The following is a 72,089-nucleotide window of genomic DNA, read 5'->3' on the forward strand; positions in this document are numbered from 1 at the left end:
AACCATCTTGTTAAGTGAAGTAAGTCAAGCACAGAATAGAATAATGGTTTCCAGAGGCTGGGATGGGAGGGGCTGGGGGAAAGGGGTAGACTAATAAGTACAAAACCATGCTGTCTACCCTAAGTGAATCATTGTGTAGTATAAGCATGTATTAAAATAGCACACTGTACTCCATGAAAATAAATATAAATAAAACTGGAAAAAAAAACTGAACTACCCCCATTACAGGTGTTGACAACTTAAGAAAAAAAGCCTGAATATTTAAAAACATACACCACGTGTATTGCACACAGAACCTTATATATTCAGAATCTCTCAAGTCATAATTGACAATATCTATTTTCAAAAATTGCGTATCAAAATTGTACAGGCTATGAAAAATTCTTCATGATCAGGATAGTGAAGTGGTACAATATCCTGCCACAGAGCATCTGATTGTCTTCTTTCCTCTCTACTTCTAGGTAAGTGCAGTCGATCCATCCATCCATCTGTTCATCTATTAAGTATATATTGTATTTTAACAGGATGGCCTATTAAGTCTTGTTGAATTGAAAAATCCTAACCCTTCCACTTACAGTCACTGGTGATCTTGGAAAAGGCATTTCACCCTTTTGCCTGTTTCAACAATTGTGAGGACAATAATAGTGCCTAATTTACAGGTGTGTTGTAAGAACTAAATAAATTAATTTACATAGTTCACAGTAGTACTCAATAAATATTAGCTATTATTTTCCATCAAATATATGTTATGGTCCTATATTGTTGAGCAAATTCAGTCTTTGTATACAAGGGTACTTCAAAAAGTTCATGTAAATATTCATATTATCTTTTAATTCTCTTATATGAGCCTCAGGTCTGACGTCAACCTGTGGTTTCCAGCAAGTTGTTCAATAAAAGATCACGTCCTTCCAAATTTGAAGCAGCCTTACAAAAGCCTCTCCTCCCAGGACTGCTGGTGAATGGCATCAGTCACAGTAAAGGGAGACATCAGGGAAGTGGCTGTGGGCTGCAGAGCTCTCGCAGACCCTGAGGGGCCATGGGAGTATTCTTTTCAGTGTTACCTTCCTTTTGCCAATATTTGCTCTAATTGTCTGTTTACAAACTGGAGGCAAATATCCAAATGGTGAGTCCACTGGGCTTCCAGGGGGACTCCTCAAAGTCAAGGGAAACAGGGTTGCAGCTATGTCTGCCACCTGGATCTTTCTATTCCCCTTCTACACCATGGATTGCTTGTGTATGCATCATTTTAACCTCTCAAACTTTAGTGCTACAGAGACTGTTTTTCTCTATTTGCTTGGGACTGAGTGATTTCTGGAACTTGGGATTTTCTGTGCTAAACCTAGGAGAGTCCCAGTAAACCAAAATGGTTGGTCACCTTAAATAAGGATTTAAATTGCACAGAAACTAAACAATGTCTCAAAATATACCTATAAATCTATTCTGAAACATATGAGACCATTTTTAGTGATGGACTACTTTAATGGTACCACATTGCCCAAAGGGAATGTCCAAACTTACTGGCACTGCCTACAGAAACAGAGAGCCTCAAAATCTGGTGTTGACCTACTTCTCTCCCTCCTCTCAGCACTCCATCCCACACATTGTCCTTTAAGAAAACATTTTTCCTGCTTCTTTGCACACTAGCCCCTTTAATCTGAAGTGGCCTTGCTCCTCTGAACTCTAAAACATCTCCAGTAATCTTTCCAGATCTCTTTCAGATGTTACTTCTCAGAAATCCCTTTCCTCCCCTGCCCCCAAATGCTCACTGGTTCTTCATAGCCTCCACAGCACATCATTCATGTTTCTATGGCAGGCTTCTTGTACACATGTTGCAGCTTTCCCTTTTGTGTGCCTGCTTTCCCCGTTGGCTGTGAGCTCCCACAGGAACTTTGTCTCATTTTCTTTTTCATCCCAAGTTTGTAGCATACCTTTCACAGAAATATTCTCAAATAGTATTAAACAAACGTATTTCCCTCTGTATCCATGTTCTCATTACCTAAACACTGAATCCAGGATGATATCAGTTAGATCTCCGAATCTGGCTCCTGAAATCACAAGAATTTCAGTACTGAGACCATCATTACTTACTAGCTATATTATTTCGGACAACTCTTAAAATTTCTAGTCTCGGTTGCCCTTTTTTTAAAAAAGGGGGTGTAAAAACAATATTGATTTTTGTTTGTTGATTTTGTATCGGGCAACATTACCTGTTTACAATAGTAGCCAAAAAGTAAAATTCCTAGGAATCAATTTAACCAAGTGTGGGGACCTGTGCAGGCCTGACTAGCTTGCGGGGTGCTAAAGAGGGCCTTGAAAGGGGTCTCTCTTGCATATCCTACAAGCAAGTAGGGAGATCTGAAACAATGGTGTCCTTACTAAGGGTCATGCACCGGTCAGGGTATGCGTGCTTCTTGCCTAGAAATACACCTTGAGATTAGATCTGGTATTTGCCATAAACGTCATGTTCCTCAGATGTTTATGAGCCATTGACGTGAGTGCAGGGAACAAGGAAATTCCAAGGCCATCTCTATTGTTTTTTTTTTTTAAAAAAAAGCTTGTTTGTTACATTCCTTCACATAGACCTCAGCTAGAAGGATATAAATAAGATTGTGACCAGAATAAACTTGCTAGTGAGCAGCATCCCTGCTCTTAGCCCCCTCGATCCCCGCTTTTCTCTGTCTTTATTTCCCAGCGGTCTTCTACTTTCAGGTTACCTTTGTTCTCGTCGGAGCCGGCCTCCGACAACCAAGGAAGTGAAAGATTGCTACGATGAGAAACAAAACACTATTGAAGGTAATTAAAGAGAACACAAAAAGATGGAAAGACATACCATGCTCTTGGATGAGAAGAAGTGACATCATGAAAATGTCCATTCTACTCAAAGCAATCTACAGATTCAATGCAATCCCCATCAAAATGACATTCACAGAAATAGAAAAAGCAATCCTAACATTCATATGGAACAAAAAAAGACCCCGAATAGCCAAAGAAATCCCAAGCAAATAAATATATAAATAAATAAAGCTGGAGATATAACACTACCTGACTTCAAATTATATTAAAAAGCTATTGTAGGGCCGAGCCCGTGGCGCACTTGGTAGAATGCTGCGCTGGGAGCGCGGCAACGCTCCCGCCGCGGGTTCGGATCCTATATAGGACTGACCAGTGCACTCACTGGCTGAGTGCCGGTCACGAAAAAACGACAAAAAGAAAAAAAAAAAAAAAAAAGCTATTGTAACCAAAACAGAATGGCACTGGCATAAAAACAGACACTTGGATCAATGGAACAGAATAGAAAACCTGTGAATCAACCCACATACTTACAGCCAACTAATCTTTGACAAAGGCAACAAGAACTACATTGGGAAAAAGACTGCCTGTCCAATAAATGGTGCTGGGAAAATTGAACATCCATATGCAGAAGAATGAAATCGAGCAAATCTCTTAAAATTCCTAGTCTCAGTTTTGCTTTTGTAAAAAAAGGAGTTAGGGAGGTGCGGATTCTCACCAAAATTGAAATACCAATCTCTTCTGCATCTATATGAATTCACTTTTAAAATTTAGTTCTCATACAAGAAAATTAATTTTTTCTAGTTCTAATTCTCTTCTGTACCATAATTTTTTCCCATTGCCTCCCTGTTCTATCTACATCTCTCATTTACTTTCATAATTTACTATTCATTCTACAGACAGATAATATTTTCCCCCAGGGAAGACTGAATAATATCTCTGGTTTACACACCACCAACAAAAACTGCTCCAGTTATGTGGTGTATGCATTTTAGTCAGTACCACATTATATTATCAATACATATTCATTTGTGTAATGAGAAAAGAAGCACTGTCACAAGAAGACTCAGGGAAAAGGACATTAGTACCCATATACTAGCTTCATCTGGCCCTTCCAGGCCATGTCTGAACTGAACTAGGCTTAAGGTTGACCTTGAAACTCATGTGGGTCAGAAAACTCCAAGAGGTGGTTCGGCCTTTGGTGAGCAGAGTTAAAGACTTCCCACCCCACGACCTATTAACTGTAAAGTGTGGTGCTATTAGGAGGACCCAGCTGCCTTCTCCAGCCTAAAATCTCTAACACACTTTCAATAAATACATATCTCAGAAGAGTTTCCATTACTACACCTCTACCTCCCTTTCTGAGAGTCTGCTGGTGACCACTACCTGGGTGTGGATCTGCTGTGTGGACATTGCTGGCTGCCTGCCTCAGCTGCTTCTTGCCCTTCACTGTTCCTTGTGGAGGCCCCTTTTTCAGCTCAACAGGTTTCTTGGTGTCCGTGTTTGACATGCCCCTTCTGACTTGTGTCACTGTGCTCTTTCTGTACACTTCCCAGCACACACCCTTCCCCTTTTCAACCTTTTCAAATTGTCAGCAATGGTGTTGGTGTCCCTAGGCTTTGGCCTCCAGAGTCCTACTTTCTGGCAAGCAGCTTCTTCTTTCCTAGTCCCCATGGGGTAGCAGATATGGGGGGGGGTCAGGGGAGATGACAAGTACCTCAGGGACAACTGAGGTACTTGGAAATAAGTTGCAGTGGGCCTTGTTAGCCAAACCTGAACCATGGCTATTCTAGGAAGTTTACATAGTTGCTACTTAGAGTCCCTGTAACACAGGATCCTGCTAAGAGCATGCTCTTGATCAATAATCAGGGGGCCCTTTCCCTTTCTCTGGGTTTCAGTTTTCTTGCCTATAAATTGGAGAAAATTTTGCCTTTCCACTAATTCCATAAATGTAAGGGGATGGAATTTGAATGAACTTTAAAGCCAAGGGTATTATACGAATGCCATATTTTAATTACTTTAGAAGTACCCTCTGATTTTAACTCAGATTGAAGAAATAAATTACTAGGACACTGCATTAGAATATGCTATGCTATTTCAGACAGAACTGTCCAGATCACCCAAATAAGAAAAGTTACATAAAATATGAAAAATATGGCAATTCCTTAAAAGTGAAACACTTAGGTTAGAGCTAGAAAGCCCTTTAGAGAAATAACCCAGAGCACAGCCCCATTTTACACTTGAAAAGAAAACTGAATTCTTCAAACAATGAGGACTTTTTCAAAAGTAAAAAGCCATACTGCTTAGTTAATGAATAAAATCTCATATGAAACTTTGCAAATAAACGATATAAATTCACCTGACTGTGATAATAGAGGAGCTTGTAGTTCTAACCTAAAGCTGGGCAAACTATAGATCAATAAATATTTGTTAAACATACCTTTTGTTTTCTGCTTAGTATGTTTTAAATATTTACATTGAGCCATTGTTGGTGTTACAATGTTTAAGTAACATATTGTGAAACACAACACTGCACTTGGTCTGTATTTTGAATGAGCTCGTCTCCACTTAGAGAATCATATAAAGTCAGCAACAATTCTTCCAGTTTGTACTTATTAGTACATTTCCCTATTGCAAGAACATAATTTCCCAGTTTTTCTGTACTTCCTCATGGTACTGAATTGAAATAAGATTTACAGTTTTGCTAATAAGATACTTCTACCCACAGAAAGGAAGAGAGAAAGGGCTGAAGACTTGAAACTCTGATCATCCCCTGTCAGGGAGAGCTCTCCTGTTCTGTGATATCCCTGATGGGAATATACACTTACATAGAATAATAGGAGGCAAAGGAATATTTGATTACAAACTTGGGCTTTGGTTCCAAGTTCCAATGTGGGTCTTTGGCCTTAGGAAGTTAGGAAAGACCTTTTAATCTATATTAGGAAGCCTAAGTGGTTGTTTTTCACCCTAGACATCCCTTTGATTCCCATTTGATTTTCTACATGAATAGGGACATGGAGAAGGGTAGGAAAACATTCCAAGGAGGTACTGTCATAAGAAGATAACTCATACTTTTGGAGTTGAAGGGGAAAAGACAGGAGATAAATAAAGTAAAACAGAAAAGGCCCAGCCTTATCCAATGGGGGCAGATCCAGTTTTCCTGCTCTGTCAGGCTGAGTAGGAGCAGTAAGGAAAAAGAGACCACCCGTCACTGGGATCAAACGTTTGATTAATTCCTTTGCCCAAAATAGTAAACTTGACAATACCTGTGAATGGGGCAATAAAATGTCCTGAAACCTGATGAAAACTTTGGTAGTTTCTCCACTGGGGCAAAGTGTATGTGTGTGTGTGGGGGGGGACAAGAGAGGTTGTGGGGGAGGATATCTCTCCCCCAAAAGGCAATTCTACAGCTAGCTTTAGTGCCAGAAGCTTTAGGGTCCAGCACAAAAACTGGGAGTGAGGGCTATAGTTAGTACGTAACATACCACAGTGTCTGGAAAATGATAATAAGCTATTAGTGTGTTTTAGATAGAGTGATTGATGAGAGGAAGGAAGGAAGGAAGGAAGGAAGGAAGGGTGGAAACGAGGAAGAAAGAAAGGAAGGAAGGAAAGAGGTAGAGAGAGGAAAGAACACCTGAAACTTAACGAGATTCAGAGGAGTCTCAGAGTTGGAAGGAGAATGATCCAATCAACAGGGCAGTGGGTAAGCTCTTCTGGGAGGAATAAAGGGGTTTGATTGGGTATAAGGGAGTGGGTGGAGGCATTGTTAAGGGTTAAAAATTGGAGAATGAAACTCAAGGTCACCAGAAACCTACCAAAAGAGGGAGATGACAGGGAAGAAATTGATAATGATGTAATATTGATCTAAGGTTGAGGTTATGCCAGGTAGAAAGGTGATTGGAGATATCTGGCTAAATGATACCAGAAACTTTGTCTCAAAGGTGGATTCATAGAGAGGCAGTGAAGGTGGGAGTGGGCATGTAGGAGAATGATCACAGGATTGTCAAAGTTAGTACACGAAAGTACACACGGCATGTGGAGAAAAACATAGTGACAGATATGAGGTAACCTGTGAATTTCCCTAGAACCGGTCTCATTCTTTGGTACTGGATCTGCTCCATCTTACCCAACTCAAAGCACAGGACAGGCAGGAGGATTGAAGCAGGGGTGCAGAGGAAGAGACAGTGAGAGCATGGGGTCAAAATGTCACAAGAACCAGTGGAGGGTCATGGAAGGCATTTCAAGGTCCAGAGAGTGGAGACACTGACCATATGCATTTTATCATTTGGGAGGTGATTTGGACCAGAAGTGGCTTCAGGTGACAGAGTCTGGAGGAAATGATAATAGAGCTTTGACCGACTTGGGAGGATCTGATGCTGAGGATCGGAATACAAGTTGATGAAGGGTTATTGGTGGCCCATGACACATGGTGTCCAGTGTCAAAAGAGTTATGTATTAATTATAGCCAACTGAAATGAAGGCATTTCTGGTAGGAAGGTTTCTGCTCTGGGTGACTGCTGTCATAGGTCATTTGGAAGAACACATGGAACACAAGGAGTGCTGGGGTGCTGACGGCTTCTCTGTACTGAAGAACTTACACTCAGGTTTTAAATTCCTAACAATACATGGACAGAAAACCAGATTATTTTCATTAGCATTGTAACAGAATCTATTATCTCTTATAGAATCAGGGATAATATAGATAAAAATCAGATAAGAGTCTAATACTACTGACTGATTAATTACAACATGTATTTAATACACCTGTTTATTAAGGCTCTTATGTGATACCTAAGACACTTACTGCTCGAGAAGGGTAGGATGTTGACAACTGCAGTGGGAATTGGTCCTCTACCTTCTCTGGTGATTTTGTGTATCATGTTAGTGAATTGATTTTCTGCTTACACCCAAAGACAAAAAAAATTTAAGGTCTCTGAAAGTAGACTGTAATTTTTAGTGTAAGGAACAACTCACATGGAGAATTTGAGAATCTCAAAGATGCACGCTCTCAAAAACTTTTGTTGTGTCCACTGGGCTGAAAGAGAAAAACAACAAAACACATGTTTTGAATGTAGATTTTCAATTACAATGCCAAATGAACTTATTTTTTCCAGGGTTCTCATGTAAGTTTAGGAAATGTGCAGGACAAAAAACAGGGCTGTAAGTAACGGAAAGGAGAAAAATGGAAGGATTTGGATGCTAAAATTCACAACCCCACACTGAATCTCCCAAGCCATAAAAACTAGTCCCTTCGCCCCTGTCTGATGAGGCTGTTCTTGTCTTGCTTGAAGATCTAAAATACCTGTTCTAAAAAGATGATTGTTTTCCAGTTACGCACTTCAAGTGCCCTCCATGTCTCTCTAGTTTATCCCCTCCCCACGTTAGTTTTAGTCAGAAGAAAATGAACTCTGAACAAGTTTGGCCAAAGAGAAAATAATGTCCTTGAATATGTGTATAAATTATCAGTGTGAACATGCTTTTCAGAAGTTCTGCATCCAATGTGCCAGCTTGATCAGATGACAGTCTTACACTGTCTACTTACTGATTGATTGATTGGTACTTGGACTCAACAATGGATTACCCTACATAAAGTTAAGATGTAGGGAAAGGAATCCAATGACTTGGGAAACTGGGAATGTGGAAGTGGATTTCTTATGTGAAATCTGCCCACTCATGCACAAACCATGTCCTGTGAAAGGGCCAGGAAGTTACCTTCACCAGGGCTCTAAGGAATACACTGAGAAAGGACAACATTAGGGTCAGGAGTACTGTTTGAAATTGATGCAGTGGAAATGAGCTTCTTGATTTTAATATTGACTTAATGAGGATCATGAAGAGTAGGATTTAACCACCAGAGAAGAGGTGGGGAAAGGTATCAGAATGCGCAATAAGAGCACCGTGGTAGGCTGAATGGACCAACCAGCAAAGAATTTTGGCAAACAAGAAAGTCCTTCCTTCTTCTCTAATGTAACAGAATTCCATCAGGTCTCATAAATAGAAGCCAAAATTGAGCCACCATCAGTGTCACTGCCATTAACCAATTCCCTGGTCGTGTAGGTTCACTGACTCAGTGTCCCTTTAAAGAAGGAGAGGTCAGGTGTGATAACAACACAAGCACGTGTGGTGAAAGTTCTTCCTGGCCTTCCTCAGATGGACCTGTGTTCCTTCCATGGAGTCACCAGTCAAGGAAAATATCAAGACCATTGATAACTTATTGAATCCTGACTATACCACAGAATACATGTAGTATTTAAAAACTCTTCATTATTTGAGCGTCAAATTACCCTGCAATTATTTCCTAGTTCAGGAGTGTGGAGTTAGAATTGATGTTCTCAGCAACTTAGAAAATCTCCACATTGGCTCCCCGAACCTAAGAAAATGTAGGCTATTTAGATAGGGAGACCATCTGGAAGCCTCTGGGATTCTCATTTCTAGTAAGAGTCAAAACCATGTACTGCATCATGGGGAATAGTACACTATTAACAACTTAAAAGATTCAGGATGAACACATATCACATTTTCATTGAACTCTGCAGTTTGACTGCTGAGGAATGACAAGGAACAGGGGGCTTAATCAAGTAGTTATTAATATCATCGCTCCTGATCTAGAAGTGGTCTTATTAAAATATATTATTATGGCCATTTAGCACAGTGATATCCACATATAAATGCTTTTAACTGGTCAAGTTTTCAAATGCAAACAACGTCATGCTTAAAAATTTCCACATGCATGCATATACATACATATGAATGCGTGGGTACATGCATGTATATAAATATATAAAACAAAATGCAGTAGTCTCCCCTTATCCACAGTTTTGCTTTCTGTGATTTCACTTACCTGAGGTCAATAGTGGTCCAAAAATGTTAAATGGAAAATTCCAGAAATAAACAATTCATAATTTTTCAATTGCATACCAATCTGAGTAGTGTGATGAAATCTTGCATATCCAGCTTTGTCCTGCCTGGGATATAAGTCAACCCTTTGTCCAACATATCCACACTGTATACATGACCTTTGGTCACTTAGCAGCCTTCTGTGTTATCAGATTGACTGTCATGGTATTGCAGTGCTTGTGCTCAAGTCACCCTTACTTTACTTAATAGTGGCCCCAAAGCACAAGAGTAGCGATGCTGGTGTAATGTTGTAATTGTTCTACTTTATCACTAGTTATTGTTGTTAATCTCTTACTGTGCCTAATTTATAAATTAAACTTTATCATAGATATATACACATAGAAAAAAAAAGCACAGTGTGCTCAGGGTTCGGTACTACCTGCAGTTTCAGGCATCTACTAGGGGTCTTCAAACATATCACCTGAGGATGGAGGGGAACTGTTGTATTTGTAACCATGATCCTAATTAAAAATAAAGTGTTATAAAAACCACTGGAGTATCCTTTGTGACTTTTTCCTATGGCATACTCTTCTCTCCCTACCAAACATAACTATCTTGACATTTCTGTTGACCCCTCCCTTGATTTCCTTTATATGTTTACCAACTATCTGCTCATTCCTGTCTTTGAACTTCGTATACATGTAGTAACGAATGAGTCCCACAGGATTCCACTTCACCATCAACCAACATGTGAGAGAGTGACTTCGGGGAATCTCTGACCTGTGTGGGTCGCAGTGCTCTCCATTTTAGGATTGCCGATCACACTTGACAGAGAGAACTTACAGGAAAGCCTTTTTATTTTGGAAGACATCAACCAGGAGACAGAGGGTGAAGTGCCAACTGGCTCCCCAATCAACTGAGGGCTGGGGTTTATATAGGTAAATGTATCAGGGGAAACAGGATGCTTTGAGAGACATATACAGGTGGTTCAAATGTGATGGACAACTGCTTCCTGCTTTGAGAGCTCTAGAGGGCAAGACAGGATGCTTTGAGATGTATTAAAGGAGACAGGATGTCTGTTTTTGATACAATCTTAGTTAACTATTAAGGGTGAGCTACAAAGGATAAACAAAATTAGTTCTGCAGTGTATAACTGAGTGTGTGGGGGGATTTCTACATTTACAAATGCAGTGTTTTTACCTAAAAAATACATTTTTAAAACTCATGATTTTGATTTCTATAGCTGTAGTTTATTTGTTTTCTTACCTACTTCTGTAGTATCTGTTCAATAAAACATATTTTTTCTCTTTTATTCTCTCTTTGTTCACATTGTTCTCTCTTTCATCCACACAACTTTCAGATGTTAACTGTTTTCTGCTATACACAACTACAGCTACTAAAGATATTTTTAAACATGTACAAAGTGCATATCTGCAAAATATATGTAGGTTCCTGAAAAGGAACTGCTGGACTGCAGGGTATACACATCTGTTTCTGTGTTGAAGATACGGTGTTTGTTCCATTTTCACATAAACTAGGAGGATAAGACAGCTCTTTTGATCCACATCTTTGTCAACACTTGTTATATTCAGATTTTACAATTTTCCCCCAATCAGGAAAGTATAAATTTTATCTTGTTGCAGTTTTAGCATACATTTCCATGATTATTAATGAAATTGAACACACTTTTTTGAGTGCTAGCCACACGTGTTTTCTCTTCTCTGAAAAGTCTTTATGTCACTTTCATGTATTATTTTTATTTTTTATTTTTCTTGATTTATGTAGTTCTATCTATATTCCAGCGAACAGTCCTTTTTTTTTTCTGTAGATAATTTGTGGGAAATATCTTCTCTCCGTGTGTAAATTGTCTTTTCTCTATGATGCCTTTTGATGAAGAGAAATTATAAATTTTAATGTAGTTGAATTCATCAACCTTTTCAGTAACCGTTTATATTTTTTAAGTCTTTTAAAGAGCAACCCCTTTCTACACCTTGTATGAATTTACTCAAAGATAATTTATTATCAGCTTCCATATTCCAGGTTCTGTTTGGGGGTATTTGTTTGGGGGAGGGATGTTTATTTGGATGGGTATTTATTTATTTGTATATTTTGGCTGTATATCTTTTAAACTCTTCTCGTAAGTAGGAATGCCTTCTGCTACAGAAACCAAATTATTACTTATTCCTCATTCTTTGTAGCAAATAGACCACGCGGGGGAGGGGGGATCCAGGTAGGTTGGGCCAATAAGATACATCAACCTTGACACTGAATCTTATGCAAGGGGCAAAAACGCACATATAAGAGAGAATCAACACAGATGACAGCAGAGACAACATTTTTCAGGACTTTATGCCCAAGGTGATGGCAGGCACTCTGCAGTGTTGAGCATGCCATGGAAACCATACAGGAACCCTCACCAGGTATTAATCAGGCATCATTTTACAATAAGGCTGCCAGGTCTTTTTTGCTTCTGTTTCTTTTACAGGTTTGGTTCGTTGGCTTTTGGGGTTTGCTTATCACATGGGGGTGGGGAAGTGACAGGGGAGTATTTTAACTGAAATATACATTTTTGCTTAGCTTTTCCTTTCAATTAAAATATACGTGATGGACATGCCTATACACCAGTAGATTAATGTCCTTTATTCTTTTATTTCCTGATTTCTTCATGCATGCACTAAAACAAAGAATTTTAAAGTAATTAGATTATATGTGCTACATTCTTATTTTAAACTTTAAAAAATTTCTTGACTGTTTCCCATCACCACTACCCCTCAACCCCAGACTAATAACCTGATTTGTCATCGTATTCCCCTTTTTTCTATGCTCATATAATATGCAAATTGTCATTGTTTGTCATAGAAAAATGGCACAATGTCAACAACACTTCTGTGCTATTTTTCCATATCCCGTGAAAACATCTCATCCCTCAAAGTTAACTGATGGAGTTATAATTCAATCTCTACTGAACAGCTGCTTAATATATCATGATGTAGCAGAACTGCTATTTATTCATCCATTTCTCTTTAGGATTATTGACTTGTTTTTGGTCGTTTTGCCGCTGTAAACCATGTATCAACACAAACAGTTGAATAAATACACTTACGTACTGGTGCTTTTATTTTAATAGCATAGATTACTGGAGTGGAGTTACTGGATCTAAGAGTATCTATATTTTTAAATTCAAGGGAGAAAATAAATAAACAAACAAAGAAAAGAAAGATACAACAATCACAACAATACATTGAACTTTCAAAAGGACAAAACAGAACTGAGGTTACCACAGATGGGAAAGGGGGTGTAGAGGGGTAAGGAAGGAATTGGTAAAGGGCCGTAAAAAACCATTACATTGTATAATGTTGAATGTACTAATCATTCTGATTCGAACATCACCTATTGCAAACAGGTGTTGATATTCATCTCTGTACCGCATAAATATGTGCAATCAACTAAGTTTCAATAAAATTTTTTTTAATTAAAAAAAAATTCAACTTGCATTTCTGAAGAAGTTCTAACTATTCACATTAATACCAATAGAGAGGAATGAAGCTTTTAACTTCATCCAAGACAGCAATGTTTTCACTATTTGTCAATCTGATGAGTAAGAATTGGTAACTTGTTACTGTTATTTTGCAGTTCGCTGACTAGCTATGAATTTAAGCATCTTTTTTCATGGTCATTTGCATTTCCTCTACTGCAAACTGTTGATCCATATTCTTTGTCCAATTTTCCAATTTGGGGGGAAGGGGGTTGTCTATTTCCTACTGATTTGTAGAGACAATTTATTTTAAATCCGAGTCCTTTGTCAAATATAGGTACTGCAAATATTCTCATACTGAAAATTGCCTTTTACTTTTTAAGTATTGCTTTGTAGTGAACAAAAGGATAAATTTAAGAGTGAAAAATAACAATGAGGTTTCAAAAAGGATAACATACACCACAGTATCCAAACACTCAAATAGTTAAAGGATGGTCAACTTCATTATTTATAAAGAAAATACAAATTTTAAAATCACAATAAGATACTACCACACACGCACTGAAAGAACTAAGATAAAAAAGACTGTGATGTCCATATGTGGAACAACCGGAAACTTCAAATGCTGCTACTTGAAGTATAAGTTGGTCCTGTTGGGCCGTGCATTCCCCCCGCTCCCTGCCATACGGGTCTGGAGCCGCGACCCGCCAAGCGCTACGGGGGCGCTGCTCGGGAGCGCGTCCCGGGCAAGACAGCGCTAGTCTCGCAGTTCGCGAGCGGCCGCTTCCCGGAGCAGCGCGGTCCGTGGAGGAGCTCGTCAGCAAAGTGATCGAGGGGTGATCATGGACACGGTGGGCGCCGAGCACCTGGTCCCCCTCAAGGACGTCTACATCAAGAACAGCGACGGCTTCGTGGTGCTCTACAGCTGTGGAGCTAGGCCTCCTTCAAGGCCGTGTGGCCGCTGAGCGAGCGTGTGTGCCGGAGGTGGGAGCCCAAGGCTGTCGGGCTGATGCTGGTGGGCACCAAGGTCGAGTGCCAGGTCACGGCCAAGAGCAAACTGATGGTGGACCAGGTGTTCACACAGGTGGTGCACGAGATGGAGTCCCCAGCCCTACTTGGGGCAGAGCTTTTGGACATCCACTCTTCCTCATGCCCAAGATAAGTAGCCATCCAAAGGATTCACTGGCTAATATGCACGGGTTAACACGTTCTACACTTTTTCTGATTTCTCAAGCTCAGTATTCCTACCCAGTGCCTTTTTAAAGAAAGTTATTGACCCCAAATCAAGTGGTTACTTCTGTATGTTAACTCAAACCAGTGCTTCAAGCTGTCTCCAGATCACTCAACAATTGGTGAAAACTTTGCAACTTTGTTTACTTCTGATAGTGCTATAAGAAGAAACCCAAAATAGTATTCTTTTTTCCTTTATGGAGAGACTGATGAGCTTTTCTTCAACTGGCATCTGTTAAGGGATTGTGTGTGTGTGTGTGTGCGTGTGCGTGGTAATTAACACCCTCTGAGTGTCATCTAATACTTGAATTGACTGAGGAGCACAAACTAAAGAGTTTAAACTTTGACTCCATGAGGTTTCCACGTATTTCCGTCTTCTTCATTGCATTGAATTGCAGCAGTAATATTTTCCTCTCTGTATTTCGAAATATAGTGATGACATACATAGGGTTGGTTTGAAAGGGAGCACTGTATACACAAGGAGAAGAAAAAAACAACTGTGTGCTTACACAAAGATGGTTTACCTCTGCCATCTTGTAATAGACATCTAGTCGATTTCTGCATCTGTAAATTGAGTGAAAATAAAATTACAAGTGAAAGTAAATAAATAAATTGGTAATGTAAAACTGTGTTATAGTATCTACTAAAACTAATCATATGAATTCCTTATAACCTAGAGATTCCACCCACATATATTCATATACACACACGTCTGTCTCATATATGGGTTTGCAAATGTATATCCAAAAGAAAGGTGTATCATATATAATACGTGTTTGCCAAAGGAAATTCTGTAAACATATGACACATACATCTATATCCAAAAACATGTATTTTAGAAATTTATTACAACACTATTTTTAACAGGCAAAAATTGGAAACTATTCAAATACCTATCAACTGTTGAATAAAAATAAATTTTGGTGTATTCACACAATATCTTGCTGGACAACAATGATAATGTATGATCTACAACTACAAGTAAAATGGTTTATGCACTTATTTGTGCCCATTTATTTATATTTGTTTAAGTTCAATATAAAAATTAAATACATACTAAATATTTAGATCAGTGGCTCTCAACTGGGGGTAATTTTGCACCACCAGAGTCATTTGGTAATGCCTAGAGAGATTGTTGAGTGTCACAGGTACTGGCATCTAGTGATAAAGATCACAGATGCTACTAAACATCTCACCACAGACAGGACAACGGGATGCTGTTCTTTTGTGTGGTTGTTGTTGTTTTGCCCAAATGTCAGTAGTGCTGAAGTCAGGAAATTATGACCTGAATATGAATGTAAGTATAGATGTGTAAGACCACACCAGTAGAAATTATAAAATATGTTCAAGAAAAATGTCAGAGTTGCTGAAGAAATAGAGGATTGTACTGTGCTCATAAAATGGAAGACAAAAGTTTAAAGATGACAAGTTCTCCTCAAACTGCTGTATGCAATTCTAAATAAAATCCCAACATTCTGTTCTGGGGATATGGACACATGGATCCTGAAGTGTATATTAACACGCAATAGGTACCAAAAAGAACAAGGTAATTTTAAAGAAATAAAACAAAACTGGAAGATTCACAACACCAAATATCAAAACTTATAATGAAGCTACAGCAATTTGGACAGTGTAGTATTTGCATAAAAATAGAGAAACAGAGAAATGATTAGAGAGTAAAGGAATAGACTGATACCTATTAATATAACAAAGATAATAATGAAGCATACTAGAGAAAGACTGGCTTTGTTAATAAATCATTTGGGGTTAAATGGGTATCCTGGTGTGAAAAATGAATCTTGACCCTATCTTTCAATGCACACATCAAAAATCAATTACAGCTGAATTTTAGATATAAATGTGGTAGCCATTATGACATTTGCTAAAGTGAAGATATTTTAGAGAAAATTAACAGACAAAACATGCTAAACGTAAAAATGATACATTGGACTGTGTTGCAGTGAGTTACTGTGAACTCACAGGGAGAGGCAGGAAACACTGAAGCTTGAAACAAGAAACAGAGTTTATTGATATACTGGCATTAGCTCAGTGGACTATAGTCACAATGGCTGAGCCCTGAACACAGTGGGGCCTCTGTTTTTATATTATAGCATTTCCGGGTTTTTGTAACAGAGCAAGAGAAGTGATCATATGATCTTATGTGGTTATGACTTTGTCTCAGGGTGGAAAATTGCGAACAGAGAGAAGCAGAAGCAGGGTGGTAAAATTCTGTTATAGCAGTCTGTGACAACTGCAGTGTGGGAAAAGGCAGGGCTGCATCTGCAGCTGGATCTGTATGTCACCTGGGCAGAGGTCCTGGCTACAGCATGGCATGGCACAGCGTGGGTGCCTAACGGCTATAGCCAGGTGGGACACAGCTGGGTAAGTACAAGTGCCTCAGATTGCAATTATTACACTTTAAAATAAAAATTTTGTGGCTCATTTTCTTTGATTATAATGTAATAAAGCTAGAGCATAGTGACCAAATTATATTAAAAAAAACCAAAACAGTTGGGAATTTCAACGAAATTTCCAAATAATGCTTTAGTTAATAAGGTAATTCCAAGTACAATCTCAAATTATGTGAAATATGAAAACATACTTATATCACACCTAAAATAAAATTAATTCCAAATGAAGTAAAGATTTAACTGAAGAAAAATTAAAAGCATTAGAAATTATTTAAGTGATAAATGTTGAATATAAGGAAAACCTCTTAAAAGCAAATACCAACAACAGAAACTGTATTGGAACCAATTGCTAAAACTCTCTAGAACATTTAAAAGTATCTATACAAACAAAAATATTTAAACATATTTAGAATATATTTAAATGTGAAAATATTTAAATATATTTAAAATATTTAAGACAAAATTAAAAGCACATTTTACCTTATAATAAAGCAATGAATTAATGTTCTTAATTCATAAATGTTCAGACGATCAATGAGAAAAAGATGGTTACCACAACAGAGAGAAATGAATATAGTAAATGAAGAGTTTTATGTAAAAGGAGATAACACTAATGAAATATCACGTATTCATTCATGTTTGTAAAGCAATAAAATCTAATTATTAATTATATACTTGGAAAATAATTACATTTTCATAGATATTTCTTTGGGAAAATGCCCCTCTAAAATTCTAAACAACAAAGTTGGGGGGAATCTGGATGTTTTAAACCACAATGAAGAGATGGTGACAGGATGACATTGAGCTGAGGAGCCCAACAAGTGATGACCAGTTATGGATTCTGGACAATTTTAAGTTGGAGCAAGCTGTTGTGAGTGTCTCCCAACTACGGGTGAGGGAAAATGGTCACTAAGTCCTCCTTCTTTCCTCCTAGGTGTACATATCAGTTCCAGGGAGACATGGGCTCTTCTCAGGAGGGTTCAGTCATAAACACATAGGGAAACATGTGCATGCTTACGAAAAACCTTTCAGTCATCTCTTGGTGTTGTTTTTGTGCTCATCCAGGGAACCTGAGAGCCCAAGAGCAATCCCATCCCCTGAGACACCAAATCGAGTTAAGTTCCTACCCACCTAGCCATTTGAGTTTCCATTCCCTGTACCTCACCTAATTTGGTCCTTGAATAGTAATGGGACACTCTCAGCATGGTGTATATGTTCTTTCAGTGATATCTTGAAAACTAATATCTCTACAGAGCATGTGAAATCTGAACAATTTGGGAAAATAACTCAGTGGAATTTCACTACTGAAATGAATCACGTACTGTAAGGTGAGTTCTTAGAAAGATAGTTTTCTTTTACTTTCCCACGCTTTCTTTCTTTCCTTTATCTTAAATGTCCATTCATAGCTAAGATACTTGGGAATTGTTAGACTTTATTCTAAAATCGGTTAGCTAATCTCTCAATAGATATAGAGACAATAAATGAGGGGCTACAAATAGAGAATAAAAGCTACACCATGGACATTCAAGTCAACTGATGACCTCTCCTGTTGCAAGTCCTGCCTTATGTCTCAGGTTACCTTAGATTTCACCTGTTGAAGATTTTCATATTTCATGAAATCTAAATGTGAGATTACACTGGGGATTGAGTCTTGCTGACTCAAAATTTCAGCTATATTTTTTTTCCTTTTGGAGTTCTTACATCCAGGTTGGTGAATACAATTATTCTGTCTCTCCTATTTATCCTCATATTTGAAAAAATTTTAGCCTAAACCATATTCCCTAGAGATAAGACACATTTTATCTGGGCTCTGCTAATAGCAGAGATCCTGGTTTCTCATCTATTGGTCAATCATTTTCACAGGCTTTCCCCACAGAACAATTAATAACTATCTTGCACTTGACAGTATTTTTTAGTAAGTTAAAAGTCACATTTTTGCCCCAATTTCAAATGTACAGAATCCCAACGTCCCTTGACATCAAGCCTCGTCACTGGTTCCACTTGTCCTGTCTCAAGTCAAGAGTGCTAAATAAGAAACGTAGACTTGATGGCGTTGTCTTCTACAATAAGGGCATTGTCTGGGTTCTTGAGTGTAAGGAGTAGGAGAAGGTGGTGGGGAGAAAAACATGATCTTTAGAAAAGCCAATATTGGAAAATATTTAGATACCACGTAGAGAAGGACGTATGACAGAAACCTGGCCCCTCCCCAGCAGACTGTGGCTGGGAGGGCTCCTATGATCTTCATGTTCCTCGAGCCCCATAAGGGATGGTCAAGTGTAAGAGAAGCAGGGGCAGCACGCATGAGGCTTGGTGTTCTCAGGATCGTGCGGGAGGTTGTGGAGAATCCCACTGTGCAGTTTTGCTGAGATTCTTACCTGCTCTGGAAGACCCAAAAGAAGTGCTTTTAAAAGCAGGTAGTAGTGGGGGTACCAGTAAGACTTCCAGCGATGAAATATTCCACAAAGATCAGGCTTTGAGATAGAGAAGAAGCCTCTAGAAACACTAAGAGAATTTACTTATTCTCTCTCTCTCTGTACCACGAAAAAAGGCAATTCTGTAAAAGTCTGCAGGGCACACTGTTGTGTGATTCACTATCATTTATTGAGCCGTTATCACATGCTCAGCACTGTGCTACATACTTTACATGTATATCTCATTTAGTACTTATAACTTCTCAGTGAGCAGGTGATGTTAGTAATGTCAAGTAACACACGAGGAAGTTGGAGAATGACGTAGGTGCACTGTGGACTTTTGAAACACAGTCGGCCCTCTGTATCCATGGGTTCCACATCCAGGTATTCAACCAATGGGAGACAAAACTATGTGGAGCAACAAAAAAAATAATACAAATAAAAAGTACAGTATCATAACTATTTACGTAAAACTTACATTGTATTAGGTACTATAAGTAATCTAGAGATGATTTAATGTATATATAAGGACATGTGTAGATTATGCAAGTACTATGCCATTTTTATAAGGAACTTGAGCATCTACAGATTTCAGTATCCCTGGGGGCCCTGCAACTTATCCTCCATGAATACTGAGAGATGACTACCAGCATTCATTGCTACCAGCAATTAAATTCTTGGAATTAATATAATGTGCTAGATAGAATTCCAAATATTCTCCAAGATTTCCCCTACCCGTGTACGCACCCTGTATAATCACCTCCCCTTGAGTGTTGGTGGGAGCTGTGAATATGATGGGACATTACTCACTTGATTACATTGTCAACACATAATACTTTGTCACAGCAAACTGGAGATTCTCCTGATGGCTTTGAAGAAGTGAGCTGCTATGCTGTGAGAAGGCCAGGTGGCTGGGACTAGACAGTGGGTTCTACAAGGTGAGAGTGATAACCCCTGCCAATGACCAGCAAGAAAACACAAATGTCAGTCCTGTGACCGCAAGAATCGGAATTCTGCCAACAACCTTAATAAGCATAGCAGAGGGTCCTGAGCCTCAGATGAGACTGCAGCCTCAGTTGACAGCTTATTTAACCTGGTGAGACCTTGAGCAGCGGGCCCAGCTGACCTGACCCACAGAAAAGCTGAGATAATAAATTTGCCTATTTTGTGCCATGAAGTTTATGGTAATTTACAATACACCAATAGAAAGCTATTACAATAGGTTTCTCCTACTTTCTTCAGCATATACACGTGTATGTCTATTTGTGTACGTGTGTGTGTGTGTGACAGACAGAGACAGAGAGAGAGATGCTGAAATCACTTCACACCCTATGCTAAAGAAGCTTACAAATATAACCATGGATGATGCAGTTGCCACACAGAGAAGGAATTTGAAATTCTCAACTAAATGTTAAATGCCAGCTGCTTTTATATCCCCATAGGGAGAGGGACCAAGGTTGAAAAGAATGACAAATGGGAGCCTCGTGACAACGTTCTTCCTCATGGGCCTTCCCCATGCACCAGTGCTGGACACCCCCCTCTTTGGGATCTTCCTGGTGATTTATGTGCTCACCGTGCTGGGGAACCTCCTCATCCTGCTGCTGATCAGGGTGGATTCTCACCTCCACACCCCCATGTACTACTTCCTCGCCAACCTCTCCTTCATTGACATGTGGTTCTCCACTGTCACAGTACCCAAAATGCTTATGACCTTGGTGTCCCCTGAGGGCAGGGCCATCTCCTTTCACAGTTGCATAGCCCAGCTTTATTGCTTCCACTTTCTGGGGAGCAGCGAGTGTTTCCTCTACACAGTCATGGCCTATGACCGCTACCTGGCCATCAGTTACCCGCTCAGGTACACCAGCATGATGAGTGGGAGAACCTGTGCCCTCCTGGCCACTAGCACTTGGCTCAGTGGCTCTCTGCACTCAGCTCTGCAGACCACATTGACCTTCCATCTGTCCTACTGTGGGCCCAACCAGATCCAGCACTACTTCTGTGATGCACCACCCATCCTCAAGCTGGCCTGTGCAGACACCTTGGCCAACGAGATGGTCATCTTTGTCAACATTGGTGTGGTGGCCTCAGGTTGCTTTGTCCTGATAGTGCTGTCCTATGTGTCCATCGTCTGCTCCATCCTGAAGATCCGCACCTCAGAGGGGAGACGCAGGGCCTCCCAGACCTGTGCCTCTCACTGTATCGTGGTCCTTTGTTTCTTTGGTCCTGGTCTGTTCATTTACCTGAGGCCAGGCTCCAAGGACACTGTGGATGGGGTTGTGGCAGTTTTCTACACTGTGCTGACCCCCCTTCTCAACCCTGCTGTGTACACACTGAGGAACAAGGAAGTGCAGAAAGCTCTGTTGAAACTTAAAGACAAAGTAGCATATTCTCAGGGCAAATAAACACCATGAAGTAGATATGCTTATTTTTTCAAAATTGGTAATAACATTTAGTTATTTAGTTATTAACATGAAATTTATTACAGGTATAGTTCCCAGTACTAAACATTATTCAAAACCACCTACTCAGAAATATTTCTCTCACGTATTTTTTTAAGAAATGTGGGTACTAGAAGTGGGAATGGGAGAGGGCAGATGGTGAGAAAGAGGTTATTGGACACAAAACACCTAGTTAGGAAAGATAAATTCCTTTTGGTGTACAGTTGAGCTAAGCATCTAGAATTAACTGTAATTGCTGCATGTTATCAACTGGCTAGAAGAGTGGAGATTGAATGTTCTCATAAGAAAGAAATGATTAAGTTTTGTGATGTGAGTATGCTATTTATCACACATTGTATACAGGTATAGATATTCAAATCTGTACCCCACAAATATGTATAATCATTTATGTTCAATAAAAATAAACAATTGTTCAATTTAAAAAATTAAACTTACAATTAGATTTTTTAAATTTATGAATGAGCTGATATTCTGATCTATTGACATTTCTTTGCCATAGGTTTGTTTTACATTTTGAAAAAATAAATATTCTAGTTGTATCACAGGAACAGAGTGTTAAGTTGTTTATATAAGGAAGGTGACAGTAAGCTTTTTCTGTTTATTTCATGTGCATACAAGCTTCAGGAGCTACAATCATGGAAATAGTGTTCAAGGACAGCAACAAATATCAGAGGTCATTTATTTTTGGCTGCAGCTGTGCAGATGCCTTCTTCACTCTTATAGTGGCTGCATGGGTGTGTATGTATGTGTATCTATGTGAAGGTTTCAAGGTGGCTAATCCTCCTCCCCGGTTAATCTTGATCCTATTAATTATTCCCACATTGAAAAAGTCCTGTTTTTCTCTCCTGCAGTCTATTATCTCTCTGCCCAGGACTGTGAGGACCAGCTCTTGAATGAGTCTGCAAATTTTTTAGGTAGGTTAGTGAGCTCAGGAAGAAGTTAACAGTAGACACCTCTACTTTCTATCATATACTCTGACATTGAATTCCCTGTTCTATCTAACCAGATGCCTACATTTAGCAAAGAACAGGACTTCCCTGGATCCTTTTTCTATAGATGGTGGTGGCTGGTTGTGCTGTCCAGATAACGCCTTCCGCTACCATCTTGCAGTCCTGGAAACTGAGCTACACCAAACTACAACCTGCTCCAGGGCAGGGATGGCCACTGCCAGGTGAAGCCAATGGCATTTTCAATTTAGAAAGTAAAAATATGGAAATATAATTAGGTAACTTGTTATCATGGGATTTCAACAGATTTCTTTCACAAATTAGAAAAATAAGGCCTGGCACAAACAAAACACCCTAAAAAACATAACACATAACACATGGCTATATAGCCAATACACACTCCATACCTGTGATCATCTACATGTAATGAACTAGAAGTGATAGACTTGCATGCAAACAATACAAATATTCCTTTAAAAAAAAATTTTTTTAAATTATTATTATTACTTTTTGTGTTTGACCGGTAAGGTGATTGCAACTCTTGGCTTGGTGTCGCCTGCACCGCGCTCAGCCACCGGCCATCCCTATATAGGATCCAAACGTGTGGCCTCGGCATTCCCAACGCCACACTCTTCCGAGTGAGCCACGGGGTCAGCCCCAAACAATACAAATATTCTTTCGGATAAGTTTAGAAATCATTTCATGTTCTGTACCTCAATTTCCCACCTGTCCAAGATCCTCTTTCAAAATACTCTTATGAGGATTAAATGAGTTAATAGAAGTTGACAAGTGCTCTGAGTGATGCTGATTCATAATATATTCTCGATAAACATTAAAAAAATTCAAACTTGGGGCCACCTGCCAGATAGCCTGTTTGCAAGAATCATCATCTTTACAAATTAATGGTTTTCTTAAAGAGCGCATTGTAATTTTATTTATTTTTTTCAACTTTATTGACATGATTGACAAATAAAAATGTATATATTTATTGTTTACAATGAGTTTTATTATATATATTTTGAAATGATTACTGTAATTAGGCTATCGTAGATATCCATCACCTCACACAGTTACCTTTCTTTGTGTGTTGCAAACCGTCAAATCTTTATTGATAGCAAAAGTCAAGCATAGAGGACATTTTAATTCACCATAATCACCATGCTGTACGTGAGGTCTCCAGAGAGTATTCATCCTGTAACTACAATTTTACACGCTTTGACCAATATCTCCTACTTTTCTCCAACCCCAACCCCCTGGTAACCAACATTTTATTCTATTAACATGAGTTCAACTTTGCGTTTCCTTGATAAATAGTTATGTTGAGCATATTTTCATATACCTATCGGCCCTTTGTACGTCTTCTTTGGAAAATATCTATTCAGGTTCTTTGCTCATATTTTGCTTAGATCATTATCATTATTATTATTATTTGCTATTGAGTTACATAAGTTTCTTATATATTTTGAATATTAACCCTTTATCAGGTGTATGGTTTGCAAATATTTTCTCCCCTTCAGTAGGTTGCCTTTTCATTTTGCTGATTGTTTCCTTTGATGTGCAGAAACTTTTCAGTTTGATGTAGTCTCACTTGTTTACTTTTGCTTTTGTTGCTTATGTTACACTGTATTTTTGAAGATAGATAAGTGTAGTTTTCTTTAAATCACTGATAATAAATTACTTTAGCAATTAATACCATTATTGGCAATGTGATCATTCCTCTGTCAAATAACTATTTTGGTAAATTTTGTATTTCCATACTTATTAATTTTTAAGGAATTGAACCATAATAAAATACATGAAACATTCAAATCATGCTAAATTAAATTATTCTGGAATAATTCAGAGGTAAAAACAGTAAATATTATTGAGGTTGTGACACACTAGACATTTTGTAAGGATTATCTCAGTTTAATCATTGTAAGAACCCTGTGAGATAGGTACTGTTCTCCAAATTCACACAATTAATAAGGAATATAGTCAAGATTTAATCCCAGACTATTTGGCATACAGGTGTCAACCTTTATGCTACATTCTTTTCACAAAAATTTAGGAACCTTTTATGTCTTTGGCAGGCAAGATATTATCAATAATTGTTGAAATAACAAAGCACATATTTTTGGATAGTCATATGTGTTTTATATATCAACGTAGGATTTTTTTTTTTAAGAAAACCACATTTTCCATAGAACATGAGAGGCATCTCATCCACTCTTCTGTCTCCACCTGATTAAGATTCTAAACACAGTACTTCGTCAGACTATCAGCCCATCTGTTTACTTATGTGCTCCACATTGCACTGTTTTTCAAAAGGGGAAAACAAAAAAAAGAATAAAAAATACCAAAATTTATGTTTGTATTCTACATGGGGAATGATGAAACCTTAGCAAATCTTTCAACACATTATAGCATATTTTGATCTACTCTCTTGGGTTTCTCCTTGAAATAGCATCTCTGGAGTTTAGAAGTGAGATGTTGTCCACAGGGGCTCATTATTAGTGCTGTCATTTCCCTCTTAACCTGCAGTTTAAAAACATTGTATGGTTATGGTCATGATGTATCTGATGGATTCTCTGAAAGCTATATTTTCTGGCTTAACTAGTAGCTGGGAAGGGTTTTAAATAACGAGAAGAGAATAGTTAAAACATAGCTGGTTCAAATTTTGAATAAATAGGATACATTCTATAATATTCCCAATGCTGATACTTGTACATAAGTTAAGTTCTGCATTCTTTTTAATCAACGCAAAATTCCTTCAACCATTTTAATTAAGTGATTATTATATTTCAGGTGCAGAAGATACAGAGTTTCAAGACAGACAGTGTTAATGTTCCAGAACTTCAGAGTTCAGTGGGAAACACATAAGTAAACAGATGGACTTTAGAGTGTCCTAAACTACATCTGAAGTGCCATGGTAAACCACATGGCATCTAACACAGATTAGGTAGTGGAGCAAATGACCATCTGAAGGTAAAGAGAATTACACATATAAATGAAAAGGTATGCTCTAACTATATAATTCATAATAATTCATATGTAAAACGTAAATAATATAAAGTTCATTACTGTTCATGTGTTTTGGGGTGTGCCTCAAATTCACAAAGCTTCCATTTTCCATGCCAAATCATACTGTATTTTGACTCTTAATTCTGATGAGAGAAACACTGGTACAAGAGATTAAAACCAAAGCATTTTACATTTCCTTTCTTTCCTTAATAACCTCAAAATCTGGATCATGCATATGTGTGGAGCAGGAACTGCACCCACCCATCCACAAGGTCAGAAAGTGCAATTCCACCTTCTCCCTGTAGGTGGAGAGGAGAGAGTTTTAGGTGGACTGCATGAAGGTGTTTACTCAAAAAGTTTGCATTGTGAATCAAGTTTTCTCACACTGTGGGAAAAATTATTGACAATAGGTTATCTCCTTCCCCTCTTTGTCAGAATTTAGGGACATTTTCAAAACGGGTGTTCACAGTTAACATTGGCAAAATATTTTTAACAGACTTTATGATTTTGAAAATTCTATCACAAAGTGACCAGGGGACATGCCTATTCATCAAAAAGGGCATTTGTGAAGCCCTAAAGTTTCAGTATCACCTTATTCATCCAATTAATCCCCAGTTAGCAGAAGCAATGGACAGCTGTAATATGTTTGAGATGTGTGCAGCAAGTCTGGAGTGGTCAGATGTTCTAATGACAGCACTAAGGGTCAGTAGATATAAATGGATGACAGAAATTATTGATAAGGCATGAGACTTTCTATTACTCCTCTAAAGGCAGCCCACTGACCATATACCCACATGTTAGATAATGTGGTATAAGAGTATTTCAAAACTTTAATGAAGTGTGCCAACCAGGTCACAGGTGGGAAAAGCTCTAAAAATCAGCACAGAAGATCAATGCCATAACAGGGAGCCTGCTGTATGGTAATTAAGCATCACTGATGGGAGCCATACGAAGTTCTGAGCAGCACTAAGAGTGCAGCAGGGATTACTGCTACACTTTCCTTGTGATGTTCATGGGAGACTGCAAGGATTGTTTGCCATTCTAAGTCCAGTTCTGTCCCGCTGACATGACTTTAAACTGAACTGAGACATGTCGTAAAATAGCACAAATCTTGAGCTCATGAAGGCATTCTTCATTTCCATTACAGTGTTTTCAATTCTTAGGATTTCCTTTGGATTCTTGGTTTCTTTTATTTATTTATTTTATTAGCATATTTATTACTACAAATCATAAACATTCTTTATGCCACTGTATGCAACCAATCACTCCCCAGCCAGCCCCCCCTCTTCTTTTCCCCCATCTACCGTATTCTTAGGTTTGTTCTCTCGTTTTGGAAGTTCAACATATTTTGTGCTCTTTTCTTTCTTTTCTCTTTCTTCCTTTCTTTTTTTCTTTCTTAGCACACAGTTATGAGTGAGGACATGCTGTCTTTCTTTTTGTGTCTGGCTTATTTCACTTAAAATAATTTTCTCCATGCTCATCCATGTTGCTGCAAATGGAAGATTTTCTTTCTTTTTCATGGCTGACTAGCATTCCATTCTTTTTATATACTGCATTTTCTTAATCCAGTCATCCGTCAATGGACATTCAGGTTGGTTCCATAGTTTGAATACTGTAAATAGAGCTGCAATGAACATGGGAGTGCAGGTATCCCTTAGGCATGATGATTTCCATTCCTTTCAATATACACCTGGTAGTGGGATTGCTGGATCATATGGTAGTTCTATCTGTAGTTGTTTGAGAAACATCCATACTGTTTTCCATAATGGTTGTACTAATTTATAGTCCCTCCAACAGTGTAGAAGAGTTCCCCTTTCCCTGCATCCTCACCAGCATTTGTTATTCTTGGTCTTTTTAATAAAGGCCAATCTAACTGGGGTGAGATGCTATCTCAGTGTGGTTTTGATTTGCATTTCTCTGATGACTATTGATGCTGAGCATTTTTCCATGTACCTGTTGACCATTTTTGTGTCTTCCATTGAAAAAAGTCGATTTATCTCCTTTGCCTATTTTTTAATTGGATTGTTTGGTTTTTTTACTGTGTAGTTTTTTGAGTTACTTAAATATTCTGGTTATTAATCCATTGTGAGATGTTTAGTATGCAAATATTTTCTCCTATTTTTGTAGGTTGTCATTCCACTTTGTTGATTGTTTCCTTTGCTGTGCAGAACCTTTTTAGTTTGATATAATCCCATTTGTTTATTGTTATCTTTTGTTGTCTGTGCTTTTGGGGTCTTATTCATAAAGAATAAGTTGCCCAGTCCTACTCCCTGTAGGGTTTCCTTTATGTTTTCTTTTAGTAATTTTATTGTTTCAGTCTTATATTTAAGTCTTTAATCCATTTTGAATTTATTTTGGTATACGGTGAGAGGTACAGGCCAAGTTTCATTCTTCTGCATATGAATGTTCAGTTTTTACATCACCACTTATTGAAGAGGCAGTCTTTTCCAAAATTTATGTTCTTGTTGCCTTTGTCAAGGATCAGTTGGCTGTAAGCATGTGGGTTGATTCCTGGGTTTTTTATTCTGTTCCATTGGTATGAGTGTCTGGTTTTATATCATTATCATGCTGTTTTGGTTACAATAGCTTTGTAATACTTTTGAAGTCAGGTAGTATAATGTGTCAGGGTTTGTTTGTTTATTTATTTGTTTGTTTGTTTTACTCAGGATTGCTTTAGCTCTTCAGGGTCTTTTGTTGTTCCACATGAATGTTAGGATTGTTTTTTTTTTCAGTTTCCATGAAGAATGTCTTTGATATTTTGATGGGGATTGCATTGAATCTGTAGATCGCTTTGGGTAGTATGGACATTTTCACAATGTTAATTCTTCCAATCCATGAGCATGGTTTGTCTTTCCACCTTTCTATGTCTTCTTTAATTTCTTTTAGTAGCGGTTTGTAGTTCTCATTGTAGAGATTTTTCAACTCCTTGGTGAAATTGATTACTGGGTATTTTATTTTGGGGGCAACAATTGTAAATGGGCTTGCTTTCTTGATTTCTTTTTCTGCTAGGTAAATATTGGAGTATAAAAATGCTACTAATTTTTGGGTGTTGATTTTGTGTACCCTGAAATATTTCTGAAATTGTTCTCTAAGAGTTTTCTGGTAGAGCCTTTAGGTTCTTCTCTATGTAAAATCATGACATCTGCAAACAGGGACAGTTTGTCTTTAACTTTTCCAGTTTGGATGTTCTTTATTTCTTTCTTTTGCCTAACTGCTTTGGCTAGTACTTCAAATATGTTAAATAGGAGTGGTGAAAGTGGACATCCTTATATATTTTTTCCTCTTCTAAATATCAGAATCCTATCATTCAGAATGATATTGACAGTTGATTTGACATATATGGGTCTTATTGCATTGAGATAATTACCTTCTATACCTTATTTGCTGAAAGTTTCCTTTCTCATTTCTGATTTTTGTTATTTGGGTCTTCTCTCTTCTTCTTGTTCTTTTTTTTTGTTTGTTTGTTTGTTTTGGTAATCTAACTAATGGTTTGTCTATATTATTTATCTTTTCAAAAAACCAGCAACCAATTTTTTGTTTCATTGATCTTTTTGTATGGTCTTTTTTGGTCTCTATTTCATTTCATTCTCCTCTGATCTTAATGATCTCTTTCCATCTACTACTTTTAGGATTGGATTGTGGTTGTTTTTCTAGTTCGTTGAGGCATAGCATTAGTTCATTTATTTGAAGAGTTTCTATTCTTTTGATGTAAACATTGCAATAAACTTCCCTCTTACTACTACATTTGCAATATTCCACAGGTTTTTGAATGATGTATCTTTATTTTTGTTAGGTTCAAAAACTTTTTTTGATTTTTTATTTAATTTCTTCTTGGAGCCATAGGTCATTCAGTAGCCTATTGTTTAGGTTCCATGCATTTGTATAGTTACCAGAGTTTCACTTGTTTTTCACCTACAGTATTAATCCATTGTGCTTTGAAAAAGATACTTGAAATGATTTTGAATTTTAAAAATTTGCTGACACTTAATTTGTGACCTAACATGTGGTCTGTCTCAGAGAAAGTTCCTTGTGCTAATGAGAAGAATGTATATTCTGCAGTTGTTGAGTGAAATGTTCTGTAGATACATGGCAGGTCCACTTTGTCTAAGGTGTAGTTTAAATCCTGTGTTTCTCTGTTGATCTGTTGCCTAGGTCAAATGTCCAATGCTGAGAGAGGTGTGTTCAGTTCACCCACTATTATCATATTACGGTCTATCTCTTCTCTTTAGATCTAAGAGTGTTTACTTTATATGTATGGGTGCTCCAGTGTTGGGTGCATACATATTTATGATTTTTTTGTCTTCTAGCTGGATAGATCCCTTTATAATTAATTATATAGTGGCTTTATTTGTCTCTTTTTATCATATTTGTTTTAAAGTCTATTTTATTTGATACTAGAATAGATGCTCCTGCTAGTTTGTGGATTCCATTTGCATGGCATATCTTTTTCCATCCCTTCGCTTTTAGTCTGCATGTGTCTTTACAGTTGAGGTGAGTCTCTTAAAGACAGCATATACTGGGGTCTAACTTTTTAATCCAATCAGTCAGTCTCTGTCTTTTGAATGGGGAGTTTAATCCATGTACATTTAGGGTTGTTATTGACAGGTGTTGTTTCACTCCTGTCAGTGTTTTGCTTTTTGTTTAGACGTTTTAAATATCTTTTGTTCCTTTCTTCCTCTTTTATTTTTCATCTTCAATGTTAGTTGGAAATTTCAGTGGCATGTTTTGGCTTCTTTCTCTTTCTTGTTTGCATTTTTGTTTTAATGGCAGGTTTTGTTCTTTCTTATCTGCGATAGTGATTATCATTTTTCAGATGCTAGATGCATGTGTCCTTTGAATGTTTCTTGCAGAACTGGTTGTGTGTTGGTGAATTCCCACAATTTTTATTTGTCTTGGAAATACACTATTTCTCCCTCAATTTTGAAGGACAGACTTACTGAGTATTGAATTCTTGGCTGGCAATTTTCTTCTCTTACTATTTTGAACAATTCTTCTGTCCTGTAAGGTTTCAGTTGAGAAGCATGCTTTTAGACTGATAGGGATTCCCATATAGGTGACTTGATGCTTTTCTCTTGCTGCTTTTAGAATTCTGTCTTTGTCTTTGAGCTTTGCAAATTTCACTATAATGTGTCTTGAAGAGGATCCTTTTGGATTCAATCTGTTTGGGGGATCAATGGGCTTCCTGGACCTGAAAGTCTGCATCTGTCCCTAGACCTGGTAAGTTTTCTGCTATTTTTTCCTTAAAGAGGTTTTCAATGCCTTTTCTTTTCTCCTCCCCTTTTGGAATGCCCGTGACTCAGATGTTTGAGTTTTCAAGTTGTCTGCCTGCTCTCTTAAGTTTTCTTCATTTGTTTAAAAGTTCTTTTTTCTTGTTTTTTTCTGCCTGGGTTATTTCAAAAACACCATCTTTGAGGTCTGAAATTCTTCTTCCACTTGCTATAGCCTGCTGTTCAAGCTCTCTGTTGGGTTTTTTATTTTAATGAATGAATCCTTCAGTTGAAGGTGTTTTGCTACATTCTTTTTTAGGAATTAATCTCATTGTAAATTTCCTCCTTCATATCCTGGATATTTTTTCTCAATTCATTTTGTTCTCTAATTGAGTCTTCTCATCTTTTTAGTTTTCTTAAGATTGCTGCTTATAACTCCTTTTCAAACTTTTCAAGGGTTTCCTACTATATGGGGTCTATATTTGAGAATTACTGAATTCTTTGGTGAAGTCATGTCTACTTGTTTATTTGTAGTTCTAGTATTTTTTGTAGCTGATGTTCGGTTACCTGGAAGAGTATTTATTTCTTCTCTTACTCTGGAGTTGACTATGAAGAGAAACACTTCCTCCTCTATTTGCAGGCTCCACTACATTGAATCAACGTAGTCAAGTGTGTGATGAGCTGCCTCTAGGGTGGATCTGGCTGCTACTGTGGTGCTGAGCCATCCTTGTGGTGGCAGTACGTGTGGCGTTGATTGTGGTAGTCCACCTTGGGTCCTGCTTGTGTGGTGGTGGGGCTTTCCAGGGCTTGAGTCTGTGCCTGGTGGGGCTTTCCAGGGCCTGGTGGGGCTTTCCAGGGCCTGAGTCTGTGCCTCTGGTAGCACAGAGGGTTCAGCTCACCTCATCTCCTGCTTGGATTGTGGGTGGGGCTCTCTGTGGCTTGAATCGGGGCCCCTGGTGGTACATGGGGCTTGGCTCACCTCAGCTCCTGCTTGGGGTCCTTTCTTAGAATTTTGATCTCTCTGCTCACATTAACTATCTGTTCTTTCTTGTTGTCTATTTTTTCTATTAGAGTTCTTAGCACAGTTCTTCTAAATTCCCACTCTCATAATTCCAACATCTCTGTTGGAATCATATCTGGGAATTATTCTGATTGCTTTATCTCTTTTGACTGTGCTGTTTCTCTTGCCTTTTAGCATACCTTGTAATGTTTTTGTTGTATGAAGGGAATGTTGTACCAGGTGACCGGAACTAACACAAATAGGCCACTAGTATGAAGGTTTACAGTAAACTGGCTAGAAGTTGGACTGTGTTTAATGCTTGTAGTAGTTGTAGGTGCCAGAGGTTTCAAATATCTCTAGCATCCCCACCTTGCCTGTTTACTTTAGGCATCTGTAAGCACTATTTCTCAGAGAGTTGTGTTTTGCACCTCTTTCAGCTATCATCTACTGTTATCATCTATCGTCAATGTGCGGGTAACGTTTGAGGGAAGAATATTATCCTATAATATTTGGATTCAGTGCCTGTGTTTTTGGTGGGTTTGTGTCATTGGGGCTGTGGCTTTCCCAATTGTTTCCCTAGGTTCTCGCCCCATCTTCCCTTTCCCCCCTACTCCCTTCCTAGCTGAGGAAGGATGACACCATCCCCAATCTAATTCCATGTAGGACTGACCCCTGTTGGCTATGATTTGCAACTTTAAGTAAAACAGGAAGGCTAGAGGGGTCACACTCTGAAGTGGTAGAAAAGCCTTTCCTGCATTTGGGATGAAGATCTGGCAAAGTCTCTTGCTACTGAGAGCAGGTCTTTGTTATGGAAAAGGCTCTGGGTATATTTCACAATGATTACTTCTGCCTGAGCCCTTCCAGAGCCAAGAGGGGAATTTTCTTGGCCCTTCACCATGGAAAATTGGTGGGGTTCCTGGAGGTCAGTAAAACCCATGAATGTGTCAGAGCACATCTAAAGATAGATTGACTCTTTTATCATTGTAAAATGCCCTTTATATCTCTCATGATACTTCCTACTTGAAAGTCCATGATATCTGGTATTAATAAAGCCATGTCAGTTTTCTTTTTTCTAGTGTTTTCTACGAATAAATTTTCAACACTTTTACTATGTTTTCCTTTCTATGTGTCATCGTATTTAGTGTAGTTTCTTAGAAACCAGGGTTAAACAAAAATTATGGGAGGCCATTATTTTGAGCTGAGTTCCTGCAGTAAGCTCCCCAACAGACCAGACCAAACCAAACCAAAATGGAGTCACTCATGCTAAATGCCACATAATGAAACTGAAACTTTAAGGAAACACATAGATCCCCAAATAGATCAGTTTTTCTGGAAAACAGCAGGTTCTAGTTTACCTGAGTTAGAGTAATAAGGAAGTCCTCTCTGCTTTAACTCATTCAAAAGTAACCTGAAGTAACCTGATGTTAACCAATCATGTTCTTTTCTAGTTCTGTTTCGTTGTTCCTACTTTACAAAATCCAATATTCTGCCATTACACAGTGGGCACGCTCATTCTAATTTGTAGAATGGGCTTCCCTGAGTGAAGAATTGTAAACAAAAGATAATTACTGTAAATAGATAACTAAATTTGTTTTAATTTTGTCTATTGACACCAGATGTAATTAAGGGTTGATTTTTCTTAGGATGCCTGCCAATATATATTTTTATTTGTAGTGGATTTACTGTATATGTAATAGTCTAACATTTCACTATTTCCTTCCAATTCTTACCTTAAATTTTTTCCTTTATTTCTTTCTTTTCTTTTGTATTAATCAAAATATTTAACATATAATTTGCATTATCTTATTTGCTTTTTTCATTACTTTTAACTATTTTCTGTTATTAATATTCTGTTATATTTTTGTGATATCCAATAGCATTTTAATGAATTATAATCTACTTACATTTGTATTTTTCCCATATCCTGAATAATTCAAGAACCTTTCAGCCATTTGATTTTTTTACATTTTTTATATTTTTATCATATATTTAATTTCTAAGTATGTTATAAGCTCCATAAGATATTACTGTGGATTATTTAAACAGTTAACTGAATTTTACGTTGTGTATATGTTAACCCTTTACCAGTATTACATATTGCTTCTTGTGCTTCCATCCTTCCTTCTAGAATCATTTCATTCAGTGTTAGAATTTGCTTTCATAATTTTTATAGTGTAGGACTACATTTTATGCAGGTTTATATGTTTTTAAAAGAAAGTTGTAGGGGATTGAATTCTGTTCCCCCAAAACTCTGAAGCTTGAATTGTATCCCCCATGTTTTATGTATTAGAAACTTAGCCCTCACTGTGACTGTTAAGAGGGTGGGAAATCCTATTATGATAACTGAGAAATGGAGAGTTAAAGAGGTGATTGGATTGTAGGACCGTGCAGTAGTGAATGGATTAAAAACGGTGGTCAGGGGCATGGTTCTGAGGGCTTTAAAAGAAGACGAGAGTCTGTTTTTCACTCTATCTTTCTCTCACTGCTTCCACCATCTTGAAATGTGAGACCCCTGGGTCACTGTCACCACCACCAGATGGACTTTGGACTTCCCAGACTCAGAAACTATAAGCAATACATTTTGTTTTCTTTATAAATCACCCGGTTTCAGGTATTTTGTTATAATCAATATAAATGGACTAATACAAAAGTTAAATTTGATACCAGCTACTTTGCTGTGGTTATTTAGAAACCACAGTTTTCCTTTTCTGTTTTTAATTTGCAATTTGAGTTTTCTTTTTGCCTGTTTTAAAAAACCTTATGGAAGACATAATTTCCATTCACTAAACTGCAAAATTTTAACTAAGTATAATTTGCAAACATTTTTGGTGCACAGTTCGCTGTGTTTTGACACATGTGTGTGTCTGGGTATCTTCCACCACAATCAAGATAGAAAGCCTTTCCGTTACCACAACAGAATACCTTGTGGCACTTCTCAGTCAGTCCTCCACAACCCTGAACCCCAGACAGCTACTGACCTGCTTCTCTCACTATGGACTGGATTTGCCCCTTTAGAGTTTCCTGTAAGTGGAATCGTGTAGTATGTACTCTCCTGTATCTCTGTTCTTTTGCTCATCTTAATATTTTTGATACTTATTTATGTGTGTGTGCATATCAGTAATTCATTTGTCACTGAATGATAGTCTACTGTATAACTATGCCATAATGCATCAACTATTGCTTCCAGTTTGGAGATATTATTAATAAATAATGTAGATTCATTTGCAAATATTTGTTAGACATGTTATTTCAATTCTCTTGAGCAAAGTAGAATTGCTAACTGAAACGGTAAGTCAAATTAAAGGTGTGTATTTAAAGAAACTGGTTTTTCGTTCATCTGGTTGTCCGTCTTATATACCCACTAGCGATGTATAAGAGTTCTTATTGCTCCACATTCTCACTAATAGTGATGTTACCTTTTTAAATTTTAGTCATTTGATTGTGTGTTTAATTTACATTTCACTGATGATTAATAATGTTGGTGAGTTTTTTATTTTCCCAGTGGACATTCACATATCGTCCTTTGAAAAGTGTGTGTTGAAATCTTTTGCCTATTTCTCATAGGGTGGCTGGTTTTACTTATTGAATTGTATACTACCTTTTAAAATTCTTTATTGGATATGTGCATTCCAAATATTGACATCTACTGTGTTTCTTGTCTACTCATTTAGTTATTAATATCATTCGAAGAGCACAGGTTTCTAATTTTGGTGAAGTCCAATTTTTGATTGGTTCCTGTGATTTATGCTTTTTTTGTTATAAGAGATCTATAACTACCCCAAGTTTATAACAGTTTTTCTCCTACTTCTTTTCCTATACATTTATGTTTTAGCTCTTTCATTTAGAGCAATAATCCAATTCAAGTTAATTTTGTACAAAGAGTGAGGTAATAGTCAAAGGTCAGGTTTTACTTAGGGATGGCCAACTTTTTCGGCATCATTTGTTGAAAACACTATACTTTCTCCTTGAAAATGCCTTAGCACTCTTATTAAAAATCAACTGACTGGTATATGTCGTTCTATTTCTGGACTCCATTGTCTGCTCCATTTACCCATGTGTCAACACTTACGCCAGTTCTGTACACTCTTGATTACTATGATTTACAGCACTTATCTCCTTCTTTAAACACACAAGTAGCATCTTTTTGTGTGTACTATGTGCACTATGTGCCTACTATGCGCACCTTCATTCCCGTAGCCCTCTAGCTGCCCCTTTATTACTTAAATTAATGCTTTTGACACCTCATTTCTTTTTAATCCCTTCCAGGATTCCCTCAATGCTATGACAGCCTGATCTCTGCAGCAGAAGAGTTAATAGCATTAGGGAACAGGAAGAGCAACAGTGGTGGCCCTTCCACGTGTGGGATCTCCCAGGACTATGCCATCGAGAAGCAGCTGCTTTTAGAAGTGGTATCTCTGGGCCTCTGTGAATTTACAATCTCTGTAAATGTCTTTAGGTGTTATGGTGAGAAACAGTTTTGTAAGGAAATGTCTAGTAACAGACCTGTACAGATCTCCAGAAGGTTCCCTTTCTTGGGCTTACTTGGGAAATGTAGGAGGGGTGGTGGTTACCCTTTCCTGATCTGGCCTCTCTTTATGGTACTATCAAATGAGAGAAGTTTTCTACTCCATGTTTAGGACATAGACGTTCAACAGCCAGCACAAACCAAAGAACATGGTGACCAGTCTTCTTGATTACTGAACTTTGTGGGTTCAGCTGCTTCATCTCCAGAGCTACACCATCAACCAGAGTATTTTTCCTGAAACTTCAACGGTACTCAACCCCAACATTTCCAAAGTTAGACATTTCATTCTACCTTAACGACATAACCCTGCTTTGTCCTTATTTTGGCAAGTTATATCACAACTACCAAAGCACATAAACTTCTCCTTCAGCTCCTTTGCCGATTCTTAAATTGGATTATTTGGATTTTTTACCGCATACTTGAGTTCTTTGTATATTCTGGATATCCATCCCTTGTGAGATGTATAGTTTGCAAGTATTTTCTCCCATTCTATAGTTTGTCTTTCCTCTTTGTTGTTTCCTTTGCTGTGCAGAAAGAAAGATGTACAAATGGCCGACAGGTACATGCAAATATGCTCAGCATCAATAGTCACCAGAGAAATGCAAATCAAACCACATTGAGATATCATCTCACCCCAGTTAGACTGGCCATTATTTAAAAGACTAAGAATTACAAATGCTGGCGAGGATGCTGAGAAAGGGGAATGCTTTTACACTGTTGATGGGACCATAACTTAGCACATCCATTATGGAAAACAGTATGAAGGTTTCTCAAACAAGTACAGATAGAGCTACCATATGATCCAGCAAACCTACTGCTGGGTTTATACCCAAAGGAATGGAAATCATCATGTTGAAGGGATACCCACACTTGCATGTTCATTGCAGCTCTACTTACAATAGCCAGAATATGGATCCAACCTAAGTGTCCATTGATGGATGACTGGATAAAGAAAATGTGGTATATATACACAACAGAATACTATGAAGCTTTAAAAAGGAAAGAAATTCTGACATTTGCAGCAACGTGGGTGAGTCTGGAGACAGTTGTGTTAAGTGAAATAAGCCAGACAAAGAAACAAAAATACCACATGTTCTCACTCATAACTGGCTGCCTGGAAAGGAAGGCAGGAGGGAGGGAGGGGGGCAGAATAGGAGGAAAGAAGGAAGGAATGAAGGAAAGAAGGAAAGAAAAGACCACAGCAATATGTTGAACTTTCAGAAGGAGAGAGCAAACGTAAGGATACTAGAGATGGGGGGCAGGGATTGAGCAGGATTGGGAAGTGATAGGGCGGGTGAAGGGCATAAACAAATATCAGGACTTGTAAGAATGAATATGCTAATAATAAATTTAAAAACTTAATTTAAAAAACTTAAAAAGAAACTTTTCCATCAAGTTTACCTCCTCACACAGTGGGCTACTGTTCGTCATCCATTTCACCACTGAATTCCCACTGCTGCTGCTTCAACTTGGATTATCATGTTTTTTTTAACCTGACACAGAATTGATAAAGCTCTTTAGCTGATATTGCTGTCCTAAAGTTTAGCTTCCTCCAATTTTCCATGTTGCTTCCAGTTATGTTTCTAAACAAAAATGCTATTGTATTACTGTTACATCGTGTCATATTTAATAACCCCCCCAAACTTGCAAGATAAACATCCTTCTTCCTGGTGCTGTATACAAGTTTCTTCCTCATTTGTCTAATTTTTATGTCTCATCTTCTTATAAGCCCTATCTATGCTTCTTTTTATATTGAGACTACAGGCTCTTTAAACGGAGCTCTATGTCTGTTGAATCTTCGTACTCATAATGCATAGCACATAATAACTACTTAATGCATATTTATTTACTGAAGGGATAAGTAGGTGGATTCAGGCATGAAAACACCCTTTCTGAAGGAGAAAAAAAAGAACATAAAAATGTAAACAAAAAAATCAAACAAATTTAATTCAAAGTTGGTTTATCTAACTCTCTAGTAAACAAAATTCTAATATTTGACGGCTTTATATAGTGGCCAATGTTCATATTAGTTAAAAAAGCATCATGCAAGAGAAACTTAAAGTCTTAGAACTGTTCAATAGCTTGATTATGCTCGTGAATATATATACCTAAGCTGGTGTTAAAAATGTGCAGTACTTAGCACACACACAAACACACACACATACACAAGAACAAGTAAAAATGGGGAAATCTGAACAAGATCTGTGGATTATACAAATGTCAATATCCTAGTTATGATATTACACTATAGTTTTGCAAATTGTTACCACTGGGGAAAACTGGGAAAGTTTAGAAAGACTCTGTATTATTTCTTACAACTTAATATGTTTTTACAATTATCTCAATAACATTTTTATTTTAATAGAGATATTGATATTTACTTTATATATCTTCACTAAAAAATGTAAATTACTTTCAGTGTGGTTTTGTGTAATACATAATTTTATAGTATTTTTAATTTTTAAATTTAAATATTGACTACACATACTTTGGAGGTAGTGTGGACTACCACCACTTATGTACAACATGTGTTGATCAAATCAATGTTATGAGCATAGATGTTATTACAAATTATAATTATTCTTTATGCTACTTACCTGATCTCTCTCCAATTCCCCTCTCCCTCCCCTTCACCTCTAGTAACCACAGATTTGTTCTGTCTTTCTGAAAGATCAGTGTATTATTTTGGGCTTTTCTTTCTTGCTTTCTTAGCACCCACTTATGAATGAGGACATGAGATATTTCTCTTTATGTGTCTGGCTTATTTCACTTAACATAATTCTTATAGTATTTTGAATCTCCCAGCATATTCTCAATTTAAAACTAATAATGGATCTCTCCTCAGGCACCCATTACACTACCACGGTGTACATTAGATGGTGCTATACTTGTTTTATTCTTGCCAGACAATGACCTTGATGAATGCAGAGATCTTGTCTGTTGCATATATATTGTTTATCACGTGCCTTAACATTAAATAAATGTCCAATAACATTTTCTATAATTGTGAGTTAAGTAAAATCGTGCGATGTTACAAGGAATTGAAAAGAATCAAAGTGAAATCAGTGTCTAAATAATTTTGGCCTCTCTGTAACTCAGTTTTCTCCTTTGCAAAATGGGTTGGGTTATATAATGGGCCTTTGCAAATTTGGCTTATTGGAGTGAACGCCAATAATTAATCTCCTACATAGATCACTGTTTGACAGTTTATGTTGGTCATCCTTTCACATGTGATATGAGTATCCTTCTCAACATAGCTTCCCAGCTTACTTAGAGCAATCTAGCCCAGAAAAGATGTTCTTGCTAAACCATCTCTGCAGTGCAGTTACTGTAAACCTGAGGAGTTTAAAAGTGTTCCTCGAATCTAGCAGCTACCTCGCTCTTTGTTGCTTCTTGGTCTGCTAGGCAGAGTTAGCACGTATTGCATTAGCAAATACATGTGACATTTAAAGTAAACATTTATTTTGAGAGAAATTACTTTACACTTTCAATATATGTATGTATTTGGATGACTGATTGTGAGGTTCATGGCCCAAACCTCTCCAGATGGGATCCAAAATTTACTCAATATTTCAAGCCAAAAAAATGTAACTTACAGCCATAATGTAATCACATGGGAAGTATTGCCTAGTACATTGTTCCAAATTGGGGATACCCTCAATATTTTTTGACTATATATTTTTGTCTCTAATGCTCTTTGCTTATTCTTTTTATATTTATTGTTTGTCCCCTGTTTACTGACAAAAATTATTTTAAGATTGCTGAAAATAGGAGCTTTGTATTTAGGATAAGAAATCAGGAGCTCTGTAAATGTGGAAGGGAAGTCTAGATAGTTGTTGTTGGTGAGCAATACAATGTGTAAAGGGGCAAATGTTTACTTTCAAAAATCTTGGAGTGTAAAATAAATAAAGATAAAAGAGTTACACAGTTTTCATTAGCTCATGAGTGTAAATAAAGCCATTATTCAGAATGAAACATGTTTTCTCCAGTATTTTCTAAAGTAAAAATTTCATCATATGGATGCTGTATTATACAATGGATTATGAATACTATAAGTGCCTTTTTTAATTTAAAAAGTATAAAACGTAGGCAAAATATTTTTATAAACTTCGACTCAAGTTGCAGTAAATAAATTATAACAACATTGTAATGGATAGTAATTCTGGAAAGTATTTGTATAAATAGTAAAAATGAACTACTGTTCTGATGATTTACTCAATGAAACATAGCAAGAAGAATAGACTATTATCCTTACTCTTAGAATATCAACATTAGGGCCGGCCCCGTGGCTCACTCGGGAGAGTGCGGCGCTGTGGTAACGCCGAGGCTGTGGGTTCAGATCCTATAGAGGGATGGCTGGTGCGCTTACTGTCTGAGCGTGGTGCGGACCACACCGTGCCAAGGGTTGCGATCCCCTTACCAGTCGGGGAAAAAGGAAAAAAACAAAACAAAACAGAATATCAACATTAAATGGCTACATTAACTGGGATTCTGCCAAACACCCAAGAGGGAAAAAAATAAAATTAAAATTTTATTAACCATTCCATTATTTATTCCATTTTTTCATTCCATGAAAAAATTAAGATTGACTAACTGAAATGCTCCTTCCAAGAGAAATTATCATTTTGAAGGTTTATTTTAATTATAAATAAAATAAAGAAGTTAGGCATATCTGGAATTTCTTGATTACTTACCCTGAGTGAATACTGACCCACTTTTCAGTTTCAACAGAGCTTTCTGCACCTCCTTGTTCCTCAGTGTGTACACAGCAGGGTTGAGAAGGGGGGTCAGCACAGTGGAGAAAACTGCCACAACCCCATCCACAGCCTGCTTAGAGCCTGGCCTCAGGTAAATGAACAGACCAGGACCAAAGAAACAAAGGACCACGATACAGTGGGAGGCACAGGTCTGGGAGGCCCTGCGTCTCCCCTCTGAGGTGCGGATCTTCAGGATGGAGCAGACGATGGACACATAGGACAGCACTATCAGGACAAAGCAGCCTGAGGCCACCACACCAATGTTGACAAAGATGACCATCTCGTTGGCCGAGGTGTCTGCACAGGCCAGCTTGAGGATGGGTGGTGCATCACAGAAGTAGTGCTGGATCTGGTTGGGCCCACAGTAGGACAAACGGAAGGTCAATGTGGTCTGCAGAGCAGAGTGCAGAGAGCCACTGAGCCAAGTGCTAGTGGCCAGGAGGGCACAGGTTCTCCCACTCATCATGCTGGTGTACCTGAGCGGGTAACTGATGGCCAGGTAGCGGTCATAGGCCATGACTGTGTAGAGGAAACACTCGCTGCTCCCCAGAAAGTGGGAGCAATAAAGCTGGGCTATGCAACTGTGAAAGGAGATGGCCCTGCCCTCAGGGGACACCAAGGTCATCAGCATTTTGGGCACTGTGGCAGTGGAGAACCACATGTCAATGAAGGAGAGGTTGGCAAGGAAGTAGTACATGGGGGTGTGGAGGCGAGAATCCACCCTGATCAGCAGCAGGATGAGGAGGTTCCCCAGCACGGTGAGCACATAAATCACCAGGAAGATCCCAAAGAGGGGGGTGTCCAGCGCTGGTGCATGGGAAAGGCCCGTGAGGAAGAACGTTGTCACGAGGCTCACGTTTGTCATTTCTTCTTATATATAAGGCTCTGTTCCTATGGGAAGGAAGGCAAATCTAGCAGTTATTGAGAACGTATTTTGTTTGAAATGTATCAACTACATTTTCTTTGATGGAGAACACAAGGACTAAATTGTCTTTTTGCTTCAAAGTGGGGCTTTGAAGGGAAATGATTGCTTTCTTATTCTGGTACTGAAATCAGCCAAATGGAAAAGAGGAGTGAATTCATATAAAATCAGGCAAATTCTAAACGGGAGAGTAAAGTTTGTATTTGTTGACTGTAGAGTCAGGAAATACATACCCAAAGTTGCAACGGTCCAGTATTGGCAAGCTTTCCCCATGGATAAGTCTTTATTCAAGTGCCTCTTCCTCTTGCTTTATCTAAGACACACACATATATAGATACACACACACTGTCTCTCTCACATCCACACACAAACACAAACACACACACTTTCAAACATGCAGATTCAGTCTGTTTGATCATCAGAGAATCTGTGTTATAAATACAAATTTCTACAGCAGTCTTCATCCTCGATGGCTGAGAGAGAAACTGCCTTTCTCTGGTCAGCAGCAGAAGTAACAAGGCAGGAGCCCAGCAATGGTCTAGAATTACTGGGAGTCTGTCTTCCCTTCCTCTCTCCTACCCTAGACCATACCTTCCCGGTCATGTGCAAAACCTAACCCTACACTAACGCAGTCACTGTCACAGTGCCATCGATTTCCTCAACTCCTTTTACATTGTGTCTATTTCCATTTATAAATTTCTATTATTTCTCCCTCCAGGATTTTAAGCAACCAGTTTTCCTCCCTGGAAAGCATGGTCAAATCTTCTCACGATATATTTTGAGATGCCCAAGAATTAGATCTGCTTAAGTAGTCAAGAAGACTAAACTATCCCTGGTGCTGAGTCTCAGGACTGAATTAAATGTAGCAATATAGTTGTTATAAAACAAACACAAACATGCTTCTAAAAATAAAGAAAAAACACTTAGTTTAAAATTATTTTTATTGTTTCTAGAATGTTCATTACTCCAGAGTTTGACTTAAAGTTCTTTTTTCTTTTCTTTAAAGAGTGGGCTGGATGTCCCAGAAACTACGTATACAAAGAGAAAAGAAATGAAAAGATATAAAGAAGCTCAGAGTCATAAATCTAAGGTTTACAGAGAAAGCATTTTATTAATTTAAGGTTTTGCATGATGTTGAGTCTTTTATAAAACAATGCAAAGTTAGCTCTGTAAATTGTGACTAAGGCAACCTGAGCCAAAGCTGAAGAAGAATGAATAAAACAAAACTATGACCGTAAATACATGGTAATCACCCCAAAGTGTCCCACAATGAGAAATGCAAAGGTTTTGCCAATTTTTGCTACTTACCAGTTTTGCAGCTAGATTTTAGATCATAAGGCAAAATTCAAAGTTTAAAGAAACCCTCACTCCTTGATGAATAGTATAATTCTTCTTCTTGCATAGACGAAACCACAGAAGCAAATATTATAGAAACAAACTTTTTTAAAAATAGAGCTTAAAACTGGCTTATTATCTCAGGAGGTACTTACTGCCTTGGCCCTAGATTTCTCATGGATGAGAATACGTTTCAACATGAGGATAAACAAAATTTAATCCAAATCCATCTGTTACAGTTTGTTCTGCATTTTATGGGTCATCATTTCATATGCCATTTTATTTAGGCAAAAATTAATTTTCAAAATAAATAAGCATGACACTGTGGGTCTGAAGAGTCCTTGTGGAGGAAACAATTTTTTCAATGACTTCTTCTCTAAGCTTTCTCCCGAAAGAGGCAATTCTCTGGTGGGGTTCATAGTCTCTCTGATGAATCTCTAACTTTCTCATGATTATGGCCATCGCAGAAATGAGCTCTGGATTTTCTGTGCCCCAGGGATGATCAGACTATTATGCCTTCTACATACACATCTGACTAATTGAACTTCCTCTGGGGCTTGAAAACTCGTGTGATGCAAGTTCCTGACCAGGAATGGATTCTACTTGAGCTTGTCTGGTTCAGAGATGTTCTCTTCTTCTCAGAGACTTTCTAGCTCTGTACTTTCTATCTTCTGCCCTTAGAATATATTTGAATTTTCTGTGAATGTTGCATTTCTTATTTTTTTAGTAAATAGTATAACTAAAAAGTGGAAAGATATACTTTTCTTCCAGAATTAATATATGTCTTGTTATCAGGAAAAGGGTTTTATAAAAACAAGGAGAATAATTGGTCTGATGCAGTAAAGCCCTCGAAACTACTTGTTAGTTTTGGAGAAGGGAAATTGCAGCTTCACAAGCTTCTTGTGTCATTAGAGATGCTCTCACCTGTGCACTGAGAACATAGCTCTGTATGGAATAAGTTTTGAAGAACTAAAGCTCCCTGAATTAATATTCCTCCCAATTAAGCTATCACATCACCCAATTTTCTGACATCAGTTATCCATTTAGTATAAAGCATATTTAATCAATGTAAAATCACAGTACTACCTTGAAAGGCTATTTCAATAACTATTTGTAATTTAGCTCCAGTTAATATATTTCAAAATCTCTTTATCAAATACACGCTACAAATTTTTGTTGATTTAAGCTTCTATCCAATTTCTTTGACATACCTTTATGAACACTATAACTTCCATTTGACTCTCTTTGGTTATATGGGTATAAATTTGTATTATCTTTATAAAATACTAATTTTGTCTTTTCCTTTCCAAAAGGTAACACCCATTAATTTTCTTTTCAGTTTCACTGCATTGGTAGAAAACACTTTTGTTCCCATCCTACCTATTATTCAGAGGCTACTTAGATTGCTTAAGAGTGCTGTACAGCTTATTCAATACCCTTTTTCATCAAAAGGAGGTCAATAAAGACATTTGCTGAGTTTTATCATCTTCAGGAGTGAAAAAAGAATGATCCTTCGTTTTTGGTTACATTTACTAAAATCCAGTGGAACTGTATGTGATAAATGAGCTGGAACTTCCAACATCATCAAGAAATCTGTACTGATAGTCTTTTGCACATGGAAAATGTCACAGCAGAGGCCACCCATACAACTGATGACTTTTGTTGGTAATCTAACAAAGACTAGAGAAAGGTGAAACTCCATGTACTTGAATTTACCACCCACATTATAACGGGGCCTGCCCTGCCTGTGAACCATTCCTCCAACATCATTTTCTTCTTTTTTTTATTTTTTATTTTTTATTTTTATTTATTTTTTTATTTTGTCGATATACATTGTAGCTGATTATTGCTCCCCATCACCAAAACCTCCCTCCCTTCTCCCTCCCCCCCTCCCCCCCAACAATGTCCTTTCTGTTTGCTTGTTGTATCAACTTCAAATAATTGTGGTTGTTATATCTTCTTCCCCCCCCCGTTTGTGTGTGTGTGTGTGTGTGTGTGTGTGTGTGTGTGTGTGTGTGCGAATTTACATATTAATTTTTAGCTCCCACCAATAAGTGAGAACATGTGGTATTTCTCTTTCTGTGCCTGACTTGTTTCACTTAATATAATTCTCTCGAGGTCCATCCATGTTGTTGCAAATGGCAGTATTTCATTCGTTTTTATAGCTGAGTAGTATTCCATTGTGTAGATGTACCACATTTTCCGTATCCACTCATCTGATGATGGGCATTTGGGCTGGTTCCAACTCTTGGCTATTGTAAAGAGTGCTGCGATGAACATTGGGGAACAGGTATACCTTCGACTTGATGATTTCCATTCCTCTGGGTATATTCCCAACAGTGGGATGGCTGGGTCGTATGGTAGATCTATTTGCAATTGTTTAAGGAACCTCCATACCATTTTCCATAGAGGCTGCACCATTTTGCAGTCCCACCAACAATGTATGAGAGTTCCTTTTTCTCCGCAGCCTCGCCAGCATTTATCGTTCATAGTCTTTTGGATTTTAGCCATCCTAACTGGGGTTAGATGGTATCTCAATGTGGTTTTGATTTGCATTTCCCGGATGCTGAGTGATGTTGAGCATTTTTTCATATGTCTGTTGGCCATTTGTATATCTTCCTTAGAGAAATTCCTACTTAGCTCTTTTGCCCATTTTTTAATTGGGTTGCTTGTTTTCTTCTTGTAAAGTTGTTTGAGTTCCTTATATATTCTGGATATTAATCCTTTGTCAGATGTATATTTTGCAAATATTTTCTCCGACTCTGTTGGTTGTCTTTTAACTCTGTTAATTGTTTCTTTTGCTGTGCAGAAGCTTTTTAGTTTGATATAATCCCATTTGTTTATTTTTCCTTTGGTTGCCCGTGCTTTTGGGGTCGTATTCATGAAGTCTGTGCCCAGTCCTATTTCCTGAAGTGTTTCTCCTATGTTTACTTTAAGAAGTTTTATTGTCTCAGGGTGTATATTTAAATCCTTAATCCATTTTGAGTTGATTTTAGTATACGGTGAGAGGTATGGATCTAGTTTCATTCTCCTGCATATCGATATCCAGTTATCCCAGCACCACTTGCTGAAGAGGCAGTCCCTTCCCCAGTGAATAGGCTTGGTGCCTTTGTCAAAGATCAGATGGCAGTAAGTGTGTGGGTTGATTTCTGGATTCTCTATTCTATTCCATTGGTCAGTGTGTCTGTTTTTATGCCAGTACCATACTGTTTTGGTTATTATAGCTTTGTAGTATAGCTTAAAGTCAGGTAGTGTTATGCCTCCAGCTTTATTTTTTTTGCTGAGCATTGCTTTGGCTATTCGTGGTCTTTTATTGTTCCATATAAATGTCTGAATAGTTTTTTCCATTTCTGAGAAAAATGTCTTTGGAATTTTGATGGGGATTGCGTTGAATTTGTATATCACTTTGGGTAGTATGGACATTTTCACTATGTTGATTCTTCCAATCCAAGAGCATGGAATATCTTTCCATCTTCTTGTATCCTCTCTAATTTCTCTCAGCAGTGGTTTGTAGTTCTCATTATAGAGATTTTTCACATCCTTGGTTAACTCAATTCCTAAGTATTTTATTTTTTTGGTGGCTATTGTAAATGGGCAGGCTTTCTTGATTTCTCCTTCTGCATGTTCACTATTGGAGAAAAGAAATGCTACTGATTTTTGTGTGTTGATTTTGTATCCTGCTACTGTGCTGAAATCATTTATCAATTCCAACAGTTTTTTTGTAGAGGTTTTAGGCTGTTCGATATATAGGATCATGTCATCTGCAAACAGGGACAGTTTGACTTCATCTTTTCCAATCTGGATGCCCTTTATTTCCTTCTCTTCTCTGATTGCTCTGGCTAGTACTTCCAACACTATGTTGAATAGGAGTGGTGAGAGTGGGCATCCTTGTCTAGTTCCTGTTCTTAAAGGAAAAGCTTTCAGCTTTTCCCCATTCAGGATGATATTGGCAGTGGGTTTGGCATATATGGCTTTAATTATGTTGACATACTTTCCCTCTATACCTAACTTATAGAGGGTCTTTGTCATGAATGAGTGCTGAACTTTATCAAATGCTTTTTCAGCATCTATAGAGATGATCATATGGTCCTTGTGTTTGAGTTTATTAATATGGTGTATCACATTTATTGATTTGCGTATGTTGAACCAACCTTGCATCCCTGGGATGAATCCCACTTGATCGTGATGAATAATTTTTCGTATGTGTTGCTGTATTCTGTTTGCTAGTATTTTAGTGAGGATTTTTGCATCTATATTCATCAAGGATATCGGCCTGTAGTTTTCTTTTTTGGTTATATCTTTACCTGGTTTTGGTATCAGGATGATGTTTGCTTCATAGAATGAGTTTGGGAGATTTGCGTCCGTTTCAATCTTTTGGAATAGTTTGTAAAGAATCGGTGTCAATTCCTCTTTGAATGTTTGGTAAAATTCTGCTGTGAATCCATCTGGTCCTGGGCTTTTCTTTGTTGGGAGCCTTCTGATAACAGCTTCAATCTCCTTTATTGTTATTGGTCTGTTCAAATTTTCTACGTCTTCACGGTTCAGTTTTGGGAGCTTGTGTGTGTCCGGAAATTTATCCATTTCCTCCAGATTTTCAAATTTGTTGGCGTATAGTTGTTTATAGTAGTCTCGAATGATTCCTTGTATTTCAGATGAATCAGTTGTAATATCGCCTTTTTCATTTCTAATTTTGGTTATTTGAGTCTTCTCTCTTCTTTTTTTTGTTAGCCATGCTAATGGTTTGTCTATTTTATTTATCGTTTCAAAAAACCAACTTTTTGATTCGTTGATCTTTTGAATTGTTTTTTGGTTTTCAATTTCATTCAGTTCTGCTCTGATCTTAATGATTTCTTTCTGTCTGCTAACTTTAGGTTTGGATTGTTCTTGTTTTTCTAGTTCTTTAACGTGAAGTGTTAGGTTGTTCACTTGCCATCTTTCTATTCTTATGAAGTGAGCATTTAATGCAATAAATTTTCCCCTCAATACTGCTTTTGCAGTATCCCACAGGTTTTGGTATGATGTATCATTGTTTTCATTAGTTTCAATAAACTTTTTGATTTCCTGCTTGATTTCTTCTTGGACCCATATGTCATTAAGTAGAATGCTGTTTAATTTCCATGTGTTTGTATAGTTTCCAGAGTTTTGTTTGTTATTAATTTCTAGTTTTAATCCATTGTGGTCTGAGAAGATACATGGGATACTTCCAATTTTTTTGAATTTATTGAGACTTGATTTGTGACCTAATATGTGATCTATCCTGGAGAATGATCCATGTGCTGATGAGAAGAATGAATATTCTGAGGTTGTTGGGTGGAATGTTCTGTAGATATCTGCCAATTCCAATTGGTCTAGAGTCTTATTTAGATCTTGTGTTTCTCTACTGATTCTTTGCCTAGATGATCTGTCTAATATTGACAGTGGAGTGTTCAGGTCCCCTGCTATTATGGTATTAGTGTCTATTTCCTTCTTTAGGTCTAATAGAGTTTGTTTTATAAATCTGGCTCCTCCAACATTGGGTGCGTACATATTTATGATTGTTATGTCTTCTTGATGGATCAGTCCTTTTATCATTAAGTAGTGTCCCTCATTGTCTCTTTTTATGGTTTTTAGTTTAAAGTCTATTTTGTCAGATATAAGAATAGCCACTCCAGCTCGTTTTTCTTTTCTGTTTGCATGGTAAATCTTTTTCCATCCTTTCACTCTTAGTCTGTGTGAATCTTTATGGGTGAGGTGGGTCTCTTGTAGGCAGCATATAGTTGGGTCCTGCTTTTTGATCCAGTCAGCCAGTCTGTGTCTTTTAATTGGGGAATTTAAGCCTTTTACATTAAGAGTTGTTATTGAAAGGTGTTGATTTATTCCTAGCATTTTGTTGGCTGTTTGGTTGTCTTAGGTGTCTTTTGTTCCTTGCTTTCTGATTTACTGTTTGGTTTCTTTGTTTGTTGGTTCCTTAGGTTGTAGATAGTGTTTTTGTTAGCTTGTTTTCTCTTCATGAATGCCATTTTTATTGTACTAGCGGGTTTAGATTTTTCTTGGGTTTTTATGGCAGTGGTAGTTATTTTTCAGGAACCAAACCCAGTACTCCCTTGAGGATTTCTTGTAAGGGTGGTCGTGTGGTAGTGAACTCCCGCAGTTTTTGTTTGTCTGAGAAATATACTATTTGCCCCTCATTTCGGAAGGATAGCCTTGCAGGGTAGAGTATTCTTGGCTGGCAATCTTTGTCTTTTAGTATTTTGAAAATATCATCCCATTCCTTTCTAGCTTTTAGGGTTTGTGATGAAAAGTCTGATGTTAACCTGATTGGGGCTCCCTTATAGGTGATTTGACGCTTCTCTCCTGCAGCTTTTAAGATTCTCTCTTTGTCTCTGAGTTTTGCCAATTTGACTATGACATGTCTTGGAGAAGGCCTTTTTGGGTTGAATACGTTTGGAGATCGTTGAGCTTCCTGGATCTGAAGATCTGTGATTTTTCCTATACCTGGGAAGTTTTCTGACACTATTTTGTTGAATATGTTTTCAATGGAATCTCCATTTTCCTCCCCTTCTGGAATACCCATGACTCGGATATTTGAGCGCTTGAGGTTGTCTGATATCTCTCTCAGATTTTCTTCCATGTCCTTGATTCTTTTTTCTTTCTTTTTGTCTGCTTGTGTTATTTCAAACAGCCCATCTTCAAGTTCAGAGGTTCTCTCTTCAACTTCGACAAGCCTGCTGGTTAAACTCTCCGTTGTGTTTTTTATTTCGCTGAATAACTTCTTCAGTTCAGCAAGTTCTGCTACATTTTTTTTCAGGACATTGATTTCCTTGTATATTTCCTCTTTCAGATCCTGTATACTTTTCCTCATTTCATCATGATGTCTAGCTGAGTTTTCTTGTATCTCATTCAGTTTCCTTAGAATTATCACTCGAAATTCCTTGTCAGTTATTTCAAGGGCTTCTTGTTCTATAGGATCTAGAGTATGAGATTTACTAACTTTTGGTGGTGTACTTTCTTGATTTTTTGTATTTCTGGTATCTTTTTTTTGGTGTTTATTCATTGTGGCAGGGGGTTTCACAGTCCACCGGTTTGAGACTAATGACTAACTAGGATGTTGCTGTGGTTGCCAATTTCGTATGGCTCCCGCCATGACTGCTCAGTTGGCCTCTAGTGTCTTGTGTGTGTGGTTGCCTCGGGTCTTGGGCTTCTCCGGGGATCCACCTTTCTGGTCAGCTTGGACTCTGCTGGGCTGGTGGATCACGTACCACAGGGTGTGTGATCTCTGTTGAGCTTTCACTTCCTGTACAGGACTTCTCCCTGTTCCGTGTGCTCTGGCCCAGGCTGTTAGATCGTGCAGTGGCAACCCCACCAGGTGTGTGGTTTCTGTCGAGTCTCCGCCTCCCTGGCCGCACGTCTCCCCCCTCTGTGCACACTGTGCTGGGCTGGGGTGTGTCTTCTGCACCCCTCGTCTATCAGCTGGGCCTTCAAGACCCTGCTCAGCACCGCCTCGCCCAGGAAGTCTACCAGGTTTCTGCTAGGCACAGACGACCGGTCTCTCTGGGTGCCTTTGTAGCACTGTGTAGATCTTTCTCGGGTCTTGTTCACCTTTGTATCCCCCCGGTATAAACCGAGTCTAGTGCCCGCCTGCAGCCTGCTCTCCGGCAGGTTCTAGCGGACCTGGGAACTCTCCTACCACACTATTCCCAACCAGAAATTCGTTAGGCTTTTTTCCAAATTGGTGGTCGCAGAGATGGTACTGCCTCCCAGTAACAGGAAGTTTACCGGGGCGGAGTCCAGGGTGTGGTGGAGTGACAGTCCGCCGGCCCGTACTTCCTTGCCCTCCCAACACTGGTCGGGATGCCCCACACCCCCAGCCCCGCCAGAGAACCGCGGAGGGAGTGGGAGAGGAGGCCGGCCCCGCAGGGTCCGGAAAGCCCCGCGCCAGGCCAAGCAAATGGGCTCCGTGATGGCCGAGCAGGGCGGAGCTGCCCGCACCTGGGAAAATGGAGGCAGCACCGGGTGGTGAGTGGCCTGGTGGTGCAGGTGGGAGCCGCGTGGGCATCCACCCCCCGAACAGAGCTGTGCCAGGGATCACTCACAGTGCTGTGCCAGGTCGGGCGCTCGCTCTGTCTCTGGTTTGTCGCCTTCCGTGTTCTCGGTGCTGCCGCCTCGGGCTGTTCAGTCACGGCGTGGCTCGGGCGCTCCCAGGAATCTTCTTTAATGCCGGCCTGAAACCTCGAATCCTGAATAGGGCAGCTGGCCGCCTTCAGTGCGGCCCCATCCTCTGGGATCCTGGCTGCATCCACAGCAGCCCTGGCGCCGTGTTCCCTGTTTCAAGACTTGCTTTTGCAGCTAAGAATCAGATCTTTTCCTGCTCCACACTTCAAAGCTGTTGCCTGTAAATGCAGCAGCCTCTCCTGCCGGGGGCAAAGTGGCGTTGAGCCCCCACGACCGGCCAGCAGCAGCAGTCCTCCCTTAAGAGATGGCGAGAGGAAGGTCCACAAGTTTCCCGGCTGCCTGAGGCCCAGTGGCCACCTTTTCCCCCTCAGCTACTCCGCGCCAGCCGCCGCAGCCGCTGCCATCTTGAAACTCCCAACATCATTTTCTTCTACAGTTATTTTTGCCAATCAAATCCTTTGCATTTCCAATTTCCACATGCATTTTTAGAATCAGCTTGTTAATTTCTTCAAAAAAGGCTGCTGAGATTTTAATTAGAATTGCACTGAATCTGTAGGTCAATTTGGAGAGAATTGACATATTAGCAATATTACGTCTGACCCATGAATTCTGTACATCTCTTTTGTTTCTCACAATGTGGCCCAGCAGACGCATTTACCTCATTAGTTTTTCCTTCCTCAGAGATGACAGTCCTATGCCACCTGCTGTCCAATGTCTGAAAACACCTGTTTAAATATTTTTAACCCAGTTTTCCATTTATCTACGGTGGGAAGATAAATCCAATTCCTGTTATTGTATCATGAGCCATAATAGAAAATCTCTAATTCAATATTTTTATTTGAGTCATTTGCCTTGTGCTGCAAAATACAGAGTAGAGAGAAAATGTACAGTTAAATTTATTATAATGCAAACACCCATGTCACCATCACCCAAATTAAGAAATTAAACATTGCCAGTGGCCTGTGAGCCCTCTCATATACCTTCTCGAACCCAATCCTCTCCCATTCCACTGCCGTGACTTCTGTGGTAATCCTGACTTATGAATTTTGATGTTATCTCTAAACGATATAGAAAAATGTTGCCTTTAAAAAATTCTTATACGTGGAATTATACAGTAATATTTAATGTATAGTTTCTATTACTTAAAATTATGCTTTGAAGGTGTGGATATGTTGATATGTGTAGCTGTAAATTTATTTATTTATTTGTCCTTTTGTGACCAGCCGTACCACGCTCAGCCAGTGAGCGCACTGGCCATCCTTATATAGGATCCGAACCCGGGGCGGGATCACTGCTGCGCTCCCAGTGCCTCACTCTCCCGAGTGCGCCACGGTGTCGGCCCTGTAAATTTATTTTTTATAGATGTGTATTATTCCATTGTAAAAGACACATTTGGTAGACATTTGGGTGTTCAAATGCTGTCTGTAACAAAAATCCTGACTTGAAAACTCTTATGCATTACACTGATGCACATATGCCTGAATTTCTACAGACAAATTTCTGCATGGTGAAGAAAACACTTTTCATCTTATTTGAAGCTTTTTCTAAAGTAATTCTATGAATTTATACTCCCTTCAGCAACGTGTGAAAGTTCTAGAGATTGATAATTTTGACGTTTATTTTAAGCCAAATTCTACTGCAAATTTAATTTGCATTTTCTTAATTCTTAAAGTGAATTAGCAGATTCTCTTTTGTTTACTGGATATTTGTATTTCTCCATTTGTGAAGCCTGGCCAAGTTATTTGCCTACATTTATATTGGATTGCTTGTTTTTTTAATATAAATTTTATGAGTTCTTTATGTATTTTGAATATGAGTCTTTGATAGTAATATTTGCTACAAATAACATCTCTTTCACTTTTTCTTTTTCTTTTGTTTGTTTGTTTGTTTTTAGTCTTTCCATGTTATTCTCGGTATTAAAGTAACCAAAATTATCCATGATTCTCTATGCCCTTAGTTTTTATATCTGGGTCAGTAAGATTTTACCCCATTTAACTCGTAAAAGCTGTACTGTTTGCATTACGAATTTGAGTGTGTAATATCTCTGGAATTGATTTGTATATAGTATGTGGTTAAAGATTAATTTTATTTTTTCTTGTTCCAGTTATCCAAGCACAATTTGTTGAAAAAGAATTTCTCCATTATCTTCCATGCTACCTTTGACTAAAATCAATTATCCATACATTCAAGGATTGTTATTATGCTGTCTATTCAGTTCCATTTGTCTATCTGTCTAGTCCCACACCAGCACCACATTGCTTTAGTGGCTATAAAGAATTATAATAAAGAGAAATTTGTAAATATATTTAGTCTTCGAAGCAACCAAAAATGAATATTTAAGAAAAGGTGTCATTGCTTATTTTAAAAAAACTTTACATAAAGCTGGAAAAACTGTCCCTTGCAAGTATTGCTGCTAACAAAGTAAATAATTTGGCAATAATTTTAAAAAATGATAGTGTTCACTAATTTTAGAGTGTATCTACTTAGGTGAACTTATCTTTAATAAAATTTCAAATATGAACTATTATATGAGTTAAGAGGTTCATCATAATGCATTATATATGCATTTATATCTAACTATCTGTATTTGTTTGTTTTGGGAAACCTAAGGAAAACAGTTTAAAAAATTATACATCCAGAAAAATGAAATAACAAATGCTGTCATTAAAAATTATATTGTGACAATTAAGTTATATGGGAAATAATTTTTAAATGGTTATGAATACTCATGAGATACAAAGGCGATTGTCACCCCTCATGCCCATGATTAGAGGGTCAGATTCATTCTGGCAGCATACCTATAACCACAATTTTCAGTTGTACCCCCCGTCTGCCACCCAATTTTCCCCAACCTCAGTCAGCCTCCCTCTCTCCCCCCACCCTACTTTGTAGCCCAAGGAATGTTCTCTCCCTCTGCAAGTCCAACACACTACATGGTCTTTCTTTCCTTCCTTCTTTCTTTCTTAGCTCCCACATATGAGTACATGTGGTATTTATCCCTCTGTGCTTTTCTTACTTCACTCAACATAAGTTTTTCCAAACCCATCCATGCTTTGCAAATGGGGATATTTTGTTCTTTTTTATGGCACAGTAGTATTCCATGATGTATATATACCACAGTTTCCTTATCCAATCATCCATCAATTGACATTTAGGCAAGAGAAAGAAATACAGGGAATCCAGATTGGAAAAGATGAAGTCAAACTGTCTATTTGCAGATGACATGATATTATATATAGAAAAACCTAAAGACTCTGTCAAAAAACTCCTAGAGCTGTTTAATAACTTCAGTAACATTGCAGTATACAAAATAGATGCCCCCAAATCAGTTGCATTTATATACTCAAATAATGAACTAACAGAAAGAGAAATAAAGAAAGTAAGCCTATTTACAATTGTCACACAAAAATAAAATACCTAGAGGTCAATTTAACAAAGGAGGTGAAAGACCTCTATAATGAGAACTACAAACCACTTCTGAAAGAAATTAAAGAAGACACAAAAAGATGGAAAGATATTCGATGCTCTTGGATTGGAAGAATTAACATTGTGAAAATGTCTATATGGAAAATATTTTGATAAAATTGTAAATTAAATGAAAAAAGGTAGAAAACTACATATATAGTATTAGTGTTATTAGTTTAAAATATCCCATAGTCATGTGGTGGTTAAAATGAAGAAAACACTAAAATGTTTAGGTAGAGGAGATGTGGTACATTTCTTGATTTTTTGAATGTTTACCAAATAGTTTATGAATTAGTGATACTACTTTTATAGTGAATGTTTCAAGTATTATAAAATAATGAGGTAGAGAATGAGAAAGTGTATGAGGAAAGAGAGGGAGCCTCTAATGACTCTGTTCATTCATGCTTCTTGAGTCTGGGAATCGGGCCACTGCGGACATTGCCTTGAAAGAAACTAGGTCTATTACTACTCTCCAGTTTGAAAACATTATAAACTCAGAATTCAGGACCAGACAAATAGCAGGGTTGAGTGTAGAATCTATGTGTCTCAAATTCAAGAGGAGAAGGTGTAAAATCTTGGTCCTATGATGGCATTTTGTGCAAAACAGAGTTTTGGCTTTAGAAACGCATTCTTCTTGCTTAGAAACTTAGGAAAAAATGTCTCTACCCACATCGGCTGTGTTTTCCAAGAGCTGGTACAAGTCTAAAACTTTCCTGCTTCTATTTAACTCCTGTTCTCCTTATACTCTTCTCTTTCCTTTTTTCTCCTTCTGTTCTATTCAGACTTTCTGTGTGTCCTGATCATTTTATCTGCTCAGCCAACCGAAGGAGGAGAACCATGGAACATGAGAAAATTCTTATACGTTGCTAATATCCCTGTGGTTGTCTTTCAAGGGAAACCTTTCTTCCCCTCTTTGAAAGTTTTTGGATCCTCTGTACCATCTCGGTGTTACATTAGTTATCTCCTGTAGTACAATAAATTCCTTCAACACTGAGAAGCTTAAAACAAAGCCTTTTATTGTCTTACACAGTTTCTGAGGAGCAAGAATACTGGAGTAGCTTAGAGCTGGGCAGTCGTGGCTTGGGATCTCATGGGGTCGCAGTCACACTGTCAGCCAGGGCTGGGTCATCTGGCACAGGATCTGTCTGTGAGATGGCTCAGCATATGGCTGTCAGCAGAGGCCTCAGTTCCTCACTCACCACACGGGCCTCTTCGTAGGGACACCTATGTGTCCTCACAACATGGCAGCTGCTTACCTCAGAGCAATTGATCCAAGAGATAGTCTAAGCAGGAAGACACAGGCCTTTTATGACCTACTCTCCAAAATCACATCTCATCACTCCTGATCTTAGTTTCTTTCTGTCAGAAGTGAGTCACTGATTCCAGCTCACATTCAGTGGGAGGGAAAATAGGTTCCACTTTATAAAGAGAGTGTCAAAAAATTTGTCAGCACATTTTCAACCACCACAGACATATTTTCACCTTTTTAAACTTTTTCCTTATTGGAACTCTTCTTTCTAATTAAGATTATTTCATATGTTAAAGACATATCCTGTATCACATATTTCTTCACATGGTTTTCTCAATTTAGAATGTCTACCTTTCTGCCTTTGCAGGAACCACATGTATTTTTAGATTTTTGTTCATCCTCTGCCAACTCATAATAGTTTCTCCGAACATCCCATTCCACGATGATCCCTTTCTTCTGTCACTGATAGTTCTTATCACTTAAACTAGTTACCATTTCATTAAGAAATACAAGTTGTGACAGTTTTTATGTCACCATTTTGGATTGATACATGACTCATAGATTATTATTCAACATCTTTTTTTTTTTTTGTTACCAGTAAGGGGATCGTAACCCTTGGCTTGGTGTCACCTGCACCGCGCTCAGCTAGTGAGCGCACCGGCCATCCCTATATAGTATACGAACTTGTGGCCTCAGCGTTCCCAGTGCCACTGCGCTCCTAGCACCACACTCTCCTGAGTGAGCCACGGGTTCAGCCCATTATTCAACACTTTAATCAATCACTGGCCTAGAACATAATTGATACACAGAAGGGAAGCCATTGGGGTAATGTCAAATACTTATTGGCAGTTTACTATTTACAAGGCATAGTGCTAGGCAAAGAGGATATCATAGAGAATGAGATAATGATCTCTGTCCTTATGTACGAAACATATTGGACAAGGTAGACATGGAACCAATAGTCAGCACAGGTTAGAGATAAAGTCTTTAAATAAAAATGGAAGAGGGGTCTGTGAAAACTTAGGCTTAGATAAAAGCACCAAGAACAAGGAAAGAAGGAAACTAGAAAATTGGGCAAAAGAGGAAACAAGGTGCTTGCCTGGAGAGAGGGGGCAACAGAAATATTTTCCGTTTTTGCTCCGGTGATGTCAAACTTGGCTGACCTGAGCACGCTTACTCCTGCTGGTGGCACCATGAAATAAATTGAAATGGCACTTTTGAAATGAATGGAATGGCACCTTATGGAATACATTCTGAGGAATATGGCTCTGAGGTACTTTAGAATGCTTAATGTATCAACGTGACCAGCTACAGAGTATTCTTGTATTCTGGAAAAAAGAGACTTCTCTATTGGAAGGGACCTTCGCTGTAATAAGCACATTATTGAAAAAAATAAAATAAAAAACAATTTTAATGAATGACCTATTCTTTCAACTATTCTTCAGTCTTCCTGATGTCAGAAAGTTATGCAGAATATCTCTTCATTGTTCTAGTGAACCTCAGATAGTGTTCTTTGCATTTTAAGTACTTCCCCCAGTTTACTCTAAAAACTAAATAAATTCTATCCTTATTCAAACCAGCAAAAGACCTGGCAATGGCTGTCTCTGGATCAGGGCTAAGAAAAACATTTCCCTTATCCTCGTGAAGACTTTGCTCTGTCAAACCTACGAACAGATGAATAAGTCATAGCCGCCTCTGCAACAAGTGGACTAGAGACTCCTTTCAATTTTGGCCACCTCAACAATAATCCATTATGTCAGCCCAATATTGTCACACATCCTGAGACCCATGGAGTCAACGCACTGACACTCAAAAACATTCACAAATTCCTGTTATACTCTCACTGGAGCTGTTCCTGACCTGCCCACAATGTGATCCATTTCTTATGCAATTACCAACCTGTGGTATTATGCCCTGTTTATGGAAGTTGGAAGGGACTAATTAATAACACTCTTGTATTTCACTATAAGTCCAGAATAATTAACATAAAAAACAAAGGTGTGAGACTGTTTCAAGACAGCAACTTAATTACTGATGATCATGTTATGTTATATAATCACTAAATTAAAGAATGTGAATGCATTTGATTTCCTTTTTCTGGTCTCTGGCATCCACCTCAAAGATTTTAGTTTAGATTTCCCTTTTTCTCATATGGCAATGTGGGTGACATATCCCACTGTAGCTGTACCTGGCTTACCTATTTCTAAGGCACCTGATAGCATGACAGCCCTACTGCTACCATGTAAGCTGGGCATTCAGGCATACACGTACATCTGCAGTTGTGGCAGGAAAAAATAAGAGTAGGGAGGATCCCAAATTTCAAAATCGTGACAGCTGCCATTTCCAGGTGAAGCATTTCTATTTCCAATGAATTGTTGTGGTTTTTGCTATTTTTAAGTAACTAATCCCTGGAAGATATTAGCTGTGTGCCCCTCCATGCACCGTGTATGTAAAGTGCTATATTAGGCTGAACCAATGGACCAAGAGAAGTAAACAATACCCTTCAAAACAGTAAACAATAAGAATAAATACGTAAGTGGTGACATTAGATTTCTACAGAAGACATAAAAAAGAAGGTATTGTAATAATTTTATCCAAGTCTCAAAAAAGAATTTACAACCTTCAGTGATAGACAAAAAGAGAGTAGATGAACACAAAGATATGCATGTGAATGTCCACAGGAGCATTATTCATATATTTAGGAACTGGGATCATGCTAAATGTTCATCATGTGGTGAAAGAATAAACAACGTGTGGTGTTGTAATACAGTGAAATATTATTCAGCAATGAAAAGGACAAACTTTTTACATGCTGCAGCAAGGATAAACCTCAAAAATGTTATGCTAATTTTAAAAGGTCAGATTCAAAATTTAAATTAAAGCAGATCCATAAATTTAAAAGGTCAGAACCAAATTAATGTTTCCTGGGGAGGTTGTTAGAGTGAAAATTGATTGAAAATGGGCTCCAGGAAAGTTTGAGGGTGATGGAAATGTTCTGAATTTTGTCAGTATTTACACAAATCTATAAATTTACTAGAAATATTAAATTGTGCTCTTAGAACAGGTAAATTTTATGACCTATAAATTATATCTTGAAAAATCTGTTGAAAGATAAAAAGGACATGGATGCTGAACAAGTGGATAGTTTATCTGTAAGAAATTCCACCTGACAGAGTTGTTTCAGCCTGTTGACAGGTGTACTGATATGATGAGGAAACAAGAGACAGTACAGGGAAACACCGAGTTAAAATCATCCAGTTTTCTTTGCTTTAACTTTGTACTCACTAAGCAGCCTCCTGAGAGAGCATTTTGCTTTGAATGTACAATTTTCCTATTTGGAAAAGAATATCCTGATCCACTAACACATGCATTCTAGTGAACATGGTCTTTTAGTTTTCCTTGCAAATTTACATATTGTTATTCTATCTATCTATCTATCTATCTATCTATCTATCTATCTATCTATCTATCTATCTATCTATATCTCCATAAATTCTTGTATACATCATTTATAAATCTTCTGAGAGTGTATGTCCTGTAAGACTGATTTAATCTGACTGGCTGTCAACTATAAGATGTCAACAGCAGATGTTTAAATGAAGAAAGATTTGGAAAGTTTAGAGACATTAAGTATATAAAGAATGATACAATTTGGGGCTGTCATGTTACTTGCTACTTTAGTGAATCTTGAGATTTTGCCAAGAACAGCAGTTCTGGGAAATTGAAATGACGTGGTATACACAGAGGGTTGTTGTTGCTTGTAGCATTTCTTAGTGTGTGTGTTTTAATGAGTCATAGAGATAGAAATTATGAAATATATTAACCCCTTGGAAAATTAATTCTTGGAATCACTTACATGTAATGTAAAATACTCAATTTATGATAAATAAAATTGAAAAAAGGAAGATTGGGGCACATTGCTAATTATAAATTATTTAGGCACCAGACTGATTTTCACTAATTTAGTACTGCTTTTCATAGTAATTCAGAGGGAAGGAAGTGAGATGTTGAGCTGAAACTAGAAAATTAAAGATATATATATGTATATATTCTACAATGCACACTCTAAGCTTTTTAACATGACACATTTTAAAATAATTCAGATTTGAGTAGATGATGGTGCTGACAATTATGATGAAAATGATGATGATTTTGAGATATTCAGAATGTTTCTAAGTTCCACCAATAAACTCTTAGAGGTCTACAGGCACTAAGAATAAAGCTCGAAACTTAGCCTATTGTTCAGGAAATAGAAATATTCATACCATGGAAACCTATTCATCAGTATAGAGGAACAAAATATTGGTACATACAACAACGGAGATAAATTTCAAAAACATCATGCTGAGTGGGAGACTCCAGATCAAAAAGAACACATATTTTACAATTGCACTTAAAAGAAATGTCCAAAAAAGGCAAATATAGACATTCAGAAAGAAGATTAGTTTTGTGGCCTAGAGCTGGGGTGGGAGTGGGCATGGGAATGATAGTAAATGGCCATGACATTGTTTTGTGTGCGAGGGAAATGTTCTAGAATTAAATTATGATGATAGTCTTACAATTATGTACATACTTGTATGTGGGGTCTTCAAAAAGCTTATGGTAACACTTGTGTTATGTTTTAATTCTACTTGTCCACAAACTTTTTAAAGTACCCTCATATGTACCCTTTGTAAATATATATTCATAGAATTGTTGTGCACTTAAAACAAGTGAGTTTTATGGTTTGTAAATTATATCTCAATAAAGCTATTTAAATATATAAAAAATGCTAGCTATAAAACAAGTAAGCTTTTATGATGATTTGATTTAATGCAAAGATAAAGAATAAGATAATGGGTCAGAATGCATAATTTGGCATGTTTACTTTTTAAATTAACACTCAAAATATTACCTTCTGTTAGAATTGAGCATAAGTTTTTCGTTTTATTTTTTACTGCTCTTGGCCATGGATTTATTTTTATTTTATTCTATTTTGTTTTATTTTTAGTGTAACATACTTGATTGTACATATCTGTGAGATACAGAGTTAAATATCAATACCTGTGCGCAATATGTGATATTCAAATCATGATAATTAGTATATTCAATACTGTACAGTGTAATCATTTTCTGTGTCCCTTTTCCAATTCCTCCTGATCTCCCCTCTTTCTCCCCTATCTTACCTCTAGTAACTTTAGTTCTCTTCTCCCCTTTTGAAAGTTCAACATAGTATTGCGATTATCATATATTCCTTTCTTTCTTTTTTAAAAATTTATTTATTTTTTAGCCCCCACTTTTGAGTGAGGACAAGCGTAATTTCTCTTTCTGTGCATGGCTTATTTCACTTGATACGACTTTCTCTAAGTTCACCCATGCTGCTGTGAATGGTAGTATTTCATTACTTTTTATGGCAGAATAGTAATCCATTGTGTATATATACCACATTTTCCTTATCCAGTCATCTGATGATGGACATTTAGGTTGGGTCCAACTCTTGGCTATTGTAAATAGAGCTGCAATAAACATGGTATCCCTTTGACATGATGACTTCCATTCCTTTGAGTATATAACAAGCTCTGGGATTGCTGGATCTTATGGCAGTTGTATCTGTAGTTGTTTGAGGAAACGCCATACCGTTTTCCATAATGGCTGCACCAATTTACAGTCCCACCAACAGTGTAGGAGCATTCCCCTTTCTCCACATCCTTGCCTGCATTTGCTATTCTCTGTCTTTTTGATAAGAGCCAGTCAAACTGGGGTGAGATGATATCTCAGTGTGATTTTGATTTGGATTTTTCTGATGTTGAGTGTAGTGGATTGAATTATGTCCCCCCAAAACTCCTGAGGCTTTAATTGTTCCCCAAGTTTTACATATTAGAAACTTAGCCCCCACTGTGACTGTTAAGAGGGTGGGAAATACTATTATGGTAATTGAAAGGTAGTTCCTTAAAGAGGTGATGGGATTGTAGGACCAAGCAGTAGTGGATGGATTAAAAATGGTGGTCAGGGGTGTGTTTCTGAGGGCTTTAAAAGAAGAGGACTGTCTGTCTTTCTCTCCCCTGCTGTCTCTGCTTCTGCTGTCTTGCAATGTGAGATTCCTGGGTCACTGTTGCCACCACCAGATGGACTTTGGACTTTCCAGCCTCAGAAACTGTAAGCAATAAATTTCATTTTTCTTTATAAATTACCCAGTCTCAGGTATTCTGTTGTAGCAACACAAAATGGATTGGTACATTGTATGATGCTGAGGATTTTTTCATGTGTCTGTTGGCCATTTGCATATCTTCTTCTGAGAAATTCCTGTTCAGCTCCTTTGCCCATTTTATGTCAGGTTACTTGTTTTTTTATTGTTTAGTTGTTTAAGTTCCTTATATATTCTTGTTGTGGAAGCGAACTCAGCAAGGAAGCAGTCGAACACTTGGAGGGTTGGAGAGCCAGGTGTTTATTATGCTTGTGGGCTCAGATGAGCTCGTGCTCTGAAAATCTGGACCCCAAACCTAGGTCTGACAAGGCTTCTTATAAGCGGACTCTTCCAGGGCATATGTGGTCGGTGCAGATAAATTCTTCTCATAAAAGCCAAAAGAGTAAGCAGTGATTAATGGCCAGAGTAAGCATAGTTTCAAGGACAAGATATTACTTCAAGAACAAAGAAGTCTCGTGAGAAATTATTTCAGCATTTTCTCCAACCTTCTGAATATTAATCCTATGTCAGATGCACAGTCTGAAAATATTTTTTCCCACATTCTAGGTTGCTTCTTTGTTCCATTAATTGTTTCTCTTTCTCTGGAGAAGATTTGAGTTTGAAATAATCCCATTTGCTTATTTTTGCTTTAGTTGCCTGTGCTTTTGAAGTCATGTTTGTAAAGACATTTATTCTCTTTTGGGGGATGATTGCTGCTCCTTCACTCAGGGGCCAGAGGCACTGCTGGGTCTGGATTTTCAGGTCTCAGAGGCTGAATCTGAGAAAGAAGAATGTTCATTCATCGTTTCTGTCCTCAGAGCCACAGATGTTCTAAAGGCAAAGGAACAGGGGTGGGGTGGATATGAGGTCTGGTTTTCAGACAAGTTGGACACATTTCCCTTCCGCGTGTAAGTGATTTTCCCCAGAATGATCTCTTCTGCTCATCTTGTCATCTCCTGATGGGCGTGTGCACTAGAGGAAGGTGGAGAGGGTGTGGGAACTGGCTCTATTGCAGTTTGGGCTAATACTGACTTAGTTGACTCCATGGTGTTTCCTTAAAAATATTCCCCGACTAATGTCACTAAACCTTAAAAGCTTTCATGGTGAATTCATATGTTCAGCCATGTGGCAGACATAGCTCCTAGGAGAGACTAAATTCTATATTGAAAGAAGATGAATATTTTAAATATTGGTAATTGTCTATTGCTTTCTACTACACTAAGTATCTTCTTTTCCATTCTGTTTTACTTTATTCACACTAGAAAATTCTCAGTTTTCTTTTGCTCCAGCTGGTGATGGAGAAAGCAGCTTCATGAATCATTCACATCAGTAGGTGACCCAGATCTGCTTCAAGTCAACCGGGAGAAATACTGTGGAATGAAGGCTCATCAAAGTCAGAACATTTGTGTCTTCAATACTTTTTTTTTTTACAAGGATGGGTAGGATCAGGCATTATGCTAGGCACTTTATAGACCTATTAAAGCATTGATCCTCGCACGAACTATGAGATCTCATTATACTATTTATACAGATTCAGAGAAGATATAGAGATTTTTTTTCAAAGTCACACAGTGGGAAGGGAAGATTTAGCATTTAATCTTAGATGTGTCCAGTTGTAAAGTTTATTCTATGCCCTCTCCTGTGTACTGCCTTTAGCATTATCTCTTCATTTTGCTTTGAGAAAAGAGATGAAAATAAATAAATGACTTACCTAAATGTCAGACATTAATGACAGAATTGAACTGACCCCTATTTAGAAGTTTTTTACAGTATATACTTATTACCAGTTTCCAGTGGTTTCTATAAAGATGTTACGGGGTGGGGGTGGGGGCTTAAAACATCTCAGTGAGGCCACTCTTTGATCTTCCAGGACTAACTAGACATGAAGATGAGGAATCACACATCAGTAACTGAGTTCCTCCTGATGGGAATTCCTCATACAAAAGGGCTGGAAAATGTGCTCTTTGTCTTATTTCTGGCCTTCTACCTGCTCACTCTGCTGGGGAACCTGCCCATTCTTCTGGCCATCCTTCCTTCCTCCAACCTCCACACCCCCATGTATTTCTTCCTGGGAAACCTGTCAGTGTTTGACATATTTTTCCCTTCAGTGACTTCACCCAAAATGATGCTCTACCTAATGGGGCAAAGCCACACCATCTCTTACCAGGGCTGTGCCTACCAGCTCTTCTTTTACCACTTCCTGGGCTGCACTGAGTGCTTCCTCTACACTGTGATGGCTTATGACCACTCTATGGCCGTCTGTCACCCTCTGCAATACACGGTCATCATGAGCCATCAGGTGTGCACCGTCCTGACTCTAGCCACCTGGCTGGGGGCCTCTCTGCACGCATCTGTTCTCATGTTCCTCGTCTTTAACTTACCCTTCTGTGGCTTCAATGAGGTGAACGATTTTTTGTGTGATATCCCGGTGGTGCTGCCCCTGGCCTGTGCAGACACCTCTCTAGCGCACATGGTGAGTTTCATCAATGCAGGCATTGTTGCACTCGCATGTTTTCTTCCTGACCTCACTTCTCTCTTTTTTTTTTTTTTTTTTGTCTTTTTGTGACCAGCTGCACCGCGCTCAGCCAGTGAGCGCACCGGCCATCCTTATATAGGATCCGAACCCACAGCGGGAGCACTGCTGCGCTCCCAGCGCCGCACTCTCCCGAGTGCACCACGGGGTCGGCCCCTAACCTCACTTCTTACATTTGCACTGTCACCTCTATATCGAAGATTCGTTCCTCAGAAGGCAGGCGCAGGGCCTTCTCAACCTGCAGTGCCCTTGAGACTTCCATCCTGCTGTTCTACGGACCTGTGATTCTCATTTACCTCCGACCTGCCTCCAGCCCTTGGCTGGATTCTGTGGTTGAGGTGTTGAATAATATTGTCACCTCTTCCCTGAATCCTTTGCTATATACCTTGAGAAACAAGGATGTGAAGCTGGCACTGAGAAAGGTGCTAATTCAAGGAGTAGGTAGTGGTGTGGAGTAAGCTTTATGTCACGACCTGTTCAGAGCTTTGCCTTGTAAGTATCTGGGGGCTGTCATTGTCTTATATTTGGTGTGATTACTATATGGGGTTTGGGACAAACATCTGAGATTAAATAGATTCTAGTGTAATTTATGTGCATATGTGTATATTATTATCTATTCATCAAAATCTTTTGCAATGCTTCCTATGTGCCAAACACTATTCTATGCACTTCACAAATACTGGCATATGTAATTATCATAATAATTATATGAAGAAGATAATATTATTATCTCAATTTGCTGAGAAAGAAATTAAGGCACTGAGAGGCTAAGATGCTTCAACAGTGTACAGGGGTAGAAACGTGCCGAGCTAGGATGTAAACAAAGGGTCTTTTTTTAAAAAAAAATTTATTTTATTTTGTCAATATACAATGTGGTTAATTATTGTAGCCCATTACCGAAACCTCCCTCTCTCCTCCCTTGCCTGCATCCCTCCCAACAATGTCCTTCCTCTTAGCTTGTCATATCAACTTCAAGGAATTGTAATTGTTCTGTCTTCTACTCCCCCACACCCGGTTTATATGTGTATTTATTTATTTATTTTTAGCTCCCACAAATAAATGAGAACATGTGATATTCTTTTCAGTGCCTGACTCATTTCACTTAATATAATTCTCTCTAGGTCCATCCATGTTGGTGCAAATGGCAGTATTTCATTTTTTTTTTTTTTTTTTACTTTTTATTTATTTATTTATTTATTTATTAAATTTTATTTTGTCGATATATATTGTGGCTGATTATTGCTCCCCATCACCAAAACCTCCCTCCCTTCTCCCTCCCCCCCTCCCCCCCAACAATGTCCTTTCTGTTTGCTTGTCGTATCAACTTCAAGTAATTGTGGTTGTTATATCTACTTCCCCCCCCCGGTTTTGTGTGTGTGTGTGTGTGTGTGTGTGTGTGTGTGTGTGTGTGAATTTATATATTAATTTTTAGCTCCCACCAATAAGTGAGAACATGTGGTATTTCTCTTTCTGTGCCTGATTTGTTTCACTTAATATAATTCTCTCAAGGTCCATCCATGTTGTTGCAAATGGCAGTATTTCATTCGTTTTTATAGCTGAGTAGTATTCCATTGTGTAGATATACCACATTTTCCATATCCACTCATCTGATGATGGACATTTAGGCTGGCTCCAACTCTTAGCTCTTGTAAATAGTGCTGCGATGAACATTGGGGAACAGGTATACCTTCGACTGGATGATTTCCATTCTTCTGGGTATATTCCCAGCAGTAGGATAGCTGGGTCATATGGTAGATCTATCTGCAATTGTTTGAGGAACCTCCATACCATTTTCCATAGAGGCTGCAACATTTTGCAGTCCCACCAACAATGTTATAAGCGTTCCTTTTTCTCCACAACTTCGCCAGCATTGATCATTCACAGCCTTTTGGATATTAGCCATCCTAACTTGGGGTAGATGTTACCTCAAAGTGGTTTTGATTTGCATCTCCTGAATCCTGAGTGATGTTGAGCATTTTTTCATGTGTCTGTTGGCCATTTATATATCTTCCTTTGAGAAATGCCTATTTAGCTCTTTTACTCATTTTTTAATTGGGTTACTTGTTTTTTTGTTGCAAAGTTGTTTCAGTTCCTTGTATATTCTGGATATTAATCCTTTGTCAGAGGTATATTTTGCAAATATTTTCTCCCACTCTGCTTGTTGTCTTTAAACTCTGTTAATTGTTTATTTTGCTGTGCAGAAGCTTTTTAGTTTGATATAATCCCATTTGTTTATTTTTCCATGGTTGCCCTTTGGGGTCGTATTCATGAAGTCTCTGCCCTGTCCTACTTCGTGAAGTGTTTCTCACATGTTTTCTTTAACAAGTTTTATTGTTTCAGGGTGTATGTTTAATTCTTTAATCCATTTTGAGTTGATTTTAGTATACAGTGAGAGGTATGGGTCTAGTTTCATTCTCCTGCATATGGATATCCAGTTATCCAGCACCATTTGCTGAAGAGGCAGTCTCTTCCCCAGTGTATAGGCTTGGTACCTTTGTCAAAGACCAGATGGCTGTAGGTGTGTGGGTTGATTTCTGGATTCTCTATTCTATTCCATCGATCGGTGTGTCTGTTTTTCCACGGGAAAGTGAGCAATGGCCCCACCTTCACTGGGATTTGGCTTTTATAGTTTCTCTAATGAATTCAGTTCAGGTTTAGTTCCCGGTTATATGCATCAGGCATATGCAAGAATGTTCTGTGCTCTCTACTGAGCACGCCCAGCCACTGGATTGCAAAAGCCAGCCCCTTGTGGTCACATTTTCCCTGTATTGGTGCTGAAAACAGGTCTAACTGGCAACAGTAACTTTCCCCTAGGGGAGAACTCAGAGGAGGGGTCCTGAGACCTCAGGGAGTGGCAGGAAACCCACAGGCATGTCCTGAAACCCGAGCCCAGGTAACTGAGCAACTCCTGTATCAGTCTCACCCATATGGATAAGCAAAGAGAAATAAAAAAGTGGTTCTCATAAAAGTAGAGTAATGGTTACCAGAGGCTGGGAGGGGAGGGAGGTGGGGAGGAGGAGGTGTAGACTAATGGGTACAAAACTGCTATCTACCCGAAGTGACTCATTCTGCAGCTTATACATGTATGGAAACAGCACACTGAACCCCACAAAAACAAGTACAAATAAAATGGAATTTTTAAATAAAGCCATGACAGGATGCTCAGCACTGTCAGGCAAACTGAAACCACAATCAAATCCCACTGCACACCTATTAGAATGTTTAGATAAAAATGAATGAAAATCTCAAGGGCTGGCAGGGATGTGGAGCAACAGAAACTCTAAGACATCACTGGTGGGAAAGAGACATGGCACAGCCACGCTGGAAAGAACTTTAAGTTTTTTATATAAAGGTCAGCTCAGGCTCACCGTACGTCTCAGCCATCACACCCCTGGTCTTCACCCTAAAAAAAAAAAAAAAAAAAAGCTTGGGCAGGTACACCAGGACGAGGGGGCGATGCTTGGGGTCCCATCTGACCCCCTGTCCACAGGGCCAGGGAGGAGGTGCTGAGCCGTGGCACTGACCCCAACCCCCACTATAAAATAAGATGAATAACCCCAATTTCCCAACAAAGCTATGTCCCTTCAGGCTTTGCACATATGCAAAAAGTTAAGTAAGTCCCAAGCTGCAAAATAAATAACTAAATAAATAAATGAAAAAGAAAAGTTTATGTCCACACAGACACCTGTACACAGATGCTTATAGAGCCCTCAGTCATAATAGGCAAACCTAGAAGCAACCTAAATATGTTTTAAGAAATGAATGGATAAAATACTGTGATACATCATGTAATGAAATACAACTCAAAGAAAAATAGACCTGATAAATACGCACAAAAGCACACACATGCATGCTCACACACACACGTGCACTCACGTATGGATCTCCCAGTGTTAGTAGAAATGTTTAAATGTACAGTTCAGCATTAAATACAGGCAGGATGCTGTGCGGCAGATCTCTAGAACCTACTCCTCTACCATAATCAAAATGTCATACCTTTTCCACAGCAGCTCCCTCGTGACCCTCCCCTACCCCTAAAGACCACCATTCCATTCCGCTTTGATGACTGTGACTAGTTTAGGCCCATGTCAGTGGAATCCTACAGTATTTGTCATTTTGTGACTGCCCGATATCACTTAGCATGATGTCCCCAAGGTTGATCCATGTTGTTGCAAAGGACAAGTTTTCCTTCTACAAGAATGAGAGCAGGAGGAGGCAGGAGGGGATGGCCTTGGAGCCACGGGAAGACTTCTGAGGGGATGGAAGGTTGCAGGAATAAGTGACCCCATTTCCTTCCAGTTTCATTGTCGGGGGCCACAGCAGATTTTATAGATGGAGATGACAGATGGAAGAGCCCAGCTGACACAGGAGAGACAGACGCTGAGGTCTGAGAGCTAAATCCACCTGCCTCCCTAGTGGGCTCACTCCAGCCCCGTGCCCAGTCAGCAGAGAATATGGTCAGTGGGGTCTGCTCAGCTGGCCACCGTGGGAATTGGTGCTGTGGGTGTGACTGTGAGGACTCGTTGCCTCCATCTGTGGGGGGGGGAATAGTCACAGCACCCCTGAGAACTACTGGGAGAAAAGTGGTGATTACTGACCTGCCAGGCAGGGCAGGTATGTCACACATGACCTTAGCCGCACCTGCTGGGGGGCCAGCCCTCCAGCGTCCCCCTTCTGCATCCAAGAGCCTACCCCAGGTGGGCACAGCAAAGATGGGACAGCACCCGTGGCCTCGGTGAGGAGAGCCATGCGCCCTGGGGGTGACAGTGATGAAGACCTGCCTGCACACTTGAGAAGAGCACCAAGGCCTGGCACAGAAGTGGGCACAAATGTGTTCATGCACGCACATGTGCACACTCACATGCACAAACACACACGCACCCACGCAGGTGGACAGTTAAGAGGGTGGAGGATGTGGCATTGGGCTCTGCTGACCCTGGGAGGGGCCCACTGTGATGGGGTGATGGAACCCCATGATGTCACTGTTGCCAAGCACCGCTGCCTCTGAGTTCTGTGGCAGTAGGAGGCTCATTCTGGAGTCTGTTAGCTGTGTGTGCAGGTCCCTTTTGTAGGCTACAGGTACATCTCTGCACAGGTGAACAGATTCAGGTGAGTGTGACCTGCTCTCTTCCCTTCCTGCTGATTTCCACACAGGTGCTACCAGGTGGGTGGCCCGGGCCTCGCTGGGTGGCTGCCGAGGGTTATGCCCACTGGGCCTCACCAGGTGCCCGTTCTGTGCTAACCGCATATACAGTTGTCCCATTCATCCTCACAGACACTCCGTGGGGTTAAGGCTAATGTGTCCATTTGGCAGGTGAGAAGCCTGGGGTCAGACAGGAGGTAACTGGGCCTGGGACCCAGAGGTGACCGTTGGCTGTGCCCTCCGCCCTGCCTTGTGTCATGTTAGACACAACTTCTGGCCTCTGCAGCCTCCCTCCCTAGATTCAGGTTCTTCCTGAGATTCCAAACTGTGATAAGGCAGAGCCTGCCCCTGGAAGAGCCACTGAAGTGGGGTCTCCGTGGGCTGTGAAGATGGAGAGTGGGGTGGAGGGGCGGCCTGCACCCTGGTCTGTGATGGGAGATGGGTCACCCCAGGTGGGCATCTGGTCACCTCTGACATCATAGAGCATCACTTATGGCCTATGTAAGGCCCACCCAATTGTGAGGTCCCTAGGCTGGGAGCAAGGTGGGGAGCCCTCTGTCTTGGGGCAGTCGTGGACAGGGAAGAAACCACTGAGGGAGGCCAGGCAGGTGACAAGTGTCTGCCCTGCGGGCCAGGGTGTGGGGAAAGGGGCTCACCCTCTGTCTCGTCCTCTAGAGGCCTCATCCACCCCTCCCCTCATGGGTAATCCCTTGGGACCGTCTCCAAAGTAGGACCATGTCTCTGACTGTGCTCCAGGACACATCCCCAGAGCTCACTAGTTTCTGATCTGTGCCTGGGAAAAAGACGGAGCCCCTTCTGATACTGCCACGCTCAGAACTGTAAACTCCAGTGTCCCTCTTGCCTAAGGCATGGCCTCAACAAGCACAGAGGCTACTTCAAAGTCACATAGGTCACCCTTTTGCCCAAACCCAGAACCTTCCTGCTTGGCTGGTGCTAAGATATAAGTAGAATGCAGCACTCATGAGATTTCTTTTTGCCTCTAAAGAATTGGACGACTGTGTGTTTCCTGAGATCATCTGGGAGGCTAATCGTATAGAGACCTGTGGTCTCTAAATCACATTCTGCTTCCTGGTGCCCAGAAGGCCCATCAGGGCCCTTCATGCTGAGCAGGTAACACATGTGTGTGTCTGCGCAGGGACCTTGGGGACAACAGGCCTCACCTTCCAGGTCCCTAGTTCTCAGGTCCTCAGGCAGGAGCTTAACCTTGGCCAGGGGAAGAAACCCTCGAGACCACTGTGGGGTGGAGACAGAGTCTGGTCCCTTTGTAATGGGGGGTGGGGGTGGAGGGTGGGGGTGTTGCTGGTGGAATTTTGGATCCCCAACCTGAGCAGTTAGCGGTACTCTCTGAAGCTCTCAGGGTCAGTGCTAGCTTTGAATTACTTTTGTCTTGCAGATTAAACATGAAGACGGGTATGGAGACCCTGCGGGCCCAGGAGGTGATAGACATCATAGAGAAGTACCAGCAGGTACAGGGTTGGCTGCTCCCTTGAGGCAGGCAAGTCCTGGCCTCTTCTGCTGTGCCTGAGGTCAGAGGGGCCTGGGCTCCCTGGGGACACATGCGAGGGAGGAGCCATCCAAAGCCACCCATGCCCCCAACCCATCACCATGGCCCCCTCACTCCAGGCCTTCTCGGGGTTGCAGGGACACCGAGCTGGGACAATGGTGAAAAACTGGGATGAGGAGTTCAAAATCTACAGATGCATCGACCGGCTCGGGTTTCTGCAGTGAGTTCTCTGACATCCCCCATCTTATCTCGGAGTTGGGCTCTGTTTCAGTTCGTTTGTGTTGCTATAACAGAAATACCTGAGACTGGGTAATTTATAAGGAAAGGAGGTTTGTTTGGCTTATGACTCTAGGACAGCTGCATCTGGCACAGGCCTCAGGCTCTTTCTACTCATGGTGGAAAGTGGCAGGTAGCCGGTGGGTACAAGCAGATCACATGGCGAGAGAGGAAGCAAGAGAGAGAGAGAGAGAGGAGGTGACAGGGTCCTATAAACAACCAGCTCTCATGGGAAGTAATAGAGCAAGAACTCACTCATTACTCCCCCCTCCCCT

The 72,089-nt window shown here is 39.0% G+C and overlaps 3 protein-coding genes and 1 pseudogene across 3 annotated transcripts; 3 read left to right on the forward strand and 1 right to left on the reverse strand.

Moving 5' to 3' along the window:
- The first annotated feature begins 8,670 nt into the window (after nt 1–8,670).
- On the forward strand, nt 8,671–14,264 carry LOC134375887 (ras-related protein Rap-2c-like; annotated as a pseudogene).
- A 6,353-nt stretch (nt 14,265–20,617) lies between these two features.
- Nucleotides 20,618–21,556, forward strand: LOC134377142 (olfactory receptor 10G7-like). Its single transcript, XM_063095757.1, has one exon. The coding sequence runs from the start codon at nt 20,621–20,623 to the stop codon at nt 21,554–21,556; it is 936 nt and encodes a 311-aa protein (XP_062951827.1). The 5' UTR covers nt 20,618–20,620.
- A 19,425-nt stretch (nt 21,557–40,981) lies between these two features.
- LOC134377133 (olfactory receptor 10G7-like) lies at nt 40,982–41,917 on the reverse strand. Its single transcript, XM_063095751.1, has one exon. It carries the CDS (start codon nt 41,915–41,917, stop codon nt 40,982–40,984), a length of 936 nt encoding a protein of 311 aa, XP_062951821.1.
- A 22,302-nt stretch (nt 41,918–64,219) lies between these two features.
- On the forward strand, nt 64,220–65,328 carry LOC134377109 (putative olfactory receptor 10D4). The gene is made up of 2 exons (XM_063095725.1): nt 64,220–64,854; nt 65,025–65,328. The coding sequence occupies exons 1-2, from the start codon at nt 64,220–64,222 to the stop codon at nt 65,326–65,328; spliced, it is 939 nt and encodes a 312-aa protein (XP_062951795.1).
- Nucleotides 65,329–72,089: the final 6,761 nt, after the last annotated feature.

The sequence above is a fragment of the Cynocephalus volans genome, chromosome 4, assembly GCF_027409185.1.
Source record: "Cynocephalus volans isolate mCynVol1 chromosome 4, mCynVol1.pri, whole genome shotgun sequence".
Classification (NCBI taxonomy): Eukaryota; Metazoa; Chordata; class Mammalia; order Dermoptera; family Cynocephalidae; genus Cynocephalus; species Cynocephalus volans.

What these genes read in the sequence shown, in the direction of transcription:
- LOC134377142 (XM_063095757.1), top strand. Translation starts at nt 20,621, where the DNA reads ATGACAAATGGGAGCCTCGTGACAACGTTCTTCCTCATGGGCCTTCCC.
- LOC134377133 (XM_063095751.1), bottom strand. Translation starts at nt 41,917, where the DNA reads ATGACAAACGTGAGCCTCGTGACAACGTTCTTCCTCACGGGCCTTTCC.
- LOC134377109 (XM_063095725.1), top strand. Translation starts at nt 64,220, where the DNA reads ATGAAGATGAGGAATCACACATCAGTAACTGAGTTCCTCCTGATGGGA. An exon ending in GTTGCACTCGCATGTTTTCT is followed by an intron (nt 64,855 to 65,024) that starts TCCTGACCTCAC and finishes CACGGGGTCGGC; the next exon opens with CCCTAACCTCACTTCTTACA.